Source organism: Pan troglodytes, chromosome 8, assembly GCF_028858775.2.
Source record: "Pan troglodytes isolate AG18354 chromosome 8, NHGRI_mPanTro3-v2.0_pri, whole genome shotgun sequence".
NCBI lineage: Eukaryota > Metazoa > Chordata > Mammalia > Primates > Hominidae > Pan > Pan troglodytes.
In genome coordinates, this window is record NC_072406.2 from 129,645,930 (window position 1) to 129,716,934 (window position 71,005).

Consider the following 71,005-nt stretch of genomic DNA (forward strand, 5'->3'; position numbering starts at 1 on the left):
CCTTTCCCCTTGCCAACCAACATTCACTTCTATTTTTCTGTTTTGTTTAACTGTGATGACCTCTATCGCAATGTCTGTGAAGATTTTATTGTACTTATGTATTTACAAGGTTAGTCTTCCTCGGCTAGCTTCTTGAGGGAGGTATCATAGGACTTTTCATTTTTGAATTTCAAATGCCAACACAGTGTCTGGCAGATAGGTATAATTTTGGGAAAAAAAGAATATTGTTTTCCTCTAATTTTTTTTTTTTTTTTTTGAGACAGGGTCTTGCTCTGTCGCCCAGGCTGGAGTGCAGTGGTGCCATCTCGGCTCACTGCAAGCTCCGCCTCCCGGGTTCGCGCCATTCTCCTGCCTCAGCTTCCCAAGTAGCTGGGACTACAGGCACCGGCCACCACATCCAGCTAATTTCTTTTTTGTATTTTTAGTAGAGACGGGGTTTCACCATGTTAGCCAGGATGGTCGCTATCTCCTGACCTCTTGATCTGCCCGCCTCGGCCTCCCAAAGTGCTGGGATTACAGGCGTGAGCCACCATGCCCGGCCTCCTCTCATTTTTTTTTTTTTATGACACACAACCACTATCACTTAGGAAACACAGTTTTTCCTAAAGAATCTCCTAGTATATCAGTTTTCCTTCACCCACCAAGCTTAAAATTCTGTATTTTTATGAGTAGACATTGAACAGATTTTTTAGGGTAGCATCTTGACCACCACGTATAACATTGCTTCTGAGAGACCACATTCTGAGTTCCAGAGAGTGGCTAAGAAGGAAACTTTTGGAATCTTTTTGAAAGCTAAGGCCTTTTACCTTCCTTCCTGACTCAAGAATGGATTCTCGTTACATTCCAAGGGACCCTCACCCCTATCAGGAAATGCAGTGCCTCACTGTGAACGTGGTAGAGTGACAGCATTAAAGAAGAGGGAGGCTGGCAAGCGGTGAGGCCCAGCAGGACCTTAAGATTGTATTACCCATGTAAGGATCCAGCCCTCTTGGATGTACCTGCAGCCTGCCTAGGAGGGCCTCTGAGAGGCTGGAATGGAGGGGAGCCAAGCCTGGTCTTCCTCTTTGTAAAGCTCCAGGTGTTGTGTGGCTGGTGTTAGCTCAGCATCTCCTGCTTTTTAGGTCAGTCTTTTGCTACTTCATCTCTCTTGTTTGTTTGTTTTTTTTTTGATATAATATTTGTCCAAGATTCTTTCTTTTTCTTTATTAAGGTCTAAACATTTACAGTAAAATACTTTAAAATCTTAGGTTTGATGACTTTTGCAATTGTATACATCCGTGTTACCATCACCCAAATCAAGATATAAAACCATTCCTGGCAGCCCAGAAAGTTTCCCGGGCCTTTCCCAGTCAACCCACTCCAGAGGCAAACACCATTCTGAGTTCCATATCCGTAGATTTATTTTGCCGGTTACCTCACATAAACAGACTCACATAGCCTGTTTCTTCCCTTTCTTTCAGTCACTAAAACAACAATGACAGTGTTGTTAGACATATCTAACAATATTAGATGTTAGACAAATGTAATAATAACAATGTATAGGCATAACCTAATTCCTTTTTTCTTTTTTCTTTTTTTTTGAGATGGAGTCTCACTCTATCACCCAGGCTGGAGTGCAGTGTGGTGTGATCTGGGATCACGGCAACCTCCACCTCCTGGGTTCAAGCTATTCTCCTGCCTCAGCCTCCTGAGTAACTGGGATTACAGGTGTGTGCCACTACACCCGGCTAATTTTTTGTATTTTCAGTAGAGCTGGGGTTCACCATGTCAGCTTCCTAAAGTGCTGGGATTACAGGCATGAGCCACCACACCCAGCCCTAATTCCTTCTTTTGTTTCAGTTAACATCTCAAAATGTTTGGCAGTGGTGACCCCCAGATAGGGGTAATTTGCATGATTGTTATTGACTTCTTTACACATTCTGGCATAATGTAAAAAAAAAAAAATATATATATATATATAACATTTCATGATAATGAGGAAAAAAAGCTTCTTCATGGGGTAGGAGAGCATAGCTTTTGTGGAGAGGTAAACAAGTGAGATTCAGAATGAGCCTGATGAGGGAGCTTTGGTTGTCCGAGGGCTGAGAACATCCTTCCCTCGCAGGCTTTTCCTGGTGGCAGGGGACTTCTTACAGTATCTCCAGATCAGAGACCCCTTGAGCCACTTCCTGTCTGCATTCTTGTTTGTCTCTTTGAACATGGAACTATTTGACCAAAGAATTCCTTCTGCCTCAAATTCTTCCTCTTGGATCTTAGCAAAGAGAAAACATTGTCTAAAGCGAGAGTTAACTGTACTTTGAAAGTCATGACACACACACACACACACACACACACACACACACACACAGAGCCATACCATTGAAAACCCTTGACCATACATTTGAGTTTGAGTGACACAAGTAAGGCAAATGGTAATAGAGCAAAATATACAGTTATCCATAAAACCTATACACCATGAGTATAGGTCTCTCAGTATCATCTGACCACAGATAAGGGGCAACTCCTTGTTCTGTTTCCTTGATGGCTTCGCAGTACAAATGGGTACATACATGGAAAAGGTATGAGTCTCAGAGAGGCAATAAATGTAGAAAAAGTTGGGTCCCGAAATAATATGTGCAGGAATACTTAAAACATGAAAAAGAGAAAACTTAGCAATTTCACAACACAATGCAAGGTCTAACTTCACTGGTTAAATGGTCCCATATGTGGTAATCTACAAAGCTGGGAGACTTGGAATGGGACAGCCAGGGCTCTGCGCAGAATGGATGGGGAGTGAGCAACTTGTGCAACCTCGTGGTCCATTCCTGCCTCTCTAAGTGGGGTAATAATGACAGTGTCCACCTCACAGGGCTGGTAGGAGAGGTGACTGAAGTGAGGTATGGTCAGGCTATTTGTAAACCATCCATGCTGTCCATGTGCCAGTAGTCTGTTGTCTCTTTCAGAGTTGGAATAAATGCTCTGGAGGGGATGTGGGATCCAGACTCTTTATCCTATGGTCATTGACTTTTTGGAGGACTAAAGAGCAAAGTGTTGTCTCCTTCCTCACCCAGTGGCTTCCTCTTTGGGGAAAGGTGGGCATTTTGATATGAAATCAGACGTAGGGAAGGGGGGAGAAAGAAAACCTGTTAGAGTCAGAAAGACCTGGGTTGGAATCCAGACTTCCTCATTTACTAGCTGTGTGTGTGACCTTGGATGAACGTCTTAACATCTTAGAGCCTCCGTTTTCTCATATGGAAAATGGGAATAGACTTCAAAGGATTTCTGGGAGGACTAGATGAAATAAATCCTCGTAATGGGAGCTCAGCACAGTACGTGGGACTGGTGCCATCAGTGATAGAAATGAATTATCTCTCATGTGAGATGTCCTGGCAGCAGATGAGAAATGAAATATAGTCTATCTCGCTTTCAGCACACCCGGGCAGCTGCCCTTTAAACCAGGATCATGGGGACTCAGAGAACAGGGTAGAAATAAGGAACGCTGGTGCTAACACAGAATAAAGTTCTCCACTACACCGGGCAGGGACGAGATGGATCACCTGGATGCAGAAAATGCTGCAGACAGGCCAGATGTGCCCAAGCCTATCTGGGGAAGACCCACATCCACATGGTTGGCACTGCAATCCGCTCCTCATCTGGAAGGCCTGCCATTCTGTACGTGTTCAGACGCCTCCCAGTGCTGCCAGGGCCAGAGACTGCAGCCACTGGGGTGAGGGGAGTGGGTTGTTTTATTTTTAGCAACAAGAAGACAATTTTAGCCCTCCTCTGATCTCAGCCCCTCTACCCACTTCCCAGCTCATCCCAGCAGGTGCCTGGGAGCCCCTTCAGGGACAGAGCCGGGAGGTACAGTCTCTACTTCTCCACACCCACAACAACCTTTCCCAAGGCTGGGAACTGGACCAGATCCCAAGTGGGCTCTGGGCCTCACTGAACCTCAAGTTTTGCCAGAAGTGGGGAGACTAAACTGCCTGTTCCAGGTTTTAGCCAAGTTTCTTTGTTTTGTTCTACAAGATGTTCACCAGGTAACCGTTTGGGGGTTTTTGCTTTTGAGAAATAAACAGCCCACGGCATCCTGACAGTCTCCTCTCCCGCTTGCCCTTTCGCTGAGCCTACCCTCCCTACCTCCCCACCTCACCAGCCCAATTTCCTTCCCCAGCTCCCAAGCTTCTGAGTTAGCAGCCTCCTGTTTATTAAGCTGTAAAGTTAGGACGGTTCTCATTTCTGATCTTTTCTTTGGCTACACCTGACTTCGTCCCTTTTTTTCTTTTTTTCCCCCACCTCCCTAAACTAAATCACTTGCGCGGTTCTTGCCTTTTAACGGAGCGATAACGTGAGGACATCTGAAATTCCGACTTTATTTTCCTCCAGCACACCTGGCCCCTGCCCTCCAACGGGAACTCCCGACTGCTTGCTTATTTTAGCTCTCAATTGGTATTAAAAGCAGCCTGTAGTTGGGACCATCTGATCTGTAAACGATGCAAGCCCTAGACAGCTTTTCCCAGTCCGGGGTAGGGACGGGCGGCCGCGAGCTGGGGCAGAGGACCTGCGGGAGCCCGCGCAGCGCCTCCGCTCTGCCAGGCCCGCCCGCATCGGGCACCCAGGCTGGAGCCCTGCAGTTTGTCGTCTGGAGCCCGGAACCCGAGGTGAAAGGCCTCCGCTGAGCTCCCAGACGCCTCAGCCGAGCATATGCTGCACTCCTCATTCATTTTTAATTCATGACATCAGTTTAGGGATCACTAGAGCCTCTAAACGGCCTCTCTCAAAACCAAAACAACCACCATAACACAAGCGAGGACAGGAGACGGCCGCGGAGTCCAGAACATCGGCTCCTCTGTCCCCGGGGAATAAACATTTGGAAAATCACTTTCCAATGGGGACCTGCTGTCCCTCACAGCAGCCACCTTCCCCCCAACGTTGTCCTAGAGCCGACAGTGGACTCCAGGGTGTTTTGCTATAAAGACATAGCTGGTTTCAAAGTGGCTTCGATTAGGACTTTATAAAGTTACATTAAAATGATCAAATGCATACTTGGAGATTAAAGGCTCTCCCAAATACATTCACACACACACACATCTAGAATTGTATACAACATACATTGTATAATAATATATGATAAAACATTGTTAGATAAGTAATATAACAATATTATATCGGAACTGGATGTTAAATATTAATTTATGATATGAAACCACATAATACATATTTATATGTTAAACAGCATATAATACAAACGGACCATCTATGTTATAGATGGTACATAGGAGACATCGTGTCCTCTGAAATAGCCCAGGTACCGATCTGCTCCTTGTCGCCGAGCACCAGCTCAGTACAAGGCGCTGGAGGGGAAGGAGGGAAGCACATCAGGGTCTCCTCATAGTGATGCAGCCACCCCAGCCCTCACCCTATCCCAGTTCCCCACGCGCCCACGTGCCTTTGGGGTGGATGAAAAGATCTCAAACGACCAGCTCCTCATTGGGGTAAAGGAGTGAAGAGATTATCTCTGATAGAGGTCAAACTCCAATTGGGAGGAGGGCACCAATTCTGTAAATGACACCCGAGGGCACACTCACCAGGTTCACTGCAAGCCCTGAGCGTTTTGCGTTTGGTGCCCCGAGTGTAAGCCTAAGTATTCTGTCTCCGACACGTAAAACAACTTAAAGTGCCATTTTCCAACGGAGGCATTTAGAGGCAATTTGAAAATTGAAACGAATCTTTATATGCAAGACTGGAACGTTCCAGAGGCCCTTTAAAGCTGCGGTTAGAAAGGCAGTTAGGGAACTCAATGATGGGCTGGAAGGAGACGATTGAACGCACAGCCAAATGCACAGTTAGAAATTTGATATTAAACACGCTCTCTCAAGTAATGCAGTTTAATGATAATTGCTGCGTGTTTACTCTTCACTGGCTGGGGAAATAGAAGAAACATTTTGACAGAAAAGTTACCCTAAAGAGTTACACCATTTACAAGGGGAAAATATCTCAGTGGCCGCTGCTGGCTTACTAGCAACCCAAAACAGTGTGTGGGGGAATTAGTTTTTCTCCAGAGCTACCGAGAAGGGGAACCTCAACATCAAGTGTCTGGCAGATGGGAGTGTGTGTTAAGCGAGGGCTGTTTTCGTTGGGAACGCACAGCACAGCTCCCTTCCTCAGAGCCACCTCCAGACCCCTCGGCCCTCCCACGACCCCCAGTTCCCGGGTCCGAGGTTCTGGGCGCCAGCGGCGGCCACAGCGCCGCGCGAGCAGCTTTTATTCGCAGTCTCTTTAACTCGCCCTTTCTGGTTCTCTTCTCTTCGAGCGCCCTGCAGCGGAGTGTTAGACAAGCCCTGTTGTCTGTGGGCTCTCACCTCAGAGTCAATATTATCTCAGATGGGCACAATAGACTGGAATGAAAAGCTAATATTGAATCAATGCTGTCCCTGTCCGCGCCGCTGCGATGCCACCCTTTGTTGCGCACGCCGCCCCCGGCAAGCTGCTGGCGGCCGGGGCTAAGCGGAGGGCGGCCGCGGTCGGGCCTCTCCGGGTCCACGCCAGGGGTGGGAGGACACTTCGGGCCCAGCGTAGAGGAGGCCTCCGAGGCCCAAGCGGGCTTCGGCTGCTGCGAGTCCCCAGAGGCTCCCTCGGGCCTCACTCGCGGTGTCTCCTCCAGACGCCAGGGGCAGGCCACGAAGCCGAGGGCTCCGCGTGGCCGTGGGAGAAGCGGGGTGCACGGAGCCTTCCCGCGCCCAGACGCCGAGGGGATGCAAACAGGGGAGCCGGGCCTGGTATGGCCAACCTCCAGGATCGAGGGGCCCCAGAATGTGCATGCGGCCGGGGGCGGGGGCAGCTGCGGGGGCCAGAACCAGAGTATTCCTTCGCTGTCCCCTGGGGGCCGGGCCCCCACGAGTTGCAGCAGAGCCGGTCTGTAATTAGGGCCTCCTGGTCCGGCAAAGCTGCGGCTGCTCCCAGAGAGAGTTGCGGTCTTCTCAGGGCCCGCGATGGGGGAGTGGTCGTGGTCAGACCCCCGTGAGCCCCTTCGGAAGGTCCCAGTCCCTGTCCATTCTTCTGTCCCGCAGCTCTCTCCGCGCAGGCGGGGCAGAGCCGGGGAAGAAGACGCTGGACGAGGGGTCTTGGGGCCGCCTCGCTGGCTGCGGTTGGAAGCACTCGTTTTCCCGCCCGCCCGCGCAGGCGCTGCTCTGTGGCCACCAGCAGAGGTTTCCCGGCCGCTGTGAGTCGCCCACGCGAGCGACGTGGGGATACGGGGCGCACGGAGTCTCAGCTGCCGCCACGCAGCGCTTGCCCTGCCCGAGCTTCGGCTCACTGGCAGCGGCGAGGCCACCGACCACCCTCCGCCTTCCAGTCCTAAACTCGGGGCTGGAGACCGCAGGAGCTAAACCAGGAAGAAGAAAGAGGGCAGGGCCTGAGGCCGGGAAGAGCGGGCCCGGAGGTCAACGGTGAGCGGGTGCATACGAGGCAAGAGCCAGAGTGACATTAAGTGGGGCCGCCCGGGCGAACCTTGCGCGTGCACCCCGGCCCACCTGCAGGGCATTCTCCCCTGCCTTTTCTCCTTGGCTTGAGTGCGGGCGGCTGACTCCTGTGGGCGGGGAGGAGAGGGTGGTCTTCCCAGGGCTCCAAGTGGAGTGATCACTGCACCCATGGCCAGGAGGTGGGGGTGCGCGGAGTGATTTTTGTAACTTCCCTGAGCCTCAGTTTTCTCATCTGAAAAGTGGGTATCACGACTGTTTCCCTAACTGACCACACCAGGTTGTGATGTTCACTGAAATCATGGGCTTGAGCACACATACTTTTAAAAAATTGCTAAAACTCGATACAGATGAGAGGAATTGTTAGTTTTCTTGTAAGTCTTGCCCCAATCCTCCCCATGTTTCAAGGAGGGCCGCAGAGTCCAAAATAAAAAACCTCCAGTTTCCTTTTTTTCCTCAGTTGGCTGGATTTCCCCTCCAAGCCCCAGCCCAGCCCCCACGTCCAGAAAATGGGGAAGTATTAAAGGAAGAGACGATTAAGCCCCTGAGAGTGTGGCTCCTGGGACGCCAGCGTTTCAGAAGTAGCATAGGCTCCTAGATGGACGCTGACAAACCCAAGTAGCGCCTTATATTGTCCGGCGAGGACCAGACTCCAAGTTAAAAGGCCGGCCGGGCTATCAGTGGCAGAGAGCAGAGCCTCAAACACGAAAAGCCAGAAAGCGCAGCAGAGGCGTGGAAGGTGCGCCCCGCTTCCGCTCCCCATGCTGGTCCTCTGGGAACTCAGGAGCCGGTGCACGCTCTGGTGGGCTCATAGAGATGTAGCTTTGGGGGCGATGGGAAGGACTTGCCACGCTCCCACCCACCCTCCATCCCGAGAGAGTGCAAGGGAGACGCAACTGTCTTCATCCCTATCCCGGGCTGGCGCCCGAACGAGAGAGTGTACTTCTTCCCTAGCTCCTGCACCACCGTCTGTGTGTACGTCTGTCTGTCCCTCCCAGTCCCTGCTCGGTCCTAGGCTTTCATTTGAAGGCAGCTGAGGGAGAAAGAAACTGGAAACCCCTTTGGTTCTGTTTCCTTGCTTTCAATAATGAATCGAGACAGCGTGTGTGTGGTGAGGGAGTGACGAGTTTCAACGTGATGAAGGAGATAAAACCCGACGGTGGGGTCCTGCCAGTGGCTCCATGCGTCACTGAAACTTTGGGTCTCAAAACGGATAGATCTCCGGAGACGCAGAGGTTCGCGCGGATGTCCAGAGGAGGACAGCGCCCCTGCAGCCACCCGCGGAGCCCAGGGCCAGGGTCAAAACCCTGCCGCAAGGGCTCGGAGCTCCAAGCAGTTATGCTGAGGGCGCCGCTCCCAGGCCGCCTTGCTATGACACGGGTTTCCAGTGAAGCCCAAGCGAATTCCACGGCCCCACATCACCGGAGGAGCCAGGCTGCCCCGGGATGGATGGGGTCCGCGCGCTCCGAGAGGAATGGGCTAGTCAATGTGCGCTGCTAGGAGTGTGTGGTAATCAATCGCCACCCCTGCCAAAACCAAGGACCCCCTGTGTCGGGCGTCTTCAGCCAGCCGCGAGGGGGCGCGGATCTGAGAGAGTCGCACCCCGGGACCGCAGCTCTTCCTACTCCACCCCAGGCAGGGCCCGCGCAGGCCGTCCCAGGCCTGTTCTCTGAACCACCTGGGTTGGGCCGGGAGATATGGGACCTCAGGCATGGAATTTTGGCTGCACAGGTGATCACGGCTTCCTAGTCCTTCTTAGAGCAGAACCTGTCCCACTCCAGCCCACCTCTGCGCCCCCTTCGGAAGGAAGCCTACTGGAGCTGGAATTCCAGCGTGGATGGCGAACTCTCAAGCCAAGAGCTGGAGCTGATGGAGGCAGGAGGGACGCACTTCCAAGCCATCCGGGCTCCTCCGTAGCCAGTGAGCCTCCTTTAACCCCTCCACTGGCCTGGATGACGGCCTAGGCGAGACTTTGGCAGTGTGGAGCGACCCCAGCGCTCCCCCGCCCTCGGGCTCGGGGGTGCGGTGGGTACCGCGCCCGCGCCCGGCCCTCGCCACTAGGCGCCGCTGCGCTCACGCCGATCGGGGCCCCGGGTCGCCGCGCCCGCCTGGCGAGAGGCCTCTGGGGAAGACGCCAGAAAGGGATTTGTCGTAATAATTTTAAAAAAATGTTTTTAGGGCATTAATTATACTTTTCGTTTTCTCACCGCCACCCTGCGCGTTCGGAGAGGCCGGCGTGACTGGGGATCTCAGTAGGTTGGAGGAATTCTTAACGCCCCCGAGGCCTTTCCAACTCGGGACATCGTTCTCGCGCCTCGGGCCGGGAAAGGGCTCGCCCTTCACGGGCGTCGGTGCGGTCCGCGGCGAGCCGCGGGAGCACAGGGCGGGCTCAGCATTCTGGTTCAACGTGAGGACCAGAAACTCGGCGATCAGGGACGTGGCAGAGTGCAGCGGGTAGCTTCGACGGCACAAGGCCATGGCCTAGCAATAACTAAAATGTGATGAACGCTAACAGTGTGCTAAATATGAGCTCACTCACTCTCTCAACAACCGTTAACACATCGCTATTTCCTTTTCACAGATGAGTCAACCGTGGCTTAAGAAGGTGAAAGTCACACAGGTGGTGACCCCAGACAGCTCCCACACACCTATTCTCAGTTGCAGGAGGCCATGCACCCACCCCAGGTACCTCACAGGCCTAGCACGGAGCGCAGCTATAGTGAAGCACTGCCCTTTGCTCCTTTGAAGCCCAGGGGCACCTTGCAGGAAACTCCTAGCAGATGCTTATCAGAGATCCCCAGGAGTCTCCGCCCTTTGACACCAACCAAGGATCCAGGACTCCAGGCCTTGCTCACCCCAAAATCTCCCTAAAAAAGCTCTCAGCTTTTGGGGGAGCACGGAGGAGTGTGGCAGGAGTGTCAGCATTAGCTGATGTTTGTACAGCTATATTGTTCACAGTCTCTGAAACCCAGTAACAAGCCTTGGAGGTGGGTATGTAATAGCAGCATCAAGGACAGGAGCAAACTTTTATTGTAGTTCATTATGTGCCAGACACTGTCTAAGCACTTTACTTTGTTTATCTCATTGAACAAACCCAGAGCAAAGGTACTATATTATTTATTCCCATTTCAGAGAAGAGAAAACCGAGGCACAGAGAAGTTAGGTAACTTGCCCAAGGTCACACAGTTAAGCTGTAAATGCAAGTCTCTCATCTTGGGGGATGGGGGCAGGTGTATTAAAGTATAATTACATATAGTAAAACTCACCCTTTGTAGTATATGGTTCTGTGAGTTTTGAAAAACACATAGAGTCATGTAAATACCACCACAATCAGGAAGTAGGATAGTTCTATCTTTCTCCAAAACAAGCCCACTGCTACTCCCCACTGCCTCCCAGACAGCATTGGCTGTATTTTTACATATGACAAAATGAGGTGGGGAGGTTTCTGTGTTGCCCAAGGTCATTCAGTGACAGATTCGGAATTAGAACGTTTGAATGTGTCTGCTAGTCCAGCTGCCTGAAAAGGTAGATTCCTCAGTCTACAGAGCCCAAGAGGCAGCAGTGGCTTGGGGCACACATAGGGCAGAGGGAGGAAGCCCCTTGCTCTAAGCTGTAGCCTCTGAAATCCCCACATCTCCCACTCCATGCAGGGCTACTTAACCAAACACCCACTCCTTGGGCAGCTAAGGAACAAAGGTGGCTAAATCCACAAATAAAGTTGAGTGGCAGGGCAGCTGCGCCATCTAGGAGCTTAGGGTCCAGTCCAGACCCCAGTGCCCAGTGCCCTGGCACGACTCCACTGGCCAGTCCGGTTAATGAGTTACTATCCTAGTTAATTTCCCTGCACATCGGGGCCAGACCCTGCGAACCTTCCCGGGCTCCTCTGGCCCCGGGAATTAGCATAGATTACCCATGCATGAATTAGCATAGATTACCCAGCTTCTGGGGTTCTGAACTGCCCGACTCACTGGAAACCTGCTTCTCCTTCAAGGGGCTGGAGTGCAGCTCGGGTCTAGCAGCACTTGGAGCAGAGGAACTAGCATATCCTGGTTCCTTCAGGAAGGGGGACACCAGATCTCAGATCCTGCTGCCCCTTTACCCCTGCCTACGTGTTGGCTAGCTAGAGCCCCTGGGACAAACCTGGCCACAGAAGGGCAGTTTATAAAAGGCAGGTGGCCTGCAGAGGATGCCGACTGACTGAAGTGGGACTGTGGAGCACTCTACCCCTCTACTGCAGCCAGATGTCCCTGCCTGGGGCAGAAGGCTGAGGGGTCCCATCTCCAGCCCAACACCGTCCTGGTTAAGGGAATAACGATTGCACCTTAGCGCCCAGGGCTGCAAGTTTTAAAAGAGGGAAGGCACCCATCACCCTTATACATCACAAACCATCTGGGTCTCACCCAATCTCCCAGACAGACTGGATACCTGTTGCCCTAAAGGTCAATGACTTTTATGCCCCCATCCAAGATCACTAAGGGTGGAGTTTCAGTGGCTCCAGTTTGCAACCTCTGAGTCTCAGGCTGAGTTTGGAGGGTCTGGCCTGAGGGCACTGCCAGAATCTGGCCCTCCAGTCCTCCTTCTGAAGTTTGCATGAAAGGTGCACTCTCCTGCTTGCCAGGATTCAGGATGCACAGTCTGCCTAAGCTGAGTGTTTGTTTCCAGCCTCAAAAACCCCAGGGCGGACCTCTAGCTCCACCCTAAGCTTACTGGCTGGGCACAGCCAAAATACCTCCCCCCTCTGCCATGTCTTCAGGCTCCCTGCTGGCCTAGCTGGGGTTAGAGGAGAGGCCTCTAACCCCACAGCCTAATTGAGAGAGGGATTTCCAAACTGTAGACAATATTTTGGGGGACAGTGGTCCAGGCCCAAGGGAGGTGCATCTTTAAGTGCACCCCTACCCCAAGGGCTGGATCCAAAGCCCAGAATCTTTGGGCCTGGAAAAAGGGGAGGAGGAGAAAGCAAAGCCACCTGGAACTGACAGAGGGACAATACTGGGCTAGGACCCCAGCCCAGAACTTCGAAGCCTAAGGGAAAGGCAGGTGTCTCCCACTGTGAGGGCAAAGCTGAGGCGCACACCTGTCTCATGTGTGAAGATGTGTATGTGTGTTCCCCGGGAAGGTGTGGGGTGGGGGCAACAAAGATGATCTCTGCCAGTTCCTCACGAATCTGTCTGGTGCCCTGACAACCCCGGAAAACACTGCTCCCAACTCCTGTCTTGCCTGGTTTCCCAAAAGAGGTTTTTGGACACTTGCCCCAACACAACATTATATCTGGAATAAAGGAGTAATTGACACAAACATAAATATACACCAGATGAAACCAAGGGAGGAAGCAGGTAGCTTGTCCTGAGACCTGTCCCCTCAACTATGCATCTGGTGGCAGTGCAGCCTGGCTCACGGTGGACTTCACTCTTCTCCTCCCATTCCCATCGGCTTCCCAGGTTTCACGGCAACCTAGTCACCAAACACAGGCATTTCTGCGTTCTTAGGAGAAATGACAGGGGCCTGGGAGTAATAGTTTTAAACGACGCTAGAATTTTTTTTTATCATTAATTGTAAACGTGCAAAATACCTGCTGGTACTTCACTTTAGAAGAATGTAATTGGCAAAAAGAAAAAAAGGAAAAAAGAGGCGGCTGATGAATAGATAATAGATCTTTAACCACCAATAAACAGAGAGCAGCGCCAGCAGCCTGGGGATGTGATCATAATTATGCCGCCGCGCGAGCCAATGGGGACGAGGGAACTCGGTCCTAAAATCATCCCAAAACCGAAGGCGAGCTCGAAAATGCGGACACGGCCTGGGACCGGAGATGCGATCCGTAGTCGTTAGTTGCACTGGGTTTGCACAGCAACCACCCCCCCCCCAACCCCGGGACAACAGATGGCATAATAATAATAGAAATAATAATAATAAAATAATATCATCTATAATAATAATAACATTGACTACACTGACAAAAATAATTACGACGGAACCTTAATAGTACAGTAGCACCATATCGGGCTCTCCCCTGACCTTGGACTGCCGGTCCCAGATATTCCAGAAGGAATTGTTTTGGGGAAGGAGGTGAGCACCCTCCCAGACAGAAAACGCTAGAGACCGTGGGGCGAGAGAGGGAGAGAGTTGGAAGCCCACTGCTCCGGCGGGGTCGGCAGCTCCCGGTCTCAACTCGCAAACGAACGAGCCGGGTCAAGAATCGCGAACGCACCGACCCTGGGACCTCGAGGCTAAGCGTGGTTGATGGGGTGGGAGGACCCCGTACCCCTCACTCCAGGATCCCTCCTGGCCTAGGAAACCGCTGGGAGTTTTGCTAAGTGTGGGGACTGGTAAAACCGAACGGCGCCTTTAGCCCGGGAAGCAGCCCCCGCCCGCTTACCCTCGCGGTGCTCTTGGGGCGATCCCAGTTCTCCCGACGCGGGGCCGCGTAAGGCAGCAGCGGCGGAGCGCTAGGCTAGAGGAATCTGTCTGTCCGTCTGTCCTACCAGCTTGGGCGAGGCAGGCTGGGGATTCAGGGGGCCGCAGCGGAGGCGGCGCCGGCCAGGGACTCTGCAGGGACCGGGGTGCCCCGGAGGGAGTGGTGCTGGTGGAGGAGGAGGCGGTGGCTGAGGGGGAGTAGGTGGGGAAAGAGGAGGAGGAAGAAGAAGAGGAGGAGGAAGAAGAGGAGGAGGAGGAGAAGAAACTGGAGGAAGAGGAGGAGGCGAAGGAGGAGGAGAAGCCGCAGCGGGCGCCGCAGGAGCGAGTGAGCTGGGAGCGAGGGGCGAAGGCGCGGAGAAGCCCGGCCGCCCGGTGGGCGGCAGAAGGCTCAGCCGAGGCGGCGGCGCCGACTCCGTTCCACTCTCGGCCCGGATCCAGGCCTCCGGGTTCCCAGGCGCTCACCTCCCTCTGACGCACTTTAAAGAGTCTCCCCCCTTCCACCTCAGGGCGAGTAATAGCGACCAATCATCAAGCCATTTACCAGGCTTCGGAGGAAGCTGTTTATGTGATCCCCGCACTAATTAGGCTCATGAACTAACAAATCGTTTGCACAACTTGTGAAGAAGCGAACACTTCCATGGATTGTCCTTGGACTTAGGGCGCCCTGCCCGCCTTTTGCAGAGGAGAAAAAACTTTTTTTTTTTTGCCTCCCCCGAGAACTTTCCCCCCTTCTCCTCCCTGCCTCTAACTCCGATCCCCCCACGCCATCTCGCCAAAAAAAAAAAAAAAAAAAAAAAAAAAAGAAAAAAAGAAAAAAAAAAAAAGAAAAAAAATTACCCCAATCCACGCCTGCAAATTCTTCTGGAAGAATTTTCCCCCCTCGCTTCAGGTTGGGCGCGTTTGGTGCAAGATTCTCGGGATCCTCGGCTTTGCCTCTCCCTCTCCCTCCCCCCTCCTTTCCTTTTTCCTTTCCTTTCCTTTCTTTCTTCCTTTCCTTCCCCCCACCCCCACCCCCACCCCAAACAAACGAGTCCCCAATTCTCGTCCGTCCTCGCCGCGGGCAGCGGGCGGCGGAGGCAGCGTGCGGCGGTCGCCAGGAGCTGGGAGCCCAGGGCGCCCGCTCCTCGGCGCAGCATGTTCCAGCCGGCGCCCAAGCGCTGCTTCACCATCGAGTCGCTGGTGGCCAAGGACAGTCCCCTGCCCGCCTCGCGCTCCGAGGACCCCATCCGTCCCGCGGCACTCAGCTACGCTAACTCCAGCCCCATAAATCCGTTCCTCAACGGCTTCCACTCGGCCGCCGCCGCCGCCGCCGGTAGGGGCGTCTACTCCAACCCGGACTTGGTGTTCGCCGAGGCGGTCTCGCACCCGCCCAACCCCGCCGTGCCAGTGCACCCGGTGCCGCCGCCGCACGCCCTGGCCGCCCACCCCCTACCCTCCTCGCACTCGCCACACCCCCTATTCGCCTCGCAGCAGCGGGATCCGTCCACCTTCTACCCCTGGCTCATCCACCGCTACCGATATCTGGGTCATCGCTTCCAAGGTACGTGCCACGTCGCGGAACTGCAGCGCGCCGCTCCCGCCGCATCCTTCACTGCCCCCGGCCTGCTCCGGGTGGGCGCTTGGCAAGGCCTGGGCGGAGGTTCCTCCGGCTCGCGGGCCAGCGCGCCCTGCTGGGAAACTAGGGGGCGCGGGGCCGGGCGTGGTGTCGATCCCCAGTCTCCGAAGCTACGACTGGTTTGGAGTGATGGCCTGCGGGCCGCTTGACCCTTTGGGAAGGGGTGCGAACGGAGAAGTTGTCCCCCAGTGCGCTCGAATCAGAGCAGGCTGGGCTGTGCGTGCCCGGCGCCGCGGAGCCCAGAGTCCGCGGGATCCCCAGGCTCCTGGTACCCTCGGCAATGCCCCCAACCGTCCTGGCTCCGAGGGGCGCGGACAGGACTCGGCCGCCAGGCTTGCTTTCGACTGCGTTCGACCCTGTTCACCACCCACTTTGCGCCCCTTCAGTCCAGACCCGTGGCTTCTTAGTCTTCCACCCTCTTCTGGAGGCGAGAGGATCCTCGCGCCCCGGGAGAAAAGTATGGGGTTTGTTTTTTCTTTCCTGCTTTTCGGAGGCCTGGGGAGGGGCGGGAACCCGTGCGGGAGGAAAGCTCCAGGGCTCGGCGCTCTCGCCGCGACCTGCTTAATTGGGGCGCCGAGCAGCCACAGCGGGAAGGCAGGTTCGGTCTGGTTTTTGTTTTTCTTTCTTTCTTAAAAAAAAAAAAAAAAAAAAAAAAAGAACCTGGTCAGGAAACGGTCTTAGAGGGAAATATCTGTTCGTGTGTTTTCATTTCTTGCGATATTTTTTATTTGTTTGTTTTTCTCTGGGTACGGGGTGGGAGGAGGAGAGTTAAAACTTCAGAAAAAGGAGTAATTAGTTTACGGATCAGAGTCAGTAAAAGACCTACCTCCGGCGGCAGCCGATCAATACTCCGCGGCTTGTCCATTCATTAACCCATTGCGTTCCTGCCGGAGCCTAGAATCGGGTAGATGTCACCCCCCTCCCCATATTTTAAAAAATCAAACCAAAGGAAAAAAACCCCAAAAAGCCTTTTACCCTTAATCCCGAACTGGATTTGCCTGCATCCTGCCTGGACTGTCGGCTTGTTTTTCTTTGTTTGGGTTTTCGGTGAATCGATTTCCTATCCTAATGAGTGAACCCAAAACTCTGAGGCTTTGCTTGAAAAGTTTAGGGCTGCCCTTCCTCATTCGCTATCAGTCATGCTCATGGTCCCCTCACCAGACCCGGAGCCACTGGGATCTTCCTGCGTTACAGACTGTCCTGGCGGTGTCTGCAAGTCGGTAACCCCCTGGGTTTCGATCCCTTCGCTCGCGTTTCTCTTCTAGTTCTCGGGAGCCGGGAGCCCCGGAGCCCAGTTCGCGAGAGGCAGCAGCGGCTGTAGCCAAGCACACCCGCCGGCCAGATTTCTGTCCCGATCGGGCTTCAACGACTCGCCCCGCCTCTATACTTTTCCGGAGGGGTAATAAAACAAATAATTTAAAAATAAATCTCCAAGAAAACTCTGGAGAGCAGCCCGCCGCCTTTCCACCGTGGGTCAAAGTTCCCCGAGAGGTTAGAAAGAAGAGAAAGTAGTTTCTTCGGGTTGTGGGCGCCAATACCCTGGCCAGGCTCTGCGGCTCCCTCCCCTGCCTCCAGCGCCCGGCGAGGAGGTGGCTAGGCCCGCGGCGCCAGGGCGGCTGCCGAGCCGGCCGAGGTCAGGAGCCTGGGGACTGAGCTCCGCTGCGACAGCGGCTGGTTGGGTGCCGCACCGGTGGAGACCCGGCGTTCCGGGCCGGGCAGCTGAGCAGGCGTTCCCTTCGTGAGCCCTTGGGAGGACCACCGGCCCCCGCAGGTCGAGCGGCGCGGCTATGCGAAGGCCCTGAGCGCGGTGCCGGGCCAGCCCGGCTCGGGAGAAGTGCGCGGCTCGGGTCAGAGCAGCCCCCCTAATGGGATTTCTGCTGTGCTCCCCGCAGGGAACGACACTAGCCCCGAGAGTTTCCTTTTGCACAACGCGCTGGCCCGAAAGCCCAAGCGGATCCGAACCGCCTTCTCCCCGTCCCAGCTTCTAAGGCTGGAACACGCCTTTGAGAAGAATCACTACGTGGTGGGCGCCGAAAGGAAGCAGCTGGCACACAGCCTCAGCCTCACGGAAACTCAGGTGACTGCGGCCCGGGCGCGAGGAACCCATCTAGGCGTGCGCCCCCTCCCCAAAGCTGGCTCCCAAGCACACCCATGAGCACCGAGCTCTGTGAGGGCCTTCCGCACAGGTCCTGGTAGCTGGTTCCACGCCTGGGCTCGGGATGTATGTCTCAAGGTGCTGGCTTTTTTGGGCTCCAGAAAGGGGCTGTAAGTGCCAATCTGCCCCAGGTTCTGGGGAAACGCGCAGAGTTGTTTCTCTGTCCAGTTGGGCATGTCCTGGCTAAGACATCCCTGCATTTCTAGTGAGACTTTTGATGAGAGTGTGAAGACCCTGCTGGGGTCCAGGAAGAGGGAGAGCACAATGGGGTTTCTGGGTGTTTGGAGTTGGAGGCTGGTAAGGACAGGATGTGGGTTAAAGATGAGTTCTGAGCGACTGTGAGCCCACGGCTCACACCGTCGGCTCCAGTGACTTCCCTGAAGGAGATGGGCAATGGGAAGGTAGAGGGCAAGCGTCCTGTGTGTACCCTATATCAGAGAAGTAAAGTTGAGAGGCTGCAGAGAGGGTCTGCCTCAGGGCACAGGCCTTCTGCACAGCAGGGTCCCTGGGCGGGCCTGGCTTGGGTTTATACTAGGGTGGGGAGGGGGTTTAGGACTACAGTAGGCGCTACTGTACACGGAGCCGCAGGGCGGGGTCAAAGTTCCCAGCAAACAGTAACGTTTTTTTTGGGCAGATTAAGTTGTAACACTTTTCCTGGGCAGCGCAGAAAGGTCGAGGCTTTTGTTTTAAAACATGTTCTCCACCCCAAAACCGAGGAGGGCCTGGCGGGTTTGTGCGGAGCCCGGCACAAGGCGCGGCCCGGCTGATTTCTCCTGGACGGCCGAGGCGGCGGTGGTCTTTGTCCGCCTCGCTGCCCACGCTGCCTGGAGTCTTTGTGTGCGTGTCAAGCCCCGAGCGCACCGACGCGCGCCTTGGGCCAGCGCCGGGGAGAAATGAACCGTCCTCCCCCTCAATTAGCAAACTCAAAGCAAATTAAATTCAGCCTTGTTCCCGCTCAGCTTTTTCATGGAGCACTTTGGGCGACTGTGGCTTTCCGGGAGAGCAAGACGGACCGGCCTGCGGCCTCAAAGGAGGGAATGGAATGGATCCCAGGGGTCCAGGGACTGGCACTGGGCTGTGGGGTACTGTTATCCAGATAGGATAGGAGTTGTGGGGGGAGGGTATCAGAGGTGCAGTCACTGCCATCTCCCTTACCTGTACCCCACTGCTGGGAAGATTGGACTGTGTTACTGTCTGGTGGCTAAATGAGGACCCACGACTCAGCTTTCCTAGGGGGCCGTGGGATGGCAGCCGACTCCCACCTCATTGCTCCTGAGACCTCTCACAGCCGCTCTGGTGAGGCCGGGCCTCCAGCCCCACCCTGGTGGGAAGTGATGGGACTGGGGTCCGAGGTTGTGTGACCAGCAGCCTGTTCCGGGGCTGTTTAGAAGGAGGGAAGAGGGGGCTTGCTGTCACCTCCCCTTCTCTTAGTTTCTCTCTTACTTTCCGTGTAACCCACGGTCTTTCAGAAGCTTTCAGTTTTGAACTCATTTTCCTAGCTATAAAGGTACAGCTGGGTTGGTCTGGAGGCCTACACACTCCATGTCCCTCCTGGCCTCCTCCAGCCGCATCCCCTTCCTGCTCACCTGTGAGAGTCCCCCGCACGGAGGATGCAGCTCAGGCAAACCCTGATCGCCTACCCAGGGCCCCCGCCACGAAGAGGAGACGCTATATTTAGGAAACGCCGCCCAGACCAGCAGAAAATAGAAAGCACATTGGGCCCTGAGGGAAGCTGCAGCAGCGGCGGACTGAGGTCTCTCTTGCACTCGCTTGCTGGAGGGAGTTAGGGACATGTCTCTTTTTCTTTTAATCACTTATTATTTTTGTAGGGGCTTCCCATGCTTTGCAAGGCTTTGCTCTCAGCGGGATATAGATGCCCTCTGCAGGGCCAGGAGAGATGGGGCTCAGTGCACTCCGGGCCACAGGGCCCTGGGGAAAGGCTCTTCAGGAAGCCTCAGAAGGGCAGGGAGCTGGGCTTCTTTTCCACCACGCACTAGGGGCCCTGCTCCCTGAGGGCAGGCCTTGGGGAGGCTGGACCTTAGGACTTGCATCTCGGGGGCTGGGTCTTTGCTGAGTCTGGAACTGGAGTCTGGGCTGGGTGAAATGATCAGGCACTTGATAGAAGGGTGCTCTGAAAGAACTAACGCACCCCATCTGCCTCTCACCCGCAGGTAAAAGTATGGTTTCAGAACCGAAGAACAAAGTTCAAAAGGCAGAAGCTGGAGGAAGAAGGCTCAGATTCGCAACAAAAGAAAAAAGGGACGCACCATATTAACCGGTGGAGAATCGCCACCAAGCAGGCGAGTCCGGAGGAAATAGACGTGACCTCAGATGATTAAAAACATAAACCTAACCCCACAGAAACGGACAACATGGAGCAAAAGAGACAGGGAGAGGTGGAGAAGGAAAAAACCCTACAAAACAAAAACAAACCGCATACACGTTCACCGAGAAAGGGAGAGGGAATCGGAGGGAGCAGCGGAATGCGGCGAAGACTCTGGACAGCGAGGGCACAGGGTCCCAAACCGAGGCCGCGCCAAGATGGCAGAGGATGGAGGCTCCTTCATCAACAAGCGACCCTCGTCTAAAGAGGCAGCTGAGTGAGAGAGACAGAGAGAAGGAGAAAGAGGGAGGGAGAGAGAGAAAGAGAGAGAAAGAGAGAGAGAGAGAGAGAGAGAAAGCTGAACGTGCACTCTGACAAGGGGAGCTGTCAATCAAACACCAAACCGGGGAGACAAGATGATTGGCAGGTATTCCGTTTATCACAGTCCACTTAAAAAATGATGATGATGATAAAAACCACGACCCAACCAGGCACAGGACTTTTTTTTTTTTTTTTGCACTTCGCTGTGTTTCCCCCCCATCTTTAAAAATAATTAGTAATAAAAAACGAAAATTCCATATCTAGCCCCATCCCACACCTGTTTCAAATCCTTGAAATGCATGTAGCAGTTGTTGGGCGAATGGTGTTTAAAGACCGAAAATGAATTGTAATTTGCTTTTCCTTTTAAAGACAGGTTCTGTGTGCTTTTTATTTTGATTTTTTTTTCCCAAGAAATGTGCAGTCTGTAAACACTTTTTGATACCTTCTGATGTCAAAGTGATTGTGCAAGCTAAATGAAGTAGGCTCAGCGATAGTGGTCCTCTTACAGAGAAACGGGGAGCAGGACGACGGGGGGGCTGGGGGTGGCGGGGGAGGGTGCCCACAAAAAGAGTCAGGACTTGTACTGGGAAAAAAAAACCCTAAATTAATTATATTTCTTGGACATTCCCTTTCCTAACATCCTGAGGCTTAAGACCCTGATGCAAACTTCTCCTTTCAGTGGTTGGAGAAATTGGCCGAGTTCAACCATTCACTGCAATGCCTATTCCAAACTTTAAATCTATCTGTTGCAAAACCTGAAGGACTGTAGTTAGCGGGGATGATGTTAAGTGTGGCCAAGCACACGGCAGCAAGTTTTCAAGCACTGAGTTTCTATTCCAAGATCATAGACTTACTAAAGAGAGTGACAAATGCTTCCTTAATGTCTTCTATACCAGAATGTAAATATTTTTGTGTTTTGTGTTAATTTGTTAGAATTCTAACACACTATATACTTCCAAGAAGTATGTCAATGTCAATATTTTGTCAATAAAGATTTATCAATATGCCCTCAGAGTAGTCGTCTTGGGAAATTGAAGTGGATCTTTAAAAATGTATCTCAGTAATTTGAGTGTGGTCCTTCCCCAACTAGGCTCAAGAAACCCAGGCTCCTCACCCACAAAAGGGCCAGATTGATGGATTCTCAGGCATTTTAAAGAAAGATGAGGGTGGAGAAGGGAGAAGATTAGGAAAACTTAAGTCCTTCAGAAAAGGGATGGGAGAAAAGTTTTTCAACCAGACCTTTGCCCATTGTATGCCCTCCTGAGGGAGTTTATTTAGTTTGAACTTCAGGTTAAAATGCTTACTTCTCTTAACCTCTGGTTATTAAAAAAACTGGACATATAGTTACACATTGAGGACTACTCTCCCAAAATATTGGGGAAAACATGTAGCAGAATCTTGCAACTTCTAAACTTTCTGACTTCAAACCCCAAAGTACAAGTCTTACTTTTCCTTCCTTTCTTTCCTCCTCTCCCTGGCCCCAATCTGCTGAAGGTGATGGGCCAAGCCCAAGGGCCTCAGCAGCCTTATAAGGCAAGTGTTCTGAGAAACCTTCAACTCTTAATTTTAACATTAAAGAAAAAGTTGTAATCAGACTTGGAGGAAACTTAGCTTTTTTCCCTCCCTCCTTCCCCCTTCTGGGGGTACGAGGTTGTTTTTGCATGCTTCATTTGCTTCTTATCCTGATAGGCTGCATTAATCAGTTTTATTTCCATTGATAGAGAAACCTCGTCTGTTCTGTTCGAGCTACAAAGCGTCCTGCGAGCTTTTGTGAAAGTGCAAATCAGTTTAAGCAATTATCATACCAGGAATATGAAGGGGAAAGAGGAGGCCTTGCCCAGTGGTCTCCTTTAATCTCTTAATCCACGGATCCAGGGGGGCTGCCTGGACATAATTTAGGACAATCTCCCCACCCTTTACACTGTGATAAGGCCAAGTTACAATGCAGGGCAAAAATACAAGCTTTGTTAACATCTTGCCTTGAAAAGTTAAGATTAGACATTCCGTGCACGTGTGGGGACTATAGGGCACTATGGAAATTTTTTCTTTTTTTTCTCCTCTTCTCTAAAGTAGAATTCATTCTCCGTCTCTTTCTCCTTTCCCCCCATCTCTGCCTGTCTTCCCCCTCCCCTCTTTCCCCCATTTCTGTCCCTCTGTAGAAACCTGGCTGCTCATAGTGCATTTTCACAGACTCTTCTTGGAAGGTGTGTGTGCCGTGAGGGGATACTCCGCCGCCGGGAGTTGCCGGGGGAGGAGGGAGACGGGGTGGCCTCAGGAGACCCGGGCTTGCGTCTCACAGGGACAGGTGCGCCTCGGGGTATCCTGGAAACCCTCGTGGGGCTTCCAGGCGCTTTGACAGCACGACCCTCAGTGACCACTAGCTGTCTCAAGCGCTTTGCAGTCAGTGCTCCCCGAAAGCATCCCTTTCTCTTCAACAAGTACAAATTACCTTTTCCTTCCACTCACCTTCCAAAACCCGGAATACCTCAAACACCGAGCTCATTCTTCAACATTCTTAAAATTCAGATGGTCTGTCCAGAAAAAAAAATTTCCGTCTTAATAGAAGGTTTACTTCTGCCGAAATTATATACTTTATACTTTTTAAGTACAAGAAAACGGGGCTGGTGGTGAAGATTTTTCTTTTTTTGGGTAAATGTCCTATGTAGTGTAACAGCAATAAAATCATCAGAGAATACTATTAGCTTTGAAAAAAAACCTAAAAGCTTTATTACAAACCAAGCTTTGAAAATAGGGGGGATTAGGCGGCTGAAAGGGTCCCACAATGGTAAGAAGAAAAGGTTTCATGCTAATGAGGTTAATGCCCTTTGTATCTCAGGCCTCCACATCTTCATTACGCGCTATCTCCGGCTGCACGGAGCGGCTCAGAGAGCCGCAATCCACTCCAACGCCCCCCTTCCCGGCCCAAAGAAGGATTTGATAGCAGCTCTGTTCAAACTAGATAATTATATCTTTTCAAGTCGGAATTAAGATAAAGAAAGTGAAGCAGAGGCGGCTCGCCTTGATCCACTGCAAACAAATTTGGCGCACTTTCGAGTCCTTCCTCCGCCTCAAAAAGGCAGGACAGTCAGCTTATTAGCCGCTCGTTTGCTTTATTAATTCATCTATTTAAAGTGGCAGGATTAGAGTGTCTAATGTGGACGCGGGCTGCCGTGGCGCTGAGGAATATAAATATTTGCGAGATGCCATCCCACGATGACTATCTGGGCGTGGGGCGCGGGGCAGGGTGCGCGTGTGCCCTGCCTCTGCGTTCCCTTCGCAGTGCGCGCGTGCTGAGCTGAGCGGCGGGGTGTAGGAGCCATGAGCCCCAGGTCTATGTGCCCCTTCGTGCTATATGGGTGCCAGCCCTGGATGCTCCCGGGCAGGGCTCAATGGGCATCGTGGGTCAGATTCTGCTCTCCTTCTGGGACACGGAGAACTGTATGCACGTTGCCATTGGGTCCTGCCTGTGACCCCTAATGGGGATGTAGGATACAAGTTTGATCCATGTTCCGTTTCCTTGTTAATTACTTGTGGACCTTCCCTGTGGGACCCCTTGGCCAAGCGCATGTTCGGGAGAGCCATGGGTTCTCCGTTTGCGCTGCCCTGAGAGGGTCAAACGGAATCTACCACGCGCGTGTGCCGCGGCTACGTTCTCCTGCGAAGTACACATGGGTTCCGTGTGCGTTTCTCGCGGAGGCGCCAGAAAGTCCTAGGGTGAGAGAAGCCTTCGACCTCCGAACTTCCTGGCTCTCGTTCTGGGTGTTCAGTGCTCCAAGCTCCCTCTGGCTCTGCTCCTGGCAGGCAAGCCGAGCAGGAGCTGGCGCATTGGCTGCGGCCCGGAACCTGCCGGGCCACTTTTGTGCGAGGGGCGGATTGTGGCAGCCTGAGAGCCGCGCCAGGCGGGCCAGGCAGAAAGGGGGCTCGGGCCTGCGCTCGGCTTTGGAAACCTCGGCTCCTCCCCGTCCCCGCCTCGAGTCGCAGGAAACAAAGTCTGGGACGCGCAGGCCGGCTGGGGAGGGACTCTGGCTGCTCGGAGGCCTGGCCCGGGGCCCCACTCCTTGGTGGGGGTTTTAGGGCTGGTCCAAGTCGGTGTAAGGCTGGCAGGGTGAGGGTCTGTTCTTGTGTGTTTGTATAGGGTGAGAGCACTAGTTTGTGGTATAATGGCATTTGTGTGGATTGTGGAATAGAATTGTGTGTCTCAGCGAGGACTTTAGTCAATTTGTGTCCGTTCTAATTGTCTGAATAAGTTAAAGGCTGGAGAGCCTGGGGCTACTTATGTAGATTTGGTCAAGATGTCTAGCTGTCCTTGTGCGCCTAGATTGTTTTGAGTTAGGGCCAGCACGTGCGGTTGTGAGGCTGCAGAGTGCCTATGACGGTGTGGAAATGCAGTTTATTGAATGTGTGTGCCGCGGTCTGGTTGCACTGTGTATCTGCGAATTCGTCTGGAGTTGTACATCTCAGAAGATGGGGGTGGCCTCGGTGTGTGTGGCTTGCGGGGACGTTTCTCGGTGTTTGGATGGGGGTCCCTGTGATGGATGTCCATGCCCAGCCCTAGGGCAACATCTGTGTGTCTTGGGATCGAGGCGTGTGTGTCTAGTGAGGAGGCTTGGGCTGGGGTGTCGTTCCAGCAGCGCCCCACTAACTCCGGAGTTTGGCAAACAACAGCCGTTTTGTGTAACTGCGCATTTTTCTAGACCAGTCTTTATTATTCCAGCAATCAGCGCTGGAATTACTGGGGCGCCGCCTAGAAGCAACCGCCGGCGGGGCGGCAGAGGATGCCGGCCTCCAGCGTCGGGGGACCGCGCCCGAAAGCCGGGCTGCTTTGTGGGGCCGCTCGCGCCTCGCCCGCAGCTTCCGGCCCGCGCCCTCCGCTCGGCCGCCGATTTTCTCGCCCCAGCCAGCCCCGTAGCCAGAGGAAAGTGGGAGTTTTGAGAACCCTCTGACCCCAGCCGTGACCCCTCTCCGGGAGGTGGCTTCTCCCGCATGACCCGGTGCGCCAGAAAACTCTAGGCGGCGCCACGCTTGGAAGCGCAAGGTCCATTCATCAGCCGCGCCCCAGCGTCTAATTGGCCTTTTGTTTATTAGTGTCTGCTGCCCGGCTGGGAGTCTCCGGAGGGCCCCGGAGCTGCGAGTCGGGGTGCCAGAAGCGGGCGGCGGACCAGCGCCCAGAGCTGTGGTCCAGGTAGGGCAGAGGCGCGTCGCACTCCTCTGAGGGGGCGCCAGAGCGCGCCAAAGATCACGCCCACGTGCGGAGATGCGCGCATGGAGGCTGGACTCCAAGTGCTGGAGCCTGGTCCTCCCGGCTGCTAACGCCCCAGGCTTCGCCCCTGCCCCCACCTCCACCTGCAGACCGAGCCCTCCCCATCTCCCCACACCCTCAGGATTTCAGACCCGCCTTCCTGCCTCTCCTAAGTACCCATCCCAGGCGCTGGCCTTGTGGCTCGGTTCCGCTCACGTCCCGCCGTTCCTCGTTCTTCGTGCTTCGAGTTCATTAGTCGTGGCTCCGCCGCTAACCGCGGGGAGAAAGCTCCCCTTTTACTCTGGGTTTCCCTCCCTAAACACCAACCCGGCAGTATGGAGCCAGCCTCCTGCTTCGCTGGGTGGTGTGATTGAGAGAATGTTTTTGGCAAGGCAGGGAGAGAGGGAAGAGACAGAGCACTCAAAATTCCACCTTCCTCACCAAGTCAAACCTCACCTTCCGATCCCTATCTCCCACCCAGTGTTCAATCTCCACATCGAGCCTCGCCATCCTCCTCCCTACCCCACACTTACTGCCCCTCCTCCCATTCCCGAGAGACAGTACAGAAGTAAGGTCTCCATTCCCAGCACAGGCACAAAGGCCAAGATGCACCTGGGGGTCCCGAAGGTGCTTGGGATGGGCATGCGGTCTCATTTGGAAAATGACTTGAGGATGATTGGCCTCGCCTGGCGGTGGCCTGGCTGCCAGCAACGTCTGGATGGCTGGGCCTCAGCCTGGCCCCAGACGTCCCCTGCTCCCAGCCAGCTCCAGGCCCTATATATAGCACCGGTCTCCATAGCCCTGGCTGGACCCTGACGTCAGAAAGAACTTGATCTTGCCTGCTTCGCTCCTGCTTCTGAAACTGATCCTTGAAATGAGAGAACAGACTCTACACAATTCCCATGGCCTTGACATAAGGTACAGCGATAAATATACACCACTAATGAGCAATTACCATATAATCACCTTCCAATTAGCTCGCATAATGATGAATTAAACATTCTAGCAGGCGGGATTAGGTTTCTTACTTTGTATATTATTTACGAAGGCTATAGCTTCTGCAAAGAACCAAATATCAAATTAGATGGGGGAATTTTCACTTGGGGGTAATTATGCATTCAGGCCAGCGGCTGTGTTCTGGTCACTTGTCAACTGAGGCCTCCTGCAAGGTACTGACCAGTGCGTTTGGGCATTTATTTTCCTTTTTTTCCCTCTCTCTCTTTAAGTTGCAATTGCCTTTTCCTTTTCCTTTTACTACTCTGGCCCGTGAGGTGAGAGGCTGGGGACACTGAGGCGGGGCACTAGGTGGGGTTTGGGGAGGGACCTCAGAGAGGATGTGGTGCAGGCAACAGGCCCTGTCCTTCTGGCCCCATTCGCTTGGCTCTTGTTCCCGTTTCTCTCCAGCCCAAGAAGGATGCCTGAGCAATCGGCTCTGCACAGCTACTGAGCACAGGGCCAGCGCGGCTTGCCCACTCACCTAATGCCAGGGGCTTCCTCCCGCTGCACCTGGTGCCACCGCCTGACATTCCTTAGGCCCCCCCCGGGGCCTCAGTGCAGTCTATGCCAACTTTTACCCCCACTCCCACTCCAGTAACAGGGAGAGAAAGGATACGGGGAGTTGAGAAACCAACGACAAACCTCCACATCGCCCGCAGCCACCTCTCTTGTTCGGAAATGAATTTTGGCAAGAGATTAGTTCCTAATCTGATCTAACGCTGCTGACATTTGGGAAGAAGATGAAAATGGCAGCTCAATTTCATTCTGAAACAGGGTCACTTCGCAGGGCTCTGCTCTTCAGAGAATGTGGACGCCCTTCCCCTCCCCTAAAACAGAAGAGCTGGAGGGGCAGCCATGCCAGGGACTGCCCATCCCCAGGTCAGCCAGAGCCCCTGGGCCCTGGGCCTGTCTGCGGTTGAATGGCGGGAGTGGAGGGAGGCTGTCTGGGCTGGGGCCACTGCCTGCGTCCTCTGCTGTCTGCCTTCAGGGCACTGCGCTTGCACACAGATAGGGGCTCCTGGGCACCCATAGAAGACTCTTTAGGCTAGAGAGCCTCTTTCTTGTAGGGAGGCCCTGGGGAAGGTAAGAAAGTTTCAGGAGTCACCAGTGGAGTAATTAAAGGAAGATGTCCCCAGGGCCTGTGGGGGTACTTTCCCCTGTGCTTACTGGGTAAGTAAAAGCACAGCTAGGTCTGGGTGGCTGGCATTGGCTGAGGGTCTGGCTTACTTGGAAGCCATGGGTCTGGAGACAGCTACTCTGGCACTTGGCTCCATGAGGCTGCAAGGTCCCCCTGGAGGCAGAGCTCTCCCTATCCCCTGCTTCCCTGCTTTCTCCCAGACACACACTCACCCACTGCAAACCCAAGAGGTGGGTGGGCCATGTTCTTGGTCACCTAGCAGAGCCCACCATGTCCAGCCTTTGTCCTCAACAGGGGCCACTCTGGCAGTGGCCTCATCCTGGGTCAGGTAAGAGAGGGCAGGTAAGTCAGTTGTTGGGGGACCTGCCCGGTCACTGGATCTTGTTCCTGAGGGATCAGGCACTTCTGAGACCTTGTCTATGGGGTGCAGGGCCTGGAATGGGGGTTGAGGGCATCATCATCAGCTCAGGTCAAGGCCAAGCAGGAGAATCTGTGCCTGGGTCCCTAGGAAGGGGTGTGCTAATGAAGAAAGTTCTGTGCCATGTACCTTGCATGCTGGTGGCTGCATATGTATGAGTGGCTATACCTGAATATGCTTGTACAGCATGCAACTTTGAACACGTGGATCACAAACATGTATGTAAGTGTGCACGTGACCATGGGGGTTGGGGTTGCTGTAGCCCATACTGTGTCTTTATGCAGCTTAGAAAAAGGCATCCCTTCTTCTGGGTGGAAGGCACCCCTTTCTCTCCTGTGGCTTGCCAAGTGGAATGTGAGCTGGATTTCAGCAGAGCACCCCGTCACCCATCCTTTTGTCCAGACTTCTTAAGCAGTACACAATCTCGAGTCCATAAACTCAAACTCTGGTGGAGATGTCTGTGTGTTGGGTGTGGTATTATCCAAGGGTGACTTTATTATTGAGAATCAGCTTTATTCCTAGGAGTCCCTCCTTCAGTGGCACCTAGCTAGGGACTGCCTCTTGCCCCCTTTGCAGTACGGAGGACCTGAAGAGCAACAGCCACCACCATCTTGGACCCTTAAAGCCCCTGATCAGTATGTAAGCCTGGTAAGCACAGGTACATTTGCACTTGTGAGTGGGGCTGAGTAACAGAGTACATGTGTATGGATGGATGTTCGGAAGTGTGAATATTTGTGTGTGTGAGTATAGGTGGGCACAGGGGTGACCATGAGGGTGGAGAGGGCATGATTGGACATGTTTGTGGGAGCCACAGTGAGGTGCATGGTTGCGGGGTACAGCTGGCTTCTCTGTGGTGGCTCCCCCAGCCTCACACAGGCGTAGCCCCCCTTCGGCCATGGTGGTCTGCTTCCTAAAGGGCTCACTGCCACTCCTCTCCTTGACCCACTCTAAATGACTGCAATTGGCTGGGGGCAGTGGCTCACCCCTGTAATCCCAGCACTTTGAGAGGCCGAGGTGGGCAGATCACGAGGTCAGGAGATCGAGAGCATCCTGGCTAACACAGTGAAACCCCATCTCTACTAAAAACACAAACAAATAGCCGGGCGTGGTGGCAGGCACCTGTAGTCCCAGCTACTCGGGAGGCTGAGGCAGGAGAATGGTGTGAACCCAGGAGGTGGAGCTTGTAGTGAGCCGAGATCACGCCACTGCACTCCAGCCTGGGCGACAGAGTGAGACTCCATCTCAAAAAAAAAAAAAAAAAAAAAAAAGACTGCAATTATGGCCTTCCATGAAAGCCAGAAGTGGTATCTGCTACTGTAGATCACTTCAAGTGGAAGGCCACTGCTTTATTAAGTAAACAGCACCATGTTGACTCAAATGTCACTTTCTATACTTGCCGTTTAGGGGCAGCACAAAGGGACTTAAGCAGCTACAAGGCCCCTGGGTGGTGGTGTCATTCAGGGTTTATTGAAAGCCAGAGCCCTTTAAAGGCCCACCTTCTCTGCCCACACCCTATGGCACCCCACAACCTGCTTCCCTCTCAAATCTTGTTTTCATAGCTGAAAAGGAGACTTTATTTATAATATACTGAATATGCTAGACCACATCCACTTGTCAGCCTCAGGAGGGTAGAAGAAGAGAGCATGTGTGGGCCTGCGTGTACACATGTGAGGTGTATGGGTGTGTACCAATGATCTAAGCCCATTAGGTGTTCGTGGAAACCCCAGGAAGGGTAATCTCTAGAGGGGTCACTTGGTTCTTTGCCCCAGGGAAGGGAATAGGTGAGCCAGGAGCCTCTGGGAGTCTAGCATCCAAGTCTCATGCTCATTTCGGAAGCTCTCTCCCCACCTCTGGCCTTGAGTTAGATTGTAGGCCAGCCTGTGGGCAGGAGTAAATAGCCACTGCTTCTGCTTCAAATGCCTACTCAGTGCCAGCACTTCATGAACATTACGGCTGTCTGCCCCCCACCCCTACCCCCATGGGTCAGGCCCTAGTTACCTGCCCTCCCTGCTCACTGCCCTTTCTGGCCTCTCCTTCTATTGCAGACTAGTGGATGATGGGAGGCACTTGGGGAGGGAGAGGACCTTGTGGTAGTTCCTTCCCGGCATCATGACTCGCTCTCTCATCCTGGTGAAAGGGACCAAGCCAATGGGTGTAGAGGTGTCACTATAAAGAGACAGGATCCAGCATAGCCCTGTCCTGAACCTTCCTGCTTCCAGTCTGATCATGATTTTCGCCCATTTCCCCATGTCTGCTTGCTTGAGGCCACAGACGGGGCTGTGCCCAGGAAGGGGAAAGTTTTTCCCCTGAGTCCTGTACCTTCTCTCAACCATCCAGCCCTTCCTTCCTTCCTTCCTTCCTTTCATAATATTTGTTTAACTTAGAGAGATTTATTCCACAAATGAACTCATTCATATGTGAAGTGACATATATATATAAGATTATTATTATTATTATTATCATTTATTTTTGAGATGGAGTCTCGCTCTGTCGCCCAGGCTGGAGTGCAATGGTTCAGTCTCAGCTCACTGCAACCTCTGCCTCCTGGGTTCAAGTGATTCTCCTGCCTCAGTCTTCTAAGTAGCTGGGATTACGGGCATGGGCCATCACGCCTGGCTAATTTTTGTATTTTTAGTAGAGACGGGGTTTCACCATGTTGACCAGGCTGGTCTTGAACTCCTGACCTCAGGTGATCTGCCCACTTTGGCCTCCCAAAGTGCTGGGATTACAGGCGTGAGCCACCATGCCCAGCCTGTGTGAGATTAATTATTAAGTGCTGTTAGCTATAGGGAAATATTTGAAGCAATCAAAATGTTCATTGCTAGGGGATTGGTAACATAATTTACCCTAGGATGGGATGTTATGCAGTAGTTAAAAACAAAGAAGCATAATTTGTGTTCTAATATGGGAAGCTCTTTAAGATATGTAACTGTTAATTGATAAAAGCAAAAGGAGTGTGCATGGAATATCATTACTATAAAAGAAATACATATGGGTGTTTATTTGTTGTGAAACTTGCTTATAATATTCCTAGCAGGATACAAGAGGGACTGGTAAAGTGGATTCCACAGTCTTTCTTGAATGCTATGGCATGCTTTCCTCCAGTACCTGGCTGCTCCTCTCCAGATGCAACTCTGTCCCTCTTGAGTGGTTAATGGACCATTTGCAAAGGGATTCTCAGAATGGAGCATCATAATCCAGCTGATCCCCTCCAGTTCTATGTAGAGCAGGACTCTCCCATTCCTTGCCTTTAGCCACCGTCCTGTTAATGCAGTCCACAAGGGCACTGGCTTTTTTTGGCAACCAAGATTTGGACAAAGTTATAGAAATTGGCCAGCCCAGCTTCCCTTCCATGAAAGACTCCTACAGGAGGTCCCACTGGTGGTCATGCAGGCTGGGCTTGGATATTTCCATGCTGAGAAGCTCTCTACCTCCCACGGTTGCATAGTCTCTTCTAAAACAGTAGAGTTTTAGGATTTTCCTTGAACTCTGGAGAACAAGTTTTACCTCTCTGGAGTTTAAACTGGAGTTGAGTCAGTTGTTTGAAGCACTGTTCCCTTGTTTGCCTACCCACTCCGCCCATTATTATGAAGAAAATGCAAATTTATACAACAGTAGAGTGAATAGTGTAATGCATACATCTCCCATCTTCAGTAATTATGTGATGGATTGAATTGTGACGCTCCCTCAAATTTACGTGTTGAAATCCTTACCCCAGTTACCTCACAATGTGAACTCATTTGGAGATGGGGGCTTTATAAAGGTAATCAAGTAAAAAGGAGATAGCTAGAGCAGGCCCTAATTCAGTGTGACTGGTGACCTTACAAGAAGAGGAAGTTTGGTGGCTTGTCTTGGATCACACCTGTAATCCCAGCACTTTAGGAAGCAGAGGCAGGAGGAACACCAGAGTCCAGGAGTTCAAAACCAGCCTGGGCAACATAGTCAGACCATCTATCTAAAAAAAAAATAAAAAATAAAAAATAAAAAAAGAAAAGGAAGCTTGGACATAGACAGACCCAGAGGGAAAATGATGTGACGATCCAAGGAGAAGATGGCTGTCTACAAACCCAGACCTGGAATAAAGCCTTTCCTCGGCAGGACCAGTACTGCCGACAACTCCGTCTTGGATTTCCGGCCTACAGAGCTGTGAGAAAATAAATTTCTGTTGTTTAAACCACGCAGTCTGGTGGTTTAAACAACAGCAGTCTTAGCTTGCTAATTACAAATGATCAAGTGAAGGTCAATCTAGTTCCATCTACCCTTCCCAGTCTCTCACCAGCCCAGGCTATTTTGGAGCAAATTCCAGACATTGTATCTTGTCCTTAGTAACCATGTTAGGATGTATCTCTAACAGGATTCTTTTGAAAGCTTAACCGCAGTACCACGATTCTTTAATAATTTGACTGTCCCAAGAGGGGATGCCCCACAGGATGAGCAGACGCCTGTGTGGTGACTCCTGCCCAGCTGGCCTGGGCTCTGAGCTCTGTCCAGAATTCAGTCTCCGCTTTCCCCAAAGATGAGATCCCTGTTGGATCCAGGTAAACCCGACTCTCCAGCCCTGGTCCTGGGAAGGGGGCTCTCCTACTGGGTGGAGCCTGGTGATGCTGCCCATTTCTGCCATTCCCACCCTGCCCAGCTCCCCTGACTAAGCTCATGTAATTTCAGGTATACAGCAAGAACACTTCTAGGGTCTGTGGGTCTCATTAAACAAGATGCTCTCTGAAATTTCCAGAAACATTCCCCAAAGCAGCAAATGCTAAGTAGAACTAAAAATACATATGCAATTCTGGCTGGGTGTGGTGTGTGGCCTCTGTGTGTGTGTGTGTTTAGGGGGAAACGTGGATGCCTACCCCTTCCTCTGTGGGACATGAATCTTGATGTTGCCAGTCTGGCCATACTGTGGACATCAGCAGGGCTACAGGGGTCTCAGGAGGAGGGCTTTGCTCTCTTACCTGGGGCCTTGGGTGCCTGTGGTCATGGTCCTGTCCCCCTTGGGTGCCAGCAGCTTTAGCCACTATCTCCCCTGCTATGTCGCAGCACAGATTAACCATGGGAACCAGGCCCCAGCAGGAGCTGGCAGCCCAGAGTAACCAGGATAGCTGAGGCAGAACCTAGGTGGAGTTGCTCATGTCCTAGAGCTGCCTCCCAGAGAGGGCCCACTAGGGAGGAACCCACTGGGAGGGTTAGCCTGGGAGTGTCCTCCTAGTTGCTCTGTGAACACCTCCGATGGACCTTTCTAAGGTTTCTGGCATGCAGGTTGCTTCCAGGGAGCAGCTAGCTAGCCAGGGCTGCCTTCTGCTGTTCTGGGCTGCTGGGGGGTCTGTGGCCCTGGAAACCACAGCTATGGGGCTGTAGCCTCTCTGAGCAGAGCCAAGTGAGGCTCCAGTCTCCTCTGGCAGTGGCTGTATTGTCAAGTAGCGTACAAGCAATTACACCCATGGCAGCTCAGTTGCACCCTAAGCAAATTAGGTGCTGATTCAAAGGTGTAATTAAGCAATAGTGAGTGCAATTTAGCAATTGCAAGTGCCTTCCTCACTAGTACAGCAATCACAGGCCCATTCAAAGATCTGTTGGAGGCCCATTTTGTTTCTACGACCCTGCCTGTGCTAAGTCCAGGCAAAGAAAGACCTCGAAGCCAAGTTCTGTTTGATTTCTAAATATTGGGGGAGAACTTTGGATGTGTCAAGGTGCCAAACATAATTAACATTCCTTAGAAACAAAACACACAACAAGCCTGCTATTGTTTTTTTTAAATTATACGTCTTCTGATATAAAACAATCCCTTGGTGTTGGTGATGTGTTGATTAATTATCCCAGACAGTTCCTTCTGAAAGTTAGGAAATGTGTTTCTTGACCTCCTTCTCCATTTCAAGGTAGCCAACCTATCGAGTTTCCTCAAGTGCGTTGTCATTACCTGTGCTGGAAAAGTGGAGGGAGAAATGGATATCCTTGGGTGGTGGTGGGGCCAGGCTGGCCTGTGGGCTTTCGGGGGCTTTGTAGGCTTTGGGGCTAGGGGTCTGGGTGGCTTTCTAGGTGGACCCAGGGGAGCCAGGTCTGCAGCCCCCATGTGTGCCCTAGATAGAGGGCCCAGTGGGGAGGGCCCAGTGCTTGCCATGCCTGGTGGGTGAGGACGGAGCAGTGTGGTGTTTGTCTGCAGACTCTGGACCCTCCAGTCACGAAGTCCCTGGTGACTCGCTGAGCAGACTCTCCCATGGCCACTCCCCATGGACCACTCCTCACTTTCTGCTACCCTTTTCTGCGTTTCTGAGCCCTCCTGTGAGCCCCTGAGAGGCATGCCAAGGTGAGGCTGCAGCTGACACAAGACCTGACCTGAGAGAGCCACAGGGTGGCAGCCAGGAGAGGGGCCCGAGTCTTGGCAGGTGTGTGCGGGTAATTCTGTGGGTGCTGAGGGGAGGGGAGAGGCCCCTCCAAAGAGCCATGAAGGTGTATGTGTGCGCACATGCACAAATGTGTGTGTGTGGGGGGCTGCGTATGGTTGCTCATGTGTTTATATAGGGGACTGTGTGGGTGCTTATGTGTGTGTGTATGGATGTATGTTTGAGCATGTGTATGAATGTGCATAGGTGTGTATGTGTGTATATGGGTGTGTGTGGGTGTGTACATGTGTGTATGCATATGTGTACAGGTGTGTCTGTATGAGTGTGCATGTGTATGGGTAGGTGTGTATGAGTGTGTATCAGTGTGTGGGGATATGTCTGTGTGTATATGGATGTGTGCATGTATATACAAGTAGGCATGTGGGTGTGCATGTGTGTCCGTGGGTGTGTGTGGGTGTGCATGTGTGTCTGTGCATGTGTTACTGTGGGTGTGTGGGTGTGCATGTGTGTGTATGGATGTGTCTGGGTAGTGTGTAGGTGTGTGTGTGTGTTGGGGAGATGAATGAGGGTGGGAACATTTTCTGTCGCAGTTTCCTTTTAAGCACCTGGTCTCGGTGTGGCTCATAGGGGCCTAATGTTCCTGCCTGTGTGCCCTTACGGGTAGCACTTCCTTGCCTTGCCCACCATCATTTCCCTAACCTGCTGACCCCAGTGGTTCCCTCCCTCTAAATCTGTAAGCCCAGTCTCTCCAACAGCCAGTAAGAACGCGGCGCGAGGGAATGGGGCTGGTCCTTGCCCCTCTTGGTTGCCCTTTGGTGGTCGGTCCTTCTAGGGGCGCTCAGTCTCTTCTTCTGTCCTTCCTGCCCCACCGCCCCTCCTCCTGTCCCCTCTCTCAGTCCTGCCTTCCCCATCACCTCTGCCTGTCTCTGTGTGGCTCTCTGAGTGTCTACTTTTCCTGCCTGATTACACAAAATATCTGAAGTGGCCCTCAGGGAATAGAATTAAACTTTATTAATACATTTGTGGTATAAACACATTATAATGTAAAAATAAAACAGTAAGAAATCAATATGGGAAAACCATAAATTAAAACAGTCAAGACCAGGGGAAAGTTAGAAGGCAGGTATAAGATTTTGAGTATTCGCGGCAACAGTGCTTGTGACCAACAGCTATTGAATGTGCTCTGTGCCATTCAATTCTGAACTTTATGAATTCTGAACTTTATGTGCATTCTCTCATTTAATCCTCTTGATGACGCCCCCAGAGAGGTAGAAACTCTCACCAACTCCGTTTTAGAAGTGAGGATATTGGGCTCAGAGTGGCTGAGTGCCTTGCCTAAGGTCACACAGCTGATAAATGGCAGAGAAGGAATTTGGGTGGAGATAATGTCTGGCCTCTGGACAAGCTCATTTGCAGGCTGTACCAAGGAGTGACAGAGCCCCTGGGAGCACGTGCCGGGGAGGAGGGAGAGCTTACTGGGGGCAGAAATGGGTGGAGAGAAAGGAGGGAGGAGGGTAATCTTGGCCAACCCAGAAATGTTGGGAGGTAAGTGAGGTCCACAGGGGAGACAGGGGAGCTCAGGGCAAGCTCAGGAGGTCAAACCTAGGTGCTTGCAGTGGGGAGGTGGGAGAGCACACAGACTCAGCCAGAGCAGGCTTGGAGATGAAATCCCTACCGTGTGGGGTGGCCTGGCAGCCCAACAGCAGGAAGCAGAGCCCTTTGTGCCCCCTTCTCACGGGGGAGGGTTCTCCAGAGAGGGAAAACAGCCTTGTCTTAGGCACACCTGGCTGCCCCACCAGCCCAGCATTGGATTTCAGGAGCGCCAGATAACATACCAGGGGCACTCCCCTGGGGAGGGGTCTGGTACACAGTTCTCTGCCCATATCCGGTCCCCTTAACTGGCCATCAACCAAAAAACTACTTACTTTCTTGAAGGCAAATGAGCAAACAGTACCCCTGTGTGGTGTCGGGCGCTGTGATAAATGGCTGCTGAATGCAGCGGCTGGGCTGAGCTGAGAATGGAAAGATGGACAGACGGGGTGGTGTGGGGGCTGCACAGGGAAGAGCCATTCAGAAGGAAAGGAGAGGAGAGCGTCTTCTCTCAAGGGGAGAGTTGAAAGGCAAGGTTTACAAGGTAGCAACATGATCACTTCCTGTCCCCTGTCCCAGGCATCAGTTTTGGAAAATCTGTTAGTGAGATGGGTTTAAAGATCTTAGCTGAAATTGATGACTCAGGCAAGAAAAGTGGCCAGGAGATATAGCTGCCCTTGGCTTGGAGAAACAGCGTTCAGATCCTGGTGATTAAATGATAGCCCATCTTCATGGGCCCTCACTCACAGCAGCCGCTGAGGCATCTGAAGAACTGACTTCTAGAGCCCAGTTTATTTAGCACAAGGAAGCCAGATTCCTACCTTGGCTCAAAGTGCACATCTGGGTAAAGTGGCCACTAACCTTGCCAACTGTGTGACCCGGGGCAAGTATTTTGGCCTCCGTTTCTTCATGCATAAATGAGGGCAATAGTAAAATTTACAACCTGGGAGTATTGTGTATATTAAATGAGCCTAGCATGCCATAGGTGCTCAATAAATGCTAGGCACTACTATATTCCTGCAAGTTGGGGAACAAATGGCTGCCATTGAACTGTCAAGAGTTCAGCGTTCTTTTGACTGTGCCCTAGTATGAGACAGAGTCATTGTAGGCAGTGGACAAGCCTTGGGCTAGAGCCAGAAGATGGGGATCCCAGTTCCAATTCTTTCTCTAATGGCTGTGTGACATTGGGCAAGACCCTTTCCCCCTCTGGCCTTCAGATTTCTCACCTGGGTAGTGAAGGAGCTGGACCAATGGAACTTCTCAGCCGGATAGGTCCGTGATGAGGCCTCCTTGAACACCTCATAGAGCGGTTTCTCCTCGGCATCTGAGGGAGGCTTGGCAGGATGAATCCTAAGCTTATCAGGAAAGATCCCAATGGGAAAGGTGATTGAAATATTGTTTACCTTAGTGTAACTCAGCCAGACCCCTGGTGTGGCTGCCCCTATTCTGCAGGCTTTGTTCAGAGTTGGGTGGAGATGACTCATTTTTGTGCCCTCAACAGACTTCTGTCAGTGAACATACTGAGCACACTCCCAGTAGGCATGGAGGGACACACGTAATGCACACATATAACACACGTATGTATACATGTCCACACACGGACATGCACAGAGCTGTTTCCATGGTCTGTGTAGAAATGACTGCCCTGGGGATGCTCTGATTGGGGGTCTCAGAACACCTGGACCCTGGAGTAGCATTGCCAGATTTAGCAAATAAAAAGATAGGATGCCCAGCTAAATTAGAAAAATAGTTCTAAAGGCTGAATTTTGTAATGTATTGATAAAAGCTGAATACAGGGTGTTAATTATGGACCATCTTGACAGTTTATACAGGAGCTGCGTCACATAAGTAAATATGAGACACATCCTTGTATACAAGATACCTGGCAACCCTACCCTGGGGGTTCCCAAATCAGCAATGAATTGGACTGAAAGCTGGAGAACTTCTTGGCTTAGAAGACAAGTAGTTTACTTAGGAGCCTCTCAGATTGGGGGTTGGAGGAAAAAAAGGGAGAAAATAAAGGGAAAGGTCCAGGGTAGGGCTTAGGGCTTTGCTAGAACCCTGAGGGCACTGAGGTCCTGGCTGCACTGTCTTCCAGATCTGAACCCCACCTCTCCCTCACTGACCAATGCCTGGCATTGGTCACTGGCCACTAACCTTGCCAGCTGTGTGACCCAGGGCAAGTATTTTGGCCTCCGTTTCTTCATGCATAAATGAAGGCAATAGTAAAATTTATAACCTGGGGGTATTGTGTATATTAAATGAGCCTAGCATGCCATAGGAGCTCAATAAATGCTAGGCACTACTATATTCCTGCAAGTTGGGGAACAAATGGCTGCCACTAGCCTGTTGATTGGGGGCAGCTGCCCGGGCACTACTGCTATTTCAGGATGGAACTGACTCATAGCAACAAAAAATGGACAGAGGGAAGGACCTAGCTCAGACCCCGCCCCGAAACCCCATATAGGTGCCCCAGCTAAGATCAGCTTCTTTCTAAGTAATTGTTCATCCACCCCTTATTGGGCAGGGGCACTTTCCACTTTGCAGATGAGCAAATGGAGGCTCAGGGAGATCTGCTGGGCCTCTAGGATGTTTGCTCTGGGACTAGAAAAAGGCCACTAGCCCCCAGCTGAGCCCCAGCTGGACTGGATTCTCTTGGTGTGTGGGCTTTGGGCCTGCCTAGGAGGGGTGGGAACTGCAGTTAGTGGGCACTGTGGTGTGCAGGAGACTGACTTAGCTGTGTAGCAGAGCTGAGGCTTGGGGAGGTGAATTAATCAGGTAAAATACCTTGTCCAGTGCCCACACAGCACACGGGGTGGGGGTAGATGATCATTATTGCTATATTAATGCTAATCAAAGTGATGTTATAACTATATTATTTCTGTGCACATTTATAGAACAGCTTTGATACACCAGGCGTTGTGCTAGGGGCTAAGGGGGCCCTCCAAGAAAGTGTTTGGTACTGCCCATCCCCTAGGAGCTGCTGACAGTCTAGGTGAGGATCTATGCATGACATATTGCGTGAACAAGGCAAGTGGTGGTAAAGCCACGTGACTTGGCCTTAAAGTTTAGGAAGACATCAAAAGAGAGGGCTGGTCTCACTGACCAATGCCTGGCATTGTGTGGTGGTCAGGGAAGGCTTACCGGAGGATGTGAGGATCAGGCTCTGGTCCTGGCCCACTCTCAGCCCAGTGTGTCCTGTTCAGCACCCTGGGCTTGCAGTCATGTGGCACAGGGTTGACACTCAGTGAGTGGTCCCAGTGGTGTGTCCAGGGCTGGACAGAGGGCCCTAGGTAGGAGAAGCTGGGAGTGAGTGTCCGTGACCTGGCCAGAGTTTTGAAGGGCTGGTGTAATATCAGTTCTTTACCTGTTCCATCCTCCTCTTAGGCCCCAAGGAGAAGAGCCAGGTAAGAGCCGGGTGTTGCTCATCTGTGCCTCTGGCTGGGAGGTTGCTCTGCTGAGAAGCTGACAGCTCCTGCCTATCCACATTGACCCTAGGTGCCCACTGCAGCCTTTGTCCTACTGCACAGGAAGGAAAGATCCTTCTCTGCATCTCAGGGATTCCATCTGGTTTTTATTTTCATGTGTAGCAGTGACGAATGTTGCTACAAAAAAAAAACCAGAAAGAGGCAAGAGAACCATACCTCCTCCTGCATGGGGTGTTTCATCGCATCGTGTCCGTGCTGGCTGACTGATGGAATTTGACATTCCGAGCTCATTAGCTCAGGAGTCACTTACAGCGAGCAGTTTGCGCAGGGAGGTTGAAAAGGGGCTTTAGTTTTGGCGTCAGTGCAAAATTTGGCTTCCAAGGAGAAGCTGTTTGGCAGGGCTCATCCCTTCCAGAGGTTTCCCTTCCACTGTGCCCAGGCTTGGCTTAGCTGGGATCTGGGTCCCCTCCTCCAGGGAGAGGGCCAGCTGGGGCCACCCTCCCCATTTCATCTCCCAGGTCAAGACACTCGATTGTCAAAGTTGGAAGAGAAAGTCTGACTCCAGCAATTTGCAGAGTAGCAGGGGAACTGAGGCCAAGAAAGTGGAGGGGCTTGCCCAAAGTAGTCCAACATGTCAGGGAAAGAGGGGCTGTAGATAAGCATGTGGATTCTGGAGGCAGAAAGATGATGCTTTGAAGACTGCCTCTGTTCCTCACTGGCTGCGTGATCTTGGCCCACAAATACCCTCATCTCAGAGGACTGCAAAGAGATGAAGGTAATATATCTAAAGAGACTAGCACGGTGCCTGTTTCTGACCAAGGGCTCAACACATGCTAGTTATTGCTATTCTTATTCTTGTTATTATTGTGGTTCAGCCCTGACTTCCTGACTTGCAGTGTGGCCCATTACTTCATGGTGAGGTCTTTTCTCTGCCTTCATGAGTTGCCCAGCGAAAGTCAAACAGCAAAAGCAGCCTGGAGACTGCTGGGGGAAGCTCTGCTCTGGCTTTGCCCTTTGGCCTGAAGCTAAATGGCAAAGTCTCTGAAGACCAGGCTGAAGGGAGGCAGAGCTTCAGTAGGAGGGGAGATGTCCCCGGGGGGCAGCAGCATGTGCCAATATCAGTCATCAACCAGCCCCCTGCTCCAGAGTATCCTTACTGGGTGAAAGAATGATAAAATGTTTGCCCGTTGTTGATTTTTCTACACCTGGGCCCCTTGGATGCTCCCCTCTAAGGCAGAAAGAGCATGAGTGTGGGAGCCAGCTGGCCTCGGTTTCTTCGTCTGCAAAAGGGGTTATATTTCTCTCTTGGGACTCAAGGAGAGGGTGTCGGTAAAGCATCTTGCACATAAACCTCATTCCACTTCCACCTGCACAGACAAGCTCCAGCTTTGAGGTCACCTTTCCTTCCACTGTGTTCCTCAAACCCTTTTGAAGAGGTAGGAGAGAAGTATTACCACTCCCATTGTGCAGGGGAGAACACCGCGGCCCCAAGAGGGTAGTTGACTTGCTCAAGAAGTCATCAACAAAGCTGGGACCTCATGCCAAACCTCTTGGTTCTCAGGCCGGTACCCATGCTGCCAAGATGCTTCCATTTCAGCAGATGGACAAAAATACGGTTGAAACTAAACAACAAAGTCAGCAGTTTCTCAGCCCTTCTCTTCATCCACCCTGGGGATCAGTTGAGCTTTCCTCTTCCAAGACATAAACACTCCTCCTGGGTTAAGGGAGCCTTGGATCTACCCCACAGACCTGAGTCAGACTTTAAACAGGGCTTTGGATGAAAGGGAAGGGGTTCTCAGCCATAAGATGGGTCACGTGGGCAGGGTGCTGAGACCCCACGCTGGGGATCCTTCCCAGGCTGACTTCCTGGGCAGATCGTGTAAGCGTAGTTTCCTCCCAGCTCCTCTCAGGAAACCCTGTACAAACAGTACCCTCCCCACCTGGCTTGGAGTCCTGGTGATTAGGATTTAATGAGCTGGCTGCAGAGAGCTCAGTGGGCTGGGGTCAGTCTTCTAGGCCTGCGGAATTCACCTCTGCTGGGCTGGGGCTCTGAGTTTTGTGTTTTGGGCCAACCTGATCCTCATATATCTATTTGGAACCAGCGAGTCTCCCCAGAATATTTTATCAAGTTATTTTGAGTTAGGAGTTTAATAGACATAGAAGCCTTTAAGGAGAGTGAGTAAATGAAGTTGGCAAGGGGGAGTAGGCAGGGGAGAGAGGAGGAAATCCCAGGCTAAGTTTTGGAAGAGGGCTTGATTATGTTGGTGACAGCAGGCTGCATCTTCCAGGACAGGAATCCCCCCATGGTTTGCAAAACACTTCCCCTTACATAATCCTATTTAATTCACATGACAAGCCTAAGAGTTAGGGAGGGTTCATTTGCCTTATTAGCCTGCGTTTACAGATGGTGAAACTGAGGCTCAGAGAGGTGCTGAGATCACACAGCAGGATCATGCAGCAGACCACAGGCAGGGCTGGGATTCCGGACCAAGCTTGGCATTCTTTTCCTGGCACCACAGTATCCCCTGCAAGCCCTCTGTGTTTTCCACTCCTGAGTTAGATGTCACTGGTGGTGCTGTAGAGGGGGCTGCTGGAGCACTGTCCTTCATGTAAAAGGGGGTTCCCTTTGCCCTTTTTGTGTGCCCACCCACAAGCTTCTCTGTGCTCTGCTTCCCTTCGCTCTCCAAGATGCTACCTTAGAGCTACTGGAGCCACTTTGTTCAGGCAGAGGGCTGTACGTGCCCTAGGGCTGATGTGCCCCTGGGAAGGTTTGCAGCTAAGGACTGCCTGGAGCAGGGATATGAAAGCCCAGCTTTCTCGGCTCAAGGCAGGGCAAACTCCTTTAGAACTCCCCATGGGACTGGTCCTCTGCTGGAGCTGGGACTTCACCTGAAACTGCACTCTTCTCATTTCTCTCTGTCTTGCTCCCCCACCATGTCCTCCCTCCAATCTTTCCTGGGAGCACTTCCTTAATTACTCATGAATCCAGACCTTTAGATGAGATACAATCTTTTGTTTTTTGAGACGAAGTCTCACTTTGTTCCCCAGGTTGGAGTGCAGTGGCACAATCTCAGCTCAGTGCTTGAACCACCTCCTGGGTTCAAGCAATTATTTTGCCTCAGCCTCCCTAGTAGCTAGGACTACAGGCATGCACCACCACACCTGGCTAATTTTTGTATTTATAATAGAGACGGGGTTTCCCCATGTCAGCTAGGCTGGTCTTGAACTCCTGACCTCAAGTGATCTGGCTGCCTTGGCCTCCCAAAATGCTGCGATTACAGGTGTGAGCCACTGTGCAGGTGTGGTAAGATAAATTTTCATTTTCATCTAAAGGTCTGCTTCTGACCTGGACCCAGGACAGGTGCTGAACAAGGGCAGGGCTCCAGAATCAAGATCATGAAAGCAGATGAAATTAGAAAGGGAAGGGGAGCTCCTTCACCGAAATTTAAGCTTGAGGGGAGCCCTTTTTGAAGCGTTGGCTAGCACAGAGATGGGGAAGAGGCCATCTGAGAATGTGCTAGAGTGTATTTGTGAATGAACCATATCTTAGAGGCTGTGATCTCATCATCTCTTCTGAATGACAAGGGTAAGGGGCCCATGGGTCTTGGCTATGAACAGGGACACAAACGTGCTGGGGACTGAATTGTGTCTGAGACACAAATTAGCATGCAGGACATCGATTAGGGAATGCACTTAGGAACAAAACCTACAAACAAATCAGGGAAGGAGGATGGGGTGGAGGGAGAAGTTGGGCTGTGATGCAGTGCAGCCAAGGGCCTGGCAGACCCCATGGGACCCTGGAGCTGGGATGGCCTTTCAGAGATGACCTGAATGAGGCTGGGGGCTGGGTCTTTGTACTCCTGCTTGGACCGGTCCTTGGATGCTAGCTGCCCCAGGGAGGGGGGTAACCTTGAACTAGGCACCTTCCTCCAGGTGAAGGAAAGTTCTGGAGAAGGACTCAGCTGCGAGGCATGTGGGTGGTGCAGCACAGAGTTCCACCGATGCTCATGGACTGTCTGTTGGGATGTATCCACCTGGCATTTTCTTGCCACTGGTTCATCCAATCTTTGGGTACAGAGGCTGTAGAAAGAAGGGAAACATACCTGTTTTCAATTCCATTTAAATTAACATGGATTTCCTGAGTACTTCCTATATGTTGGACCCTTTAAGGCCTGACAAATGAAGAAGAGAAGGTCTTTATCCTCAGGAAACTTCAGTCCAAGTGGAGAGATGCAACTTTTGCCTGTTTGAGGAGTGAAATGGTCATCCAAAGGAGTGGGTGTCTTGATGACTAGTGTTTATCAAGCACTTACTATGTGCCAGGTACAATGTTGAGTACTCAACCCATTTATCTTCTCGTAACAATTCATGATGGCTTTAGAGTATTTTAGCTTCATTTCACAGATGGGTTAAGTGGCTTTCCCGTAAATACTAGGAAGTGGTCAAAATGGGATTTGTAATTTGAGCATTCTAACTCCAAAAGCCTGAGCTCTGAAGAATCACCTTCCATGGTGTGCGTGGGAACTGACAGAATGCTGCAACTTTTTGCAGAGTAAGATGAGGATTATCAGGGAAGACTGCCTGGAGGTGGTGGTACCTGGAAGTGGTGGTACTGACAGCATGTGTGTTAGGGGAGTGGAGTTTGCACCAATGCTACATAGAGAGACGGCAATCTCTTATTGTAAATTGGTTTATGAAATGCTCTCTTCTGTGTGGTCTGCCTGTATCAATCAGAGGTTTAATGATTGAATGGTACCCCCTCTCCTGAGCGGAGGAGGAGTTTTTCTGTCTTCCCTTTTCATCTTTTGCAGTGATCTCTGCATCCCGACAGTTACACTCTGTCTGTGCAGTACCCTGACTTATAGTGTTTGGCAGTTTCTGTGGTGTAAATACACCACCATGGCTGATTCATGACTAGTGTCATGAATAACATGTCACTGGAGGTGGAGTTGGGAAGAGATGCCTACAATTGGCTGTAGGACCACTGCAAGTTACCTCTTGTGTCTCTAACATCTCCACTTCCAGAGTTGGATTTTAAGGGTCAGGTCTTGACTTTTACCATGTCTGGGAAGAGGAGTGATTCCTTGGTTCTCTTTGGCCCTCACTCAATGAGTGATATCTCACATCCTCATATCCCCAAGTTGAGGACATGGATTACATCGTGAAAGTCAATCGTTCACACAGAGTAGATATCTTTCATCACCCACCCTGGGATATCGCACTGTCCACCCACCTCCTTCCTCCATGTCTGATACTTAGTGGTCTGGGATCTGCCCAGGACCCACTTTTGCTCTTATACCATAATAACCCTTCACACGGAGAGGGCATTTACAAAGCGCTTTTCAGAGCTATCTTCCCATATAATCCTCCCAACAGCCCGTGAGGTCAGCTGAACAAGGTGTGACTTCTATTGCTTTACAGATAAATTATCCAAGGCTCCAGGAGGTTTAAAGACTCACTCAAGGGCACACTGGCTGGTAAATGGTGGTGGAGTGGAATGTAAACCCTTTGGCCTGGAAGGCCCAGTCTGGCAGATTGTTTTGGACAGGTTGAGCGTCATAACTATTTCAGAGTACATTATAAGTGAAAAGCTGGGCTAAAAGCTACATGTCTGGACTTATCCTTTTATTTTACAATATTAACTTTAAAAATTCTGCCAGACTGGGTGAGGTAGCTCAATCCTGTAATCCTAGCACTTTGGGATTCTCTTGAATCCAGGAGTTTGAGACCAGCCTGGGCAACATAGCAAGACTCTGTCTCTACAAAAAAAAAAAAAAAAAAAAAAAATTAGCCAGGCATGGATGGTGGTGGACAACTGCAGTCCCAGCAACTGAGGAGGCTGAGGTGGGAGGATCACTTGAGACCTGGAGTTGGAGGCTGCAGTGAGCTGTGATTGCACCCCTGCACTCTAGCCTGGGCAACAGAGTGAGACATTGTCTCTAAAAATAAATAAATAAACACTAAGATATTTAAAATTCTGCCAACTTATACCCAACTCCTTTTTTCATTGTTCCCTTTTGATTTTCAGCAGCAGTTGGGAACCAGGAGTTTTGGGGCGGGTGGCATGGCACTTTTCGTGGGTGATTCGGTCCCTTCCTGGCCTGCTCCTTATCTTTTCAGCCTCCCACAAACCCAACACTGCAACAGTCCGGGTGACTGTGAAGGGGCCGGGTTACTGTGAAGGAGTAGGCAGAGGTAATATTTCAGCCCAAGGTGTTTCAGATCAACAACTTCTTTAGTCAAGACGACAAAAGTATTTATTACAGGAAATCCCTGGCAAGGATGATCTCATGCTTCTCAAAGAGACAGCAATAAAGGCAAACTTTTGCCTGGAGCACCGGACTTCTGAGGCTGAGCTGCAAATATCTGACAGAGGTGGCATTAACATTCCTGCAGGAGGTGGAATCTGTCCTTCTGATTAGGAAGCTGCGAACAATGTACAAACATCGGTGTCCGCCTTTGAGGGGAGGGAGATTTATACCTGCGATTTCTCTTGTGATCTGCTGTCCTCTAAGCTTCGGGATGGAACAGCTGCTGTGTTTGACTCAATTTTCAGGAAAGATAAACCTGCCATCCTCCAGATCCACCCACCCACCTGCACACCCACAACCATGCTCTTTATGGTATCTCATCCCAGTTTTCTTCCAGTGCAGAGTCAAAATGTGAATAGCTTGGATGAATGTTTCGAAAACTTGCCCAGTAGAAAGTTAAAAGATACTGATTCTGAGGTTCTCCCTGCCCCTACTCTGCAGTCTGATTCATTAGGTGGGGTGGGGCATCTAAGAAGCTATAGTCTTAACAAGACCACAGGTAATTCTTATAATTGGATACGTTTGAGAGGCAGCAGGTATGGACCAGTGTGTTTCACACAGAGCAAGCACCTGAATCAGCAGAAGGGCTTGCGAAAAATGGAGTGCTGACCCTCTTGTTGGGTGGGTGCATCCAGGGGTTTCTGATAATTTGCATTTGGAACACACTCTCAAGCCATGGGGATGCTGATGGTGAGGTAGGGGTAAAGAGCACAAACCCTGGAGCCAGACTTAACCTGTCTAAGCCTCCATCATCTGTAACATGGGGTTGGCCATAACATCCACCTCTTAAAGTGTTGTTATGAGGACTAAGTAGTAATACTTGTAAGGCACTTAGAACAGATTCTGGCAGGTGGCAAACTAGTATTCCATGTTTGTTAACTAGAGTAAATAAATTGCCAGCCTAGGTTGGAGGTTTGTATTCATTCATCCACTCAACCAATGCTTTCTGAGTACTTCCCCTGAGCTGGAACTGTAGTAAGTATGGGACGACGCAGGCGTGCAGGCGGCAGAGGCAATCCCTTCTTTCTTTGGTATTTTACGTGTAATAAGATGCTAAAAGGACACCTACCAGAAGATTATAAAAGATTGAAGCAAAGAGGTCAGGGCAGAGGACTTAGGGGCTAGTTGAAATGTGGTACATTTCCCCATTTTACAACTCCTTCTGCTCCCTGCACCCTGCCCTGCCCCACCCTGGGAGGTGGTATTTCCTTCTCACTCACAAGTCAAGGGAGACAGGCTCAAGCAGGACCACTCAGAAAGCTTGACCCATGTTCCCTAGAATTGGGGGCCTGGGTGAATGAGCCTTCCCATGAACCAAGGAGATCTGCAGGAGACAGTCGACTTTGGCTAGTCAGACAATGTGACCTCAACTGAGAACATCTGAGTTGGGAGGACCTCTGGAAGCCCAGGGGCTGGGGTGTCTTAAGTAACAGGAGGAGAAATTCCTAGAGGGAGAGTTCTAGAGAAACCCAGAAAAAGCACCCCTCAAGAAAGTGAACTTTGAATGTCTATGGTAGCCAGTTAAGGCACAAGATTACATCTGAATCCTCTTCTTCCTCTTCTTTTCCAAACCTGGAGGCCTGGGAGTCCGGGGGAGTAGAGGAGGAGATACACAAGACTGGGAAGTGGAGAGAAGACCACACTGTTGCCCTTGGCCCCCCTGGGCCTCCCTGGCTAAAGCTGGCCTGAGCTGGGGAGGGCTCCTACACTGTGGGGAGAGTAAGGAGTTAGTAATTATGACTCTGGGCCTGAAATTTTAATTACTGAAATGAGACTATGCTTGGGACTGAAAGTGACTGCAAAGCAGAAAAGCTCTGGGACCTGCCAGGGATTTTATGCTCAGGGCAGGGAAAAAACAACCTGAAGAGCTGGTTTGAAGGGACAGTTGAGGCTGGGATGAGCAGTGTTGGAGAAAGTTGTTCAATAGAATGGTGATACAACCACGTTTACCTGAATGCATGAAAATATATATAAATACACATGTATAATACAGATTCATATCAATATATGTACATATGGACATAGCCATGTGTATAACAGATATATCTGTATTCAAAAACTATCATTTTTGAGAGTCCACTACTGCACATGCTCTAGACCAGGTATCATTACATACTAATGTATGTAAAAGGTATTATTACATACTAAGGTATGTAAAGCGAATGCTTTAATCCTCAAATAAGATAGATACCATCCCTGTTTTGCAGATGATAACACTGAGGGTCAAAGACATGAAATCTTTTATCCCAAGATCACTTAGCAGGTGGCAGAGCTGCAATTCAAACCCAGATTCCCTCCCTCATCCAGACTGGACATCTGTGGTTCCCCTGCCGTGCTGCCAGTACTGAGATGGGTCTGTCCCCAAGGTCCAGGTCTCTTTAGTGATCTTATGTGGCCTGTAGATTTGTCAATTCCTGTGTCAATATATAGCTTTCTCTTTATGCATAGACTAATGTGATCTACTATTGTGGTTAATTGATATGCATTGGCCCAGGCTAAAGGATTCCCCTTCTCCCTTAGCTTGCTCAAGTTTAGGGCAGATAATACAAAGTCCCATGGCTAAAGCATTAGAGGAGGGTGACTGAGCTTTTGAAGACTTGGGGGCCAAAATAGTGGTAATGGGGGAATCCAAGGAGACGCGGCATGGAGACTGAAACTACAGCACGATTAATTGGTAAAATAGGTCCCCTTGCTCTGGCTGAGTTTCAGGATAGGCAGCTCTCCCTCCTCCCTCTCTTCCCTCCTCTGGGCATGCTACCCATGTGGCCAAGAGAACTCCTTTGTCCCTGGCGCAGTCACCTTCTGGGACCATGCAAGCCCATTGATCCCATGTCACTTGGCACTGTTTTAGGTACTTAAATCCAGTCTTCCTAAAGCAGGCTTCAATCCTGGGCACTGTGCTGGGGGAGGTGGAGGACGAGCCAGGTGCCTGGGCGTGCACCTGCGCATATGCACAAGACCCTGTGTTTGATTCAAAGCTCCGCTGTTTTCCTCTTAACATGTTTTGAATAAGGTGCCCCACATTTTCATTTTGCATTGGGTCCTGCAAATTATGTAGCTGATTTTGATGGGGGGCATTTTCGTCCAACAAATCCATGTATTCTCCATAGAACCTAGCACCATGCAAATTCAGCCTGAACCATGTTGTGTGTAAACTTGGTAAACAAATAGGCCTGAGCTGCTGTGCGTGGTCAGCGTTGGGGTGGTGTGGGCAGGGTGGAGAGATGTTGTATGTGTTACATGGAGAGAGACATGGTGTCCAGGCTTCTGTGCAATGATGAGAAAAAAAATCCACTCTTAACTGGGATCTCGTTCAGGAAGTTACTCTTTTCAACTAAAGGAAAACGATACAATTCTCCCCTCTCCCCAGCCAATTTGTACACCGAGAGGAACTCCAGAAACAAATACCCACGGCCAGGCATCTGGCCATAAAATTTCTAAAACAGAAAGAAGCCATCCTATCCCCTTGGGTAATAGGTAATTAGCAGCAGGCATTTTACTAAAGGGATCGGAGAGATGCAAAGCTTTCCCAGCAAAGCGATTGATAGAGAACTGGCACTGACGGTGGACTGGGAACAAGCCATAAGCAATGACAATTAATGTTCTGCAAATCTCAAGGGTCCTGCATACCAGGTGACCAACCATCTGTATGGTCAGGAGCAGACCAGGAAAACAGGAAACGTGTCAGGTATTTATAACAGGGGAAGTGTAAGACAGGGAATTTGGGACGCAGGTGGTATGGAGGAGCCCAGAAGCCAAATATGGTTATTTCAATAAAGTACCCCAGAGATTAGCAAGGGGCGGGAGCTACTACCCTGCCAGGCTGGAAAAACGGAGGGAAGAGATGGTGTTACTGGAGCCCAGTGTAATCTGGAATCAAGTGGGACTGAAGCTTGGAGGAGCTGCTGCCTGAAAGACACCCCAAGGCAGAGAGTCAGGAGGAGGACACTGGCTGCCCCCTCTTCCCCACCCTCCAGTACAGTCTCTCTTGCCTCCCATAGGCTGACATGGGAGTCTGGGAATCACAGCTTGTAGGGTGGTCTCTGCTGTGATACAGAGCTGGGAAAGGGCACAAGGTAGCTCAGTGGCACCTTAGCACACAGTGGTGAGGCACGCTGCCCAGGAGAAGATCAGCAGAGCATCTCAAGGGGATAAGAAAGTTAGGTAGGTTTATCAGCAAGAGTGACATGAGGCCGGTTGCAGTGGCTCACACCTGTAATCTCAGCTCTTGGGGAAGCTGAGGCTGATGGATTGCTTGAGCCCAGGAGTTCAAGACTTGCCTGGGCAACATAGTGAAACCTCGCCTCTACAAAAAATACAAAAATTATCTGGGCATGGTGGTGCACACCTGTAGTTCTAGCTACTAGGGAGGCTAAGGGGAAGGATGGGTTGAACCCAGGAGGTGGAGGCTGCAGTGAGCCACAATCACATCACTGCACTCCAGCCTGGGAGACAGAGCCAGGCCCTGTCTCAAAAAACACAAACAAACAAAAAAAGAGTAACATGATTAATTTATTGATGACATCATGTGCCAAGGGATACTTGATTTCACGGAAACTTTTATGACAGTATTGTGAAGTAAGTGTCCTTATCCCATTTTTAGGTATGAGGAGACTGAGGCTCAGACACTGAATAACTTGCCCAAGCTCTCGGTCACTCAGTGGAGTGGAGGCCAGGTCTGTGCCACTCAAAGCTTCACTTCTTACCACCGCAATGTGGCCCCTGCTCAGCCATGCCTGGGCCAAGTGAAGGGCAGATTGACAATATCAGAATCCCCTGAAAATCATTAATAGTAAGGTCACTGAGCTGTAAAATGTCTAGAATTTGTACTTCATGAATTGGTTCAGCAAATTCTTCTCATTCTCAGCAAATTCTTTTATAGGCATCATAAAGTGACCCCTCCAGGTATTATTTTGGCCAAGTACCCAAACTGGGAATATCCCTTCTGACAGCCTAACTGAGGTTCTGGTCCCCAAAGTGGGAACTTCTAGGAGAGCAGAACCCTATAAACAAGGCTTATTCTGTTTTGTTTGTTTTTAGCAATTTTAGTGGTTGTGTAGAATCTCATTATCCTTTTTTTTTTTTTTTGGTGAGACAGTCTCTTGCTCTGTCACTGAGGCTGGAGTGCAGGGATGCAATCACAGCTTATTGCAGCCTTGACCTCCTGGACTCAAGCGATCCTCCCACCTCAGCCTCCCAAGTAGCTGGGACTGCAAGTACCTGCCACATGCCTGCATAATTTTTGTATTCTTTGTAGAGATGGGGTTTCACCATGTTGCCCAGGCTGGTCTTGAACTCTTAAGCTGCATTCCACCTGCCTCAGCCTCCCAAAAGGCTGGGATTACAAGCGTGAACCACCATGCCTGGCCTCTCATTATCCTTTTAATTTTCATTTCTCTGATGACTAATGATGTAGAGTATCTTTCAGTGTTCTTACTGTCTATCAGCATGTCTTCTTTTGAGAAGTGTCTGTTCAAATCTTCTGTCTGTTGTTTTCATTGGGTTCTTTGTCTTCTTATTGAGTCGTAAAAGTTCTTTATATATTCTGTATGCACATTCTTTTTAAGCTATACATATTGTGAATTTTTTCTTATTGTCTGTTGGTTGCCTGCTATTTTTCTTAATTGTGTCTTTTGAAGAGCAGAAGTTTTTATTTTGATGAAATCCACTTTATTTCTTCTTCTTCTTTTTTTTTTTTTGTATGTGTGTATGTGGGTGTGTGTCCCACCTAAGAAATCTTAGCCTAAGCTAAGATCTGAAAGTTTTCCCCCATCTTTTCTTCTAGAAATTTTGTAATTTAAACTTTTGTGCTTAGGCTTATAATTCATTTTGAGCTTTTTTTTGTGCATTTGTGAGCTGTGGAGCAAAATTCATTTTTTTCTGAATAACTTTCCATTTGTTCCAGCACCATTTGTTGACAAGACTATCCTTTCCCTATTGAATTGTTCTGGTACCTCTGTCAAACATCAGTTAACCACACTGTTTTAATTGCTGTAGTTTTCCAAGTAAGTCATCTATCTATCTATCATCTATCTATCTATGACTTGTATAACTTATATAGTAAGAAATCAAGTAATGCAACTCCTTCTCTTTTTTCCTCTTGGTCAACATTCTTTAGGCTATTCAAAGTTCTTTGCATTTCCGTGTCAGTTTTAATCGTCAGCATTTCAATTTCTACAAAGAAACCTGTGAGGAATTGTATGGAATTGCATTAAATCTATAATTTGGAGTGAATCAACATCATAACAATATTGAGTCTTTCAACCCATGAATATAGTATATCCCTCCATTTATTTAGTTTATTTCAGAAGTTACTTGTCTCTAATACAATGCTGAAGTTTCTCTGTTACTTGTTTTATTGATCTCCACTCCTATATTTATTTTTCCCTCTTCCTGTTAGCTTTGAATTTAAATGATATGCTCATTATTGTTACTATTTTTGTGTTGCAATTTGGTAGATGTTTTCATATTGCTCTCATGGAGTAGTCTATTTGGATTTTCACCAGCAATATAACTGTGAGCCTTTTTCCTATATTTTTGGCAACTGTTTGATCTTTACATATTTGGTGGGCAATCTTCGTTTCTTTTAATATGCATGAGGGTGGCCATCTTTTCATAAAGTTAAGAGCCTTTAGCACTGTACTTCCTTTTCTGTGAAATGTCCATTCATGACTTTTTCTCTACTTTTTATAATTTAAAGAAAACCAAATACATATATAAATAAATGAGAGGGTTGAACTGGCTCTTTTAAGTCTCAACACACTCTAAAATTTTAAAGCAAAACCACTCCAGTGCACGTCAAATCAACAAACAACACACCCCAAAGATATAAATGGCTCTTGATCTATTGGAGCAGAGATCTGAATTGAGGAAAAAAACCAAGATAAGTGTAAGATTCAGAATTTGGATGAGTCCAAATGCAATCCCTTAATAAGAAACCAGGGAAGAGTGACTTCTTGACACACGTGAAACAGACCTAGTTGGCTGAAAGAAAGCCCAGTATGTGTCACAAATGTGGGAGGAAGTGCCATTCCAGTGTCAGGCTGTGAGGATGGAAATGCGGTTGCTGGGGAGGGAAGGATTTCTCTGTGGTGGACTGGTGAGAATTCCACACTGGCTTCTGTCCTTGGTTGTTGGATCTCTGAAAAGAAGTGGAAACCTTTCCAGAGAAGAGAGCTCAAGTTACTAAAGAGACTTGAAACCGGGCCATGTGAGAAGTGATGGAAGGCACTGGGGACACCCAACAGAAGGCAGAAGGTTAGGGTCCCATGAGCCAAGTCCTCAAATGAGGGAAGACCTTTCCTTGGAAAGAACGGGTTCTGCTTGTCTCAAAGAGGGAAATTAAAGATCTACAGCTAGAGTAAGCAGGGAAATAAATATCAGTTCACTTTGAGAACTTTCCAATAGAGCTGCCCAAAGATGACAGATGCTTCCCTAGAGAGTGCTGAGTTCTTTATCATCAGAAGTATGCAAGTATAGGCTACAACTCTTCCAGTGGGGAGGGCTTCAAGTATCTTGTGTACTAGTTAGCCTGTGAGATCTCTTGCAATTCTGGTACTCTCTGATTTTTACCCCTTTCTATAGACATCGAAAACCAGGCTCCAACAGAAGGCCTTGCAGTGGGATTAAATGACTGAAAAATGGCAAAGCCAGGTCTAGAACATAGGTTTTGAAAGTCTTGGTGGAATTTATTCTAATCCATTTCCATCTATATAATCTTGGGACAAGATTAAGCAAGACACTTCTGGAAAGTTGTCAGTGAGGAGAGGATTCTGACATCATGGACATACCTGGAACCCAAATTCAGGAGAACTGAGATTGAATTCTGGTTCCCCCATCCTTTTTTTTTTTTTTTTTTTGAGACGGAGTCTCGCTCTTTCACCCAGGCTGGAGTGCCGTGGCGCGATCTTGGCTCACTGTAATCTCTGCCTCTTGGATTCAAGCAATTCTCCTGCCTCAGCTTTCCAAGTAGCTAGGACTACAGGCGCCTGCTACCATGCCCGGCTAATTTTTGTATATTTACTGGAGATGGGGTTTCACCGTGTTGGCAAGACTGGCCTCAAACTCCTGCCCTCAGGTGATCCACCTGCCTTGGCCTCCCAAAGTGCTGGGATAACAGGCGTGAACCACCGTGCCTGGCCCTCATTTAGATTTGTTAAACTTTCATGGTTTGTGATTTCCATACGTTTTGTTTGAGGCAAGGTCTCTCTGGAGTAGAGTGGTGCAAGCCTTGAACTCCTGGGCTCAAATGACCCTTCTATCCCGGCCTCCCAAAGTGCTGGGATTACAGGCATAAGCCATGGCACCCGCACCCCCACCGCCATCTTTATTATGCCAGTCGTTTCATCTTTTTCAGTCTTAATTCCCTTATATACCAAATACTGGTGATCTCAAGTGGCACCATCTCTGCTCAGCCAGCCTCTGGAACTTCCCCTTCCTCAAAAATTCCTGTAGGATTTATCGTCTACACCAACTAGTATATCCCCTTCCTTATGATTCTTCCCCAAGTGTGTGCATGGTGAGGACAGGGGCCAGACCTTATTGTTGCTTGCATCCCTGAAGCCTCTTATGTAGCACCTGGCACTTAGCAGGTGCACCCTAAAAAGGGTCTTCTTTTTTTTTTTTTTTTTTTGAGACAGAGTCTTGCTCTGTCATCCAGGCTGGAGTGCAGTGGCATGATCATAGCTCACTGCAACCTCAAACTCCTGGGCTCAAGCGATCCTCCCGCCTCAGCCTTTTAAGTATCTAGGACCTACAGGTGTACACCACCATGCTCAGCTAGTTTTTATTTTTTGTGGGATTGGGGTCTTGCTGTTGTTGCCCAGGGTGGTGGTCTTGAACTCTTGGGCTCAAGTGATCCTCCTGCCTCGGCTTCTCAAAGAGCTGGGATTACAGGTGTGTATGACTATACCTGGCCAAGGGTCTTGTTTTCTAACATCCCCTCAACTCCTCTTCCTGGGGCCTGGGGAAGTTCTATGGGCTAATGAGTGAGATCTCTCTTTACATGTGTTAAGAGAATGTAATAACTCAATAAAGGTGCTCTGCAAGATAGAAAGACAATCCGGCCATCTGCTCTGCCCAGGTGGTTCAAATCAACATGTTTCACAAGGAAGTTTTACCCAGTTACCTCGAAAGTGTTCTGCTGTCTTAACTGCTAGAAGAGGTTTAATCATAAAAATGTGTCCTGGACAAGAGTCCATGTCAGATATGGATATCAGCCAATAGTGCTGTTTTCAACCTTGACTGTAAGATCCTAGTGACACTGGATATCAGAAATGATGACAAGTGTCAAAACAGGCAAAATCTAATGCTTCTATTCTGACAAATGTAGCCCAGTGGCCTCAGGGCTTTGTTTTCTGTGGGAAGACAAAACCTTATGCCCATGGCATCTTTTTGGCCATTTCTACTATGGGACCTGGGAGCAGAGAAGCTTCTAGGAAAGTGCTGGTCACCTTGCAGGGCAAGACTGGCTGACCTGCTTGTTACTTCTAGCTTTGAAGTGATGGAGCCGGGGTGGAGGAAATGGAAAGGTCAGGGGGCCAGGGTGGCAGGTTGTAGCAGATTGCAAAATTGGACTGGATTCTTTACTTCTATGTAGGAGTATTCCACAACCACACCTGACATGGTTTTGTGGTATACAAGGGACATCTCCCTGCCTTTTGACTTCAGGTTTAGCTGTGTAACTTGCTTTGGACAATGAGATGTTCACAGTTGTGATGTAAGCAGAAGATTGAATGTTATTGAACAGTTGAGCTGTCTCTGTTGTACTTCTGCCATTGCTAGGAAAAGCATGTGCTCTGTGTAGCCACTGCCCTTTTGGTCTAGACCCCAAAAGGAGACACATGGAAGAGAGCAATCCCAGCTGAGCCTAAAACACAACTGAACCCCAACTGACCCACAGACCTGCAAGCAAGAAAAATTAATATGTGTTGTAAGGCACTGATTTTTAAAAAAATTTAATAATTTTTAGTTCCAAGATACATGTGCAGGACATGCAGGTTTGTTACATAGGTAAACATGTGCCATGGTGGTTTGCTGCACCTATCAACTCATCATGTAGGTATTAAGCCTGCATGCATTTGGTATTATCCTGATGCTTTCCCTTCCCTCCATCTGACAGGCCCCAGTGTGTGTTTTTCCCCTCCCTATGTCCGTGTGTTCTCACTGTTCAGCTCCCACTTATAAGTGAGAACATGTGGTGTTTGGTCTTCTGTTCCTGTGTTAGTTTTCTGACGATAATGGCTTCCAGCTCCATCCATGTCTCTGCAAAGGACATGATCTCATTCCTTTTTATGGCTGCATAGTATTCTACAGTGTATATGTACCACATTTTCTTTATCCAGTCTATCATTGATGGGCATTTGGGTTGATTCCATGTCTTTGCTGTTGCGAATAGAAGGCACTGATATTTTCAGGTTGTTTGTTATGCAGCATTATGTGTCAATAGCCAATACAAAGGTGAAAGCTTGTATGTGTGTGGGGTCATGTTGGATAGAAGGTTCCAGTTTCTTTCTTAGGATTCCGGCCAGACCTGATAGCTCTCAACCAGCTGCTTCTTGATCTCTCTGGCTACCCTGGTGGTCTTCAATGCTCTGCTTCTCCAAGGAGTTTATGGAACGTGGGCCTAGTCAAGCCTGTTCCAAGTCATCAAGTATGGTAAGTTGTTGCATTAATGTCCCCCAATAAATTATGTCTCCTGTGCCAATGCCCTTGTGCAATCCCTTCCTAGGTTGACTCTGACCTGACCTTGGCTGTGTGACTTGCCTTAGCCAGCAGATAGTAAATGTGCGATGTTGTCTTAAGTTCATGTGCATTGGGCTTGTGTTCTTTTGCTGCTGGAAGCTCATCTGCTGTTTTGTGGAAAAACCAGGCTTAGCCTCCTTGAGGATAAGAGACTATGTGGAGAGAGGTCCCAGTCATCTCAGCAGTCCCAGACATGAGCTAGGCTGTTCTAGACCATCTGGCTCTAGTCAAGCTACCTAGACCAGAACTGGAGGCCACCCACAGAATTATGAGGACTAGTATGTGTTTGTTAAGCTACTACATTTTGAGGTGATTGGATATGCAGCAAATGCTAACTTATACACCTAGGCAAAACACAGTTTGGAAAATCAGTGAGGCATCATTCATGCATGAACACACACTTACTGAGATCTTACTAAGTTCTAGACATTGTGCTTTGGGTTGGGCTTGAGATCTCCAGCTAGGAGACAAGTTTGGCTCTCCAAATGCAGAACTGGAGGCAGATGGCATTGCAAGAACTTTGTCTAAAGTATAACCAGGGCGAGGTCCACGCATGGTGGACATTGGCACAGCAGAGAGCAAGGTATCTAAGGCAGAGAAAGGCAAGCCAAGGAAACACTGATTACCACCAAGGCAGAGGGCTGAGGTTCAGGTACAAATTAGGCTGACTTTGAGGGCAGCAGCAAGTGAGGAAGACACAAGGCCCTAGAACTTGGGAGATGCCTTCTCCAGGCAGGAACTCTTGCTCCTTAACTGCTAGAACAGAATGAAAGTCATTCCTGACATCTGTTGGACACCCTCATATGTGGTTTCTCCTTTGATTCTCATGACCCTGTGAGCAGGTGGTCCAGATATTTTTAGCTCCACTCTACCAAAGTGGAGCTGAGGTAGAATGACTTGCCTAGGATCACACACCACTAAGAGGCAAAGCTGGTACTCTGCCTGAGTCAGGGCCTACTTTGTATACCTGTCCACTGCAGTGAAAATCTTTCAGGACCAGGTGCTCAGCATTGGTCCCCCAATAATCCTGGAAGATCTGGACAATGCAGGACCTAGGGGGGAATAAGTAGTGTCAGTGTCGCCCAGGGCCAAGATTCAGGGTCAAGGGAGTTGGTTGGGTCCCAAGGACCCCGGAAGGAGAGATTGTGCAGTGAGTAGGGAAGACATTAACCAGTTAGTGACCAAACCAACATCCCTACTGCCTACTTACCCAACCATCAGCCAACCATTCATTCCCCCATCCACCTATTCACCCATCCACCCATCCAATCATTCACCCAGCCAGTCAACTACCCATCCACCTGTTAACCAACTACCCACTCATCCATCCAATTAAGCAACTATTCAATCAATCAACCATTCAAACAACTAACCAGTCAGCCAATCTGCCAGTAGACAGCTGAGCATCTAAGTATTTAAGTATTCGTTAAATCCTGCCATGGGCAATGCTTGGTGCTAGAAATAAGGGACATATAAAAGTGAGACTGAGTCTCACTCTACTCCTTTTATTCCTTCACCCTCCATATCTATTCCATCAGCAAGTAGTTAAACACATCTACCTTCTAACATACATTTCACATTTGATCCCTTCCATCCATCTCCACTGCTTCCTTCCAAGTCCAAACCTCCACCATCTTTCCTTGGCTCCTGAAGTAGCCTTTTGTCTGGTGCTTCACATTCCACTCCTGCATTTTGATGGTGCAATGGGTCACCTCCCTGTCCTGCCTAAGGCCTTCCAGTGGTTTTCTTATCACAGAAATAACCCAGGCAGCCGGGCCCGGTAGCTCACACCTGTAATTTCAGCACCTTGGGAGGCTGAGGCAGGTGGATCACCTGAGGTCAGGAGCTTGAGACCAGCCTGGCCAATATGGTGAAATCCCATCTCTACTAAAAATACAAAAATTAGTGGAGAGTGATGGTGCATGCCTGTAATCCCAGCTACTTGGGAGGCTGAGGCAGGAGCATCGCTTGAACCCAGGAGGTGGAGGTTGTGGTGAGCCAAGATTGTGCCATTGCACTCCAGCCTGGGCAACAAGAGTGAAACTCCATCTCAAAAAAAAAAGAAAAAGAAAAAGAAAGAAATAAACCCAGGCTTCTCATCAGGGCTTCCACGGCCTTCCAAGATGGCTGCATTGGAGATACCTCCAGTCTCACTTTCTCCCACACCTTCCCCTCTTTACCCCAACCCACCTTTGCCAGGCTTCTTTCTATTACTCACACCCGCAAGTTTGTTCCTGTCTTGGTCTTCTCACCTGCTTTGCATTCTGAAATGGTCTATTGTCAGATCTCAACACAGCCACTGCCTCTTCAAGAGGCCAGCCTCCATTCAGGTTATCACCTCGGCAGAGAGGCCTTCCCCAAGCACCTGCTCTTATGGCCACTCCGGTCACTCTCTTACCATCCTGTTTCATGCTCTGAACAGCATATATCATTCTTGAGTTTATTTCCTATGTGTTTACTTGGTTGGTTGTCTGTATCTACCTTTAGAATCAGCTGGGAAGAGCAAGGGCCTTGCCTGTCTCACTTACCACAGTACCTCTGGGGCCTAGAACCATGGCTAGCTCATCGCAGGCCCTCAGGGAATGGCCATTATTGATATTATGGCCACCATCTGCTTTCTCCTCCCTGCCTTTTTCCTTTTGTCCCAGAATGCACTGGTAAGTGCTATTCCACTGCAGGGCATCCTTGCTCTTTCTGAGACAAGGTGTAGTCTGCGCTTTGCCATTTTCCTCTCTGCAGGCCCCGTGAGGGATGTACACCCAGACATGAGCCTGGGAGGGCATGTGCCTACCCACCTCATGTTCAGGCCCAGCCCTGGTGGGATTTTGGCACTTTGATGTGATGGACTCACTGCCTACAGCACTGGCTCCCATCCCCACTGACGGCCTCAAGGCTTGTGGGTCTGACTGTGAACAGCAGTGACCCTGAGTTCTAACTTGGAGAGTCCTGTAACCACAAGACCTAATGGCCCCAGGCTGCAGAGATGTGGAAATCCTTGGGTCTGCTTTTGATGACTTTCTGTTATGCTGTCAATTGTCATCACTTGTTGCCATCAAGTCTCCCCTTCAATATACTGCTTCTAATCACACTGATTTCTCTTGTAGTAAAATGGGAATAAACAGCTGCTGCTTCTGTAATATCAGGCATTCGGTCCATAGACACTGTTGGGGTCTCTCCTGTGCACACTGTGTATGGGGAAATGAGAGATATCCAACACCACACAGGGTCTGTGCCCTTAGGACCCTGCCATTAAGTGGTGGTAATAAGATAGAAGCATCCACAAAGAGTGACCAGAGGGGCCAATTGGGAAAGGCTCTCTAGGGGGTCAGATGGACCTAGAGAGGAACCTTGGAAGTTGGCACCTTCTAACCCAGAATGGGGAAGAATTCATTGTTGGAGAAAGTTGGAGGTGATTTTGGGGTCCTGCCTTGTTGCTGGGGAGATGTGGCTCATAAACCAGCAGTTGAGGCAGATTGGGATAGGAGTTTTCTGGCAATAGCCCTGCCCTCTCCATGTCCCAACTCAGGGTCCAGCAAGTCCCCATCAGTGTGGTCTATGGATTAGAGTCAAATCTGATTCTCAGTCCCTGGCCATGGTGGCGTCTCTGCATCCCCATGATGCAAACATTTGTATAGAGTCTACCTTGTGTGCAGGCCACTGTGCCCTGAGCACAAAGTTGGCAGGATGTGGCTTGGGATCCTATATACTTAGTGTGAGTTCTGCTCTGCCCCTTCCTGGGTGTTTGTGAGGTTTAAAATATAATGTCTTTTGAATAGTTAATACCTTTACATGGTTTAATACTTCAAGGTACATCTGATGAAATTCTTATCAACTTTGTCCCCAGATGTCCAGCCCTCCTGCCTAGAAGGTGCTTGCAAGAAGAAGTAACCACTTTCTTTGGTATCTTATTTCAGGGATTAAAAGTATTTCAGGGATTGAAACATATATGCAAGCAAATATGAATATGGAGTCTCATTTCTCCCTTTCACATAAAAGGTAATACATTAGATACTCTGTAATTTTCTCTCTTCAGAATATATCTTGGAGACCTTTCCATTTCTATTCAGAGAGACCTGGCTTATTTGTTTGTTTGTTTCATAGCTACATGGTATTTTCACTCTATGGCAGATCATTTATATACATATTTTAAACATTTTCCTGCTGTTGTGGACATTTGAGTTGCTTGACTACAAGGTTTGGCCATGGCCTCATTCATAGTGAGAGCCTCCTTCTCAGCAGGTGGCCTGCAGTCATGGGAGGCTAGCCACAGCCCCTAGGGAACCATTAGAGTAAATAGGACTAGGACCAGCCCTGGGGACTCTGTCTCCACTCAGGGAAGCAGTCATGAGACCCTACCAGTGGTTGGAAACTCATGCTTCAAAGGCAAAAAAAAAAAAAAAGAAGAATCTGCCTTTGTTTCACAGATGGGGAAGCTGTGACCTGGGTGAGTCTTGAATTTTTGGGTCCACCTGGAGGCTGGTAGTGGCAGCGGCCTAAGCTCAGAGCAGCTGCAAACACATGCCTGTCCCTCTGCTGCCCTAAGACCTGTGATGTGCTTGGAGGAGAGTGTAGAGCAGTAGATCTAAGTTGTGGGTGGGTGGTGGGGTGCTTTGGGTAAAACCTCTTATTGCTAAAATCTTATCTTTAGTAGGATGAGTAGAATTGAGTGGAATTCTCTAATTTTTTTTTAAACTCCTAGGGTTGCAGGGCAGAGGCGACACTATCTGGCAGCTAAACTCATAAATTCATCTTTAGCCATTGAACATCTTTATGACTGGCTAATGGGGGGTGGGGCAAATGGGAGTTCTGGACTGAGTAGGGGGGTCTTGCCAAAGAGACATGTGAGGCATGGGAAGGCTGTCTGTCCTTCTTTCCCAGAGTCAGCACAATGTAGGAGAAAAGCGTGTTATGGAGGTCAGCCCATGCTCCTAGGAAGGTGAAGGCATTCAAAAAACTAGCAGAGAAACTGATGGGGATGGAGATTCTGCCTGCATTCTTGACACAGTCCTGGGAGGATCAGGGTCTTGGTGATCATGTAGACCTAGTTTTTAAATCCTGGTGCAGCCATTTACAACGTACATGGCTTTGAGTAACTGGCAACTCTCAGTGGGGATGCTAATACCTACTGCATTAGTAAGGGTTCTCTAGAGAGACGAACTAATAGGATAGATGTATATATGAAAGGGAGTTTGTTAAGGAGAAATGACTCACACAATCACAAGGTAGAGTCCCACCATAGGTCGTCTGCAAGTTGAGGAGCAAGGAAGCCAGTGGTGGATGAGTCCGAGTCCCAAAGCCTCAAAGATAGGAAAGCCAACAGTACAGCCTTTATTCTGTGGCCAAAGGCCTAAAGAGCCCTGGCAAACCACTGGTCCAAGAGTTCAAAAGTTGAAGAACTTAAAGTCTAATGTTTGAGGGCAGGAAGCATCCAGCATGGGAGAAAGATGAAAGCAGGAACACTCAGCAAGTCTGCTCTTCCATCTTCTCCTGCCTGCTTTTATTCTAGCCACACTGGCAGCTGATTAGATGGTGCCCACCCAGATTGAGGGTGGGTCTGCCTCTCCCAGTCCGCCGACTCAAATATTAATCTTCTTTGGCAACACCCTCACAGACATACCCAGGAATAATACTTTGCATCCTTCAATCCAATCAAGTTGACACTCAATATTAGCCATCACACCTACCTCACAGGATTTTATGAAAGTTAAATGAGGGGTGGATACGAACACCCAGCATAGTTGGACATTCAATACATACTAGCATTTTTCATCCCTTCTTGCCTACAATGACAAAACACAGCTTATTCATCTTTCCTTCTTTCCCTTGTCTTCTCTGCCTATGAACCATACACATTTTACATAAGTACTTTGTAATTCTGAAGCTAGGAAATTGAACAAAAAAGCTCTGAAAACCTGTTATTTCTATGTAGGTAGAGTATGTGTGTAACAAGGGGTTGGCTGGAGAAGAGTTTAACTTCGCCAGTTCTAGTAGCAAATACACTATATGCACTGTTACCTGTTCTCCTCTTTGTATCTCAGATGATTTATTTTAAGGTCTGCTATAAAAGCAAGACATTGCTTAATTGTCTTGCTATAAAATATGTAAAATATTACACTACTGGGGCTCATTAGCTAAAGTAGTGCTGCTGTTTAGTAATCCATAAGGTGATACTGATTAATGAACACTGCAAATGATTCTCCTAACTACCTAAAGAGTAATAATAGATATGTCAGCTCGAACAAACAAGTCTCTTGTCCCTGGGGGGTGTGAAGACACTGGATCATAATTAGACAGAGGTGCAGAGCAGACACTTGTAGTTTTGTGGATAGGACTCTCCGTATGCATCTCTGGCATCACTTCCGGGTCTGCAGAGGTGGAGCCCCACTTCTGCCCGCATCCTTGTTTAGGGGAAGGATAGTTCCCTGCTCACAGTGGAAGTGGCCACAGGATCTTACTGAGAGTCAAAGTTCTGTTCTTCATGTGTGGGGCAGTCGGGATCCTGATTTAGAGGCCTTTTGGGCAGTGTGGGGTTTTCAGTGGCGCTCTCGATCCCTTGAGGCTACAGCTGAAGCTCATTCTTATTATCCACCCCATGGTTCTGAAATAAAGCAGAGAGTAGACCTGAGGGTTGGAGAAGGGAATATTCTTAGACAGTGGTGTGTTAAAAGCCACTTGGTTATTGGAAAACAGTATCGTGGTTCTTAAAAAAAAAACCTAAACACAGAATTACCATATGATCCAGCAATTCACTTCTGGGTATATGTCCAAAGGAATCGAAAACAGGGTCTCAAACAGATATTTGTACAGTTATGTTTATAGCAGCAGCTATACTGTTGATTGTCCTACAGTAGTCTCTTAACAGCAACAGTTTCCTCATCTAAAATAATGGGACTTGCCTTGTAGGGTCATTTAAGAATTAAATAAGATAATGTGAATAAAACGCTTAGAATTTGCCTGAAACATGACAAGTGTATAGCAAATATTGGTCATCATTGTAATTGAAAATGGGTATCATTAATGGCAGGAGAGTACACTCTTACAACTGTAAACTGTAATATTTATCTTCTTTGTTTGTTTATGAGACAGAGTCTTGCTGTTGTCCAGGGGAGCTGGAGTGCAGTGGCATGATCATGGCTCACTGCAGCTTCAACCTCCTGGGCTCAAGTGATCCTTCTACCTAAGCCTCCTGAATAGTTGGGACTACAGGCATATGTGCCACCTTCCCTGGCTAATTTTTTATTTTTATTTTTTGTAGAGATGGAATCTGCCTATGTTACCCAGGCTGGTCTCTAACTCCTAGACTAAAGTGATCCTCCTGTCTTGGCCTCCCAAAGTACTGGGATTACAGACATGTCCCCGGCCACATTTATCTTAATTCATAAGCTCAGGGGGCAGAAAACAAGAATCTATGAATTCATACTCCTGAGATAAATAAATAAAGGGAGGGAGCATTTCAATACAGTAGCTTTCAAATGATGGATGAAGAAAGAACGATGGGGTTGAACATTGGCATCCACTACAGTAATACTTGTTTCAGGCCAGAATCATCCACGGAGGCTAACATCATTGGTTGAAATTGTGATAAGATATGAGATGTTTACCTAACTTCAATGTCACTCTCCAAAAGATACTTATGAATGACAGAAGGGAAAAGGTAATACCATGGAGAAACCTGACAGACACCACATGAACCAAGATCAGAGCTAACATCCCCAGTTAACAGGGACAAATCAACACCACGTAGTGTGATGCTCTGAGAAGGCATAACATCCCTGCTGGTGCTATGGTGTTCCTGCTAAAAATCCCTAACTTGAATTTGATCATGAGAAACATTAGACACACTCAACTGAGGGACATTTTACAAAATAACTGCTTTTACTTTTCAAAATAATCAAGACCATGAAAGACAAAGGAAAAACTGAAGATCATTCCAGCTTCAGGCAGACTAAAGAGACGTGACAAATAAATGAAACATGCCATCCTGGATTGGATTCTGGACCAGGAAAAGAACATTAGTGGGACAGTTGGTGAAATCTGAGTAAGATTAGATGATGCTATTTTATCAAGGTCAATTTCCTGATTTCAATAATTGCACTGTGGTTATGTAAGAGAGTGTCCTTGTTTTTAGGAAATATACTCTATAAAATATTTAGAGATTAAAAAAACATGATGGCTCTGCCTTACTCTCAAATTTTTCAGGAAACAAATTGAACTTATACACACCTATGTTTGTATATATGAGAGATAAAATGATATGCACAGGGGACAAAATGTTAAGGTTTGGGGAAGCTGGTATATAGAAGGTGGATGGGAATCCTTTGTGCTACTCCTTCAAATTTTTGTAAGTCTGAAACTATTCCAAAAAAACAAGTTAAAAATGAGCATTATTCTACAATATACATATTGTAGAATATATATATGTATATATATATATATATATATATATACATATATATATTTGTTTTTTAACCACTTGTCTCATTTAATGAATTTATTCCTTAAAGCCACCATGGGAAGTTGGGAGGTAAGTATTATTATTTTCTTGACTTTTCAGATGAGCAAATGGGGTCTCAGTAGGATTGAGTAGCTTGCCCAAGTCCGAGGGCTAGTAAATGGCAGAGTAAAGATTTGGTTACAGGTAGGTTCACACCAGTGCCTGCGTGCTTCAACAGTGTAACAAATATTTATTGAGTGTGTATTAGGTGCTAACTACTTTTTACATAATGCTTTATTTAACTCTCACTGTAACCTTTTGCAGCAGGTATTTTCATCCTGGTTTTATGGATGGGGGTGTGGCTGCTCAAAGAGGTTAAAGGATGGACCTACAACATCCTATGGCTAAGAAATGGCAGCTCCAGAATTTCCTCTCAGGTTCCCCTGAAGCCAAAGATTGTCTCTCCACTGTGCCCTGTGTTCCAGTTCAGGTCCAGGCTGGGGACCATCAACAGAGTATTGAGATCCCGGCCCACATCAGGCTAGCAGGTGTGCTGCCCCCCTTGCTTTTGACAGTATCTGTCACAACCACAGGCCTCCCCTTCCAAAGCAGGGCAACAAAGTTGCATTGCAGTGTGCATGATCATTTGACAGGGAGCCACACTGCCATTGTGGTTGGAAAATCCAGAGACTCCTGGGGAAATTGTAGAGAATGCCGTCCACATGATGATCTGATTATATGCATCACCATCAGCACGACTTCGTGCTTGGCTCTTAATACACCCTTAGTGGGAGTGGGCCAGGGAGGGGGACCCTCTTCCCCCAGGAGCATTTTTCACTTGTGGCCTGTGGGACTGGGGCACAGAGACTATCAAGAGAATGTGTGGGATTTATCCACAGTCCCCAGGCCTGCCTCCCTCCCTGACGGGTGGCTGCGAACAGGTTTTGCTTACAATTTTGGCAAGACAGTTTGATCATGAGTTAGGTATAAAAATATTCAGGGGAGGACAATGACTCATAATTGGGGAATTAGAAGGAACAAATGCGATGTAATGTGGGTTTAGCAAGTGGTCACTATGATGTGAAAGAAACTTGATCCTCAGAGGAAGAGGTTCAGGGGGACTATTAATTCCTTTAAGCAAGTTGTAGATGTCCTTCTGATATTTTCTTAGATTAAAAATATGTATGATGTTCATACATGTGGGCCTTGGAATAGACAAACAAATCAGCTTCCAAAACAATCTTAGACTATTCACACTAGCTGGAGCCCATGAATGATGGATGGGGCTTAGTACCCACACCCTGGCCAAGGAAACTGAGGTTGAGGAAGCCCCATCGGACCTGACTCCTAGCCCAGTGCGCTCCACCCCAAATTCTCTGCCCCTGAGCTCCCCACTGAAGACATTGTCCCCACTTCCAAGGCTGCCTGCATTCCCCAGGCTGTTTTGCATTAGACTTTCTCTAGGTCAGTGATATTTAAACTGCTTTGATTGTAACCCACAGCAAGATAGACACACACATTGGATCAGTGGTGGGCAAGGTCCCAGCAGGTTACAGAGTTCTCTCAAATGGTTCAAATAAAGGGATTTTATTGAAGGGATATTGACAGAGGTGCGGTCTGGGTTAAGGAAACAAACATACCTATTGAGGCACCCGAAGTCTAGCAATGATGGGAAGCTGTTACCACCCTTAGGGCTGAAGGGACAAGATGAAGGATGGTGTAACTGGGGCCCACTGAGAGCTGAAGCCATGGCAGGAGCTGCAGTCCTGGGAGGAACAGCCTTTATCGGGGGTGTTGTGCTGAGGCCAGGAGGGATTGGGGAAAAACAGTCTCGTGATCTCAAACAGGGATATCCACTGGGCAAACCCAACCAACCAAAGAGCCAAGGAGATGGCATTTGAAGGGGTCAGCCTGTAGCTGCCCAGAACATTGCAGAGAAGGGTGCAAAATGAACAGTGAGTGGGGTGTGGCCAAATGGACAATGTCCAGCCCATGCACACACAGACACCATTCACCCATGCAGTGCCCCTGCATGAGGAAAGGGGTGCCTCTGCTGGGGAGACCCAGCCCTGTTAGCACACAGCTTGGAAAGAGGTGCCCTTTGCTCTTGGGGATGTGGCTGCCTCTCAGAATGTAGGAGCTGGTGAGTGAAGATTGGGCTGGATTTCTGGATTGGGCTGAAGCATGAAGGCCAACCTGGCAATCATTCCCCACAGCCCTGCACACATATGTGCAAAACTGAAATAAAATGTCCTGAAACAAAACTTACCCTTGCTGCTTGCATTGATCTAGTTTTTTTTTTCACCCATTCTATTCTATTCCTTCATTAAAAAATGTAGATTTTGACCCAATTAATAGATGACCATTGTGGTTTAAAAACAGTGCTCCAGATTGCGGAGCTCTCAGAGCCCAATAACCAGGCATAGTGTTGTTTGGAGGGTCCGGGATGAACTTCAGCTTGGCGCCGCTCACCCACTAGGTCCAGAATTCTCAGGGGGTTGGGGAGGAGCTAGGCTGCCTGCAGGGTGGGAGCCTGTGAGGTATTATTCTGGTTTTGCTGTTAGAAGGTTTGGGTTCAAATCTTGCCTCTATCATACGTGACATTGGCTAGGTGATTCAACCTCTTAAACCCTCAGCATTCTCATCTGTAAAATGAGATAACTACCTACCTCTTAGATTTAGGACAGCGTTAAATTAAACTAGACAAGGTCAGTAACACACATGGAACGTGTACATGCTCAAAAAATATTGTAGCAGTTAGTATTACATCTCCCATCTCAGGGAACAGTGGGCAGATATTAATAACTTGGGGGTTTCCTGGTCTGGAGAGAGAGTCAGCTACCAGCTTCTGCTTTTCCTATCTGTGAACTAAGTAGGTCAAGGATCAGCTTCTACGTGCCACAGGGCATTCGGAGGATGGGTGAGGCCCCAGATGGTCACTAGGCATGTACAGCGACCTCCTGTTAACCCAGAATCCAGACTGGAAAGTCCAAATACTCGAAATTTTTTTCTGCACTTTGCTTTTATGAGGGAGAGATACACACAGATAAAGGAGCCAAGAGCAGGGATTTGTTCAAGAGAGCAATTTCCTGGGCAGGTCTTAGACTGAGTACAGATTCTGCCATGTATTGCAGTCCTCCTGCTTCTACAATCACAATAAAGCCTCTCTTACCAGCCCCCGGCCACAGTTCAGCACAGCGTTGGCAGAATCTGTAGTGGTAGCTGGAACTGTCACCAGCTCCACTTTTAAGAGAGGACAGTGTGTCACTCTTTCCCGACACTTTGCCTGGGCCAGTTTGGTTTTCCAGGTCTTACCTTAGAACTCCTTTTCCAGAAAGCCTTCTGTTACCATCCCAGGCTAAGTTAGTTCTGCCTCTGTGCATCCGCAGGAACCCATGCTGACTTCTCTCTTAGGTAGCCTGTCCCACACTTAGGGAAATTCTCCACTTGCTCATGGAGCCTTAGGATGGGGCTGTGGGCTACAAAGGGCAGGGCCTGTCTGATTCATCTTCCTGGCCCTAACCCCAAGGAAGGAGCTTTGTGTAGGGTGAATGCTTAGTCCATGCTTATGGAATGAATGGAGTGTAAACATTCAAATAAATAGTTGGTCAATATCATGTTATTTCCCCCCATTTGTTGTGTGCTGATGACATTTTGAGAAGGCTACTTAAAACCAAATGCAAACCCAGATCAAATCCCTTCCACCCAAACTTGTCATTTTGTGTAAGGGGATCGTCAGTCAAAATAACTTTTATGGATGAAAAAAACAGAGCACTATAATTCCACACTTGTGTTTTTGTTGTTGTTTTTTTGTTTTGGACAGGATCTCACTCTGTTGCCTGTGCTGGAGAACAATGGTGTGATTTTGGCTCACTGCAACCTCGACCTCCTGGGCTCAGGTGATCCTCCCACCTCAGCCTCCTGAGTAGCTGAGACTACAGGTGTGCACCACCACACCTGGCTAGTTTTTGTATCTTTTGTAGAGGCAGGGTTTCACCAATGTTGCCCAGGCTGATCTTGAACTCCTGGACTCAAGCTATTCTCGTGCCTTGGCCTCCCAAAATTTTAGGATTACAGGCATGAGCCACTGCACCTGGCCCACACTGGTTTTTGTTCTTAGCATCTTATTATCTTAGAGTTTGTGGATTCTCCCTCCCATGCTGACCCCTAAGCCACTGGGACTCACTCACTGGCTTACTCCCTTCCCAAATAAAAATAGCTTCATTCTGATCACCAAAGGAATATATACTTATCATAAAGAATCAGAAAGTATAGGAAAAAAGTCAAGGAAGAAAGTAAAAACTACCTGAAACCTGCTCCTGAGAGATAACCCCTACCACCAGAGTTGAGTGTGTTCTTCTAGAATTTTCCTGGTATATGAAAACACACATATACACACTCAAAAATGTATGTTAGCGCTACATTCATAGCACTTTGTAATGTGCTTTGCCAGTTATTACCACACTGTGGACATGTTTTCATGTCAATATATTTAGTCCTGAGTCATGTCATTATATTTAAAAGCTTCTTCATGTTCTATTCATAATGCAGCTTTGCCACACAGCTCCTCATTATTGGACATGTAAGTTGTTTCCACTCCGTTTGCTGTTGAGAACAATACAAGCACTTGCTTGGGCTATAACTAAGACCACAGCAACATGGTACCCAAAGCTCTGGGTGGGGAATGTTATCTCTTATCCTAGAAGAGGCTTGACTATGATTGGCGGTTTATTCCCCCACTAAATAGACTAATTAGTGTGTCAACAGCCTTGGAGTGAGAAAGCCTGTTTTCTCTTCTGCCAAGATGATAGTAACCTTGTCAGAAGGAAGAGGGAGTCTTTTGGAGGAAGGCTGGGTGTTTTTTCAAGTTTTTTGAGAGAAGCAACAGCAGCTCTCTCTGGCTGCATGAGTGCAGGGAGGAGAGTAGTTTTCCCTGCGGCCAGCACGCCCATGTTAGGGGCTGAAGCCCTCCCTCTACAAGTACACAGATGCGTGTTTTACTCTCTGGCATGACAACCTACTAGGGAAATACAGACAGAAAGCCCTAGAGAGCTCGATAAAACAACATAAACATGCCTATGTCTAGAAGGTGAGAATTAAGACCAAGACCTGAAAATCTTCGATCAACTTTCTTCCTTTTCATGGAAAAGTGTTTTATTCCGATAGCCGTAATCAAATGCAAAAGTGTGCGCCATGATATAAAGGCACTTAAATTTGTGAGCTCCAAGAAAAATCCTGGTGATGTAACTTGATTCTGTTGACAAATTAACCTAATGAGAATAGTTTCCTACTACGAATTCATTAAGCAAAAATGTGCAAAGATGGTATTTGCAGCCTGTTAACCCTTAATTGGCTCAACACTGAAAACACTTAATTGTGACATGTGTCACCAAAATCCCTAATGTAGTTAATCGCTTTTAGACTCACAAAATGATACACTTTACATGATGATCTTTAATTAAAAATTATTTGGGATAATCTTCAGCCCATGCTTTAAAATGAGCAGCTTTAGTACACTTGAGAAAATGTGGGTGGGGGGAGGGGGAAGGCAACAGAATCAGGAGTGTTGCTTTTTGCTTGTAACCCAACTTCTACATATGGGAAATGTGGAACTAAGAGTCAGGCTGTTTTGAAATAGGCTTCAAATACTTCAGACTGGTATGGTAGAAAGTGATGGACACAAACAGGGAGAGGCCCTGCCATTTCATGGCTGTATGATCTCGGATAGACCACACTTCTCTCTGGGACTGAGGGTCATGATCAGTGAAATGTGGTGAATTGGATTAGGTTGGATTTGGAAAAGTCTACTGTACACACTAAGAGAAAGATGAAAAGAAATATTTTCACGTATCATCGGCTCAACCAAAATTCAGGACACAATTGTGAAGCTTCTCACTCTGTGGGTGGATGAGCAAATGTGCAGTAGACTCTAAAATGGGCTATGGAAATTTACAAAAAATCCAAACAACAAAAAAGGTGGGGCTCAATTAGATTTTTCTTTCCGGCTCCTGACACATCTGCCTTTGGAGCACTCACTGGCACAGACAGCTAATTGCCTTCTTTTCCTTGGTGGTCCCAGTAGGTG

General features: G+C 49.3%; 1 protein-coding gene across 2 annotated transcripts; it reads left to right on the forward strand.

Annotated features, from left to right (window-relative positions):
- Positions 1-14,394: 14,394 nt before the first annotated feature.
- On the forward strand, positions 14,395-21,292 carry EMX2 (empty spiracles homeobox 2). Of its 2 annotated transcripts, XM_001152098.8 has the most exons (3): positions 14,395-15,411; positions 17,379-17,563; positions 19,813-21,292. In XM_001152098.8, exons 1-3 carry the CDS (start codon positions 15,006-15,008, stop codon positions 19,978-19,980), a joined length of 759 nt encoding a protein of 252 aa, XP_001152098.1. In that variant the 5' UTR covers positions 14,395-15,005; the 3' UTR covers positions 19,981-21,292. The 2 variants fall into 2 exon arrangements, with proteins under 2 accessions (XP_001152098.1, XP_003312833.1); XM_003312785.7 differs by lacking the exon at positions 17,379-17,563 and having other exon boundaries at positions 14,917-15,411; positions 19,813-20,009.
- The last annotated feature ends 49,713 nt before the right edge of the window (positions 21,293-71,005 follow it).

Excerpts from the sequence above, each read along its gene's own strand:
- EMX2 (XM_001152098.8), top strand. The coding sequence starts at position 15,006 with ATGTTCCAGCCGGCGCCCAAGCGCTGCTTCACCATCGAGTCGCTGGTG. Across the intron at positions 15,412-17,378 it reads TCTGGGTCATCGCTTCCAAG|GGAACGACACTAGCCCCGAG; the intron begins GTACGTGCCACG and ends TGCTCCCCGCAG. Across the intron at positions 17,564-19,812 it reads TCAGCCTCACGGAAACTCAG|GTAAAAGTATGGTTTCAGAA; the intron begins GTGACTGCGGCC and ends TCTCACCCGCAG.